The sequence below is a fragment of the Ylistrum balloti genome, unplaced genomic scaffold (assembly GCF_031769215.1).
Source record: "Ylistrum balloti isolate Yb309-2 unplaced genomic scaffold, AGI_CSIRO_Ybal_v1 Utg370794, whole genome shotgun sequence".
Taxonomy (NCBI): domain Eukaryota; kingdom Metazoa; phylum Mollusca; class Bivalvia; order Pectinida; family Pectinidae; genus Ylistrum; species Ylistrum balloti.
Genome location: NW_026782463.1, coordinates 1,024,936 through 1,097,024, shown reverse-complemented (window position 1 = coordinate 1,097,024; position 72,089 = coordinate 1,024,936). Strand labels below are relative to the sequence as shown.

General features: G+C 33.8%; 2 protein-coding genes across 2 annotated transcripts in view; one reads left to right on the top strand and one right to left on the bottom strand.

The window, feature by feature from the left end:
- The first annotated feature begins 25,254 nt into the window (after window positions 1-25,254).
- Window positions 25,255-51,633, top strand: LOC132558505 (sonic hedgehog protein-like). The gene is made up of 3 exons (XM_060223072.1): window positions 25,255-25,554; window positions 46,866-47,127; window positions 50,966-51,633. Exons 1-3 carry the CDS (start codon window positions 25,255-25,257, stop codon window positions 51,631-51,633), a joined length of 1,230 nt encoding a protein of 409 aa, XP_060079055.1.
- An 18,587-nt stretch (window positions 51,634-70,220) lies between these two features.
- Window positions 70,221-72,089, bottom strand: part of LOC132558504 (uncharacterized MFS-type transporter YhjX-like) — a 4,847-nt gene continuing 2,978 nt past the window's right edge. Inside the window, exons 2-3 of the mRNA XM_060223071.1 lie at window positions 71,457-71,663; window positions 70,221-71,236 (exon numbers count right to left, since the gene is read on the bottom strand). Of these exons, the coding sequence (XP_060079054.1) occupies window positions 70,221-71,236; window positions 71,457-71,663 (1,223 nt within the window). The remainder of the gene's footprint in view (window positions 71,237-71,456; window positions 71,664-72,089) is intronic.

The window sequence follows — 72,089 nt, the reverse complement described above, 5'->3', positions numbered from 1 at the left end:
AGGCAAGGATGCAATATGTAAAAATCCTTAAGCCCTTGTTTCTTTTCTGTTGATTGAGTTATACGGAAGGGATTGACGCCTTCCGGTTTAAGACACTGGTGAAGCAGGATGGCGTTATCGTAACACAAATATATATATATATATATATATATATATATATATATATATATATATGTGTGTGTGTGTGTGTGTGTGTGTGTGTGTGTGTGTGTGTGTGTGTGTCTGTATTGTATATCAACACTTTAAAGTTTATTAAAGGAAAAGCTATATAAAATCACTGAGGTAATGTAACCGTTCAAGAATTTGTAAGAATCAGTCATTTTTCCTCTTGTTGATATTGGAAACATATAGTGAGTTCATCCAGATGCATTTTCATATCCTCATAAAAGACAAGTTTCTATTCCATTGCTTTATAATTCAACAAATAGCTTATTTTGAATAATATGTGATGTAGGTAAGAATCCACAATAACAGTACACAGATATCAATCATAACGTTGATTATAAAGTATTTGTTTCGGTGTTTTGATAATATAATTACGGATGTGGTGTACACAAACGTGCCGTTTAATTGCCTCTGACAAACTCGCTTTAGGCCTTCAGACCTAATCCCAGATCATTGCTGTGATAGGCCTCGTTTGTCTCTGTAAATATCAATTGATATCATCGACGATGTCGACACACATCCACGCACCTGTTGAAGGGGAACTGTCTGTCTAAATCTTAAACAACTACCATAAAATTAGACAATGTTTTGACTACGTATATACATGTAATTCAATGTTATAAGGAAAACATGTGCACATAATGAATTGTTTCTATGTTACTTTTACTGTCATTAAGGTATTATAGGGATACAACATCAAAAATAGATAAGTGCGGAATTATACCTCACATCTAGCTTAAGTAGCAGTAGATCCGTACCCCAGGTGGACTCCTGTAGTTTGTGAGCTCCTATGGACCCCTGGTGGGGTCGATGGTAGACAATGTGCACTAAGAATGGCCTCCATTCTATCTTGTTTCAGTGTATCGCTTTCAGATAAAAATCTTTGTTCTAGATTTAATGTTTAAATCAAACAAGGTGTTTTTGTCAATTAAATCGCATTAAAATCTATACTCCACTCCGACGTTTTATATACATCCCAATGTAAACATTGTCCATACATTCAAACATGAATGGTTGAAGAGAGCTATCTTTAGATTAGAACTGTTCAGACGAACTGCCTGTTATATAGTCGTACGTGCAATTAACTCATTTAACTGAATCAGTTACGTTTAAAAACAAGAAGATTACATAATATTGAAACACTGGTATAAAAACATTAAAAAGATTACAATCATGTCACGGCCTTGGGATAACCAAATGTCAGGCAACACTCAATCCTACAGACGTTAAATAAAAAATACGCAAAGACAACTTTAAGGTAGAACAAGAGAAGAAGCTAGGTTTGGAGTGAGCCATGGTATGGTGTCAGTTTCTGGAGTAAAGGATCAACAACTCGATTTTGAACTTTGGGTAAGCAGTTCACTTATATTTTAATTATGCTTGCTCAAATTCGTTAAAGACAGATGGATGTGTAATACGATAAATTACAATTCTAACACTTAATTACTTAAATAAGCAAATATTGTGAAGTAATTTGTAACCTTATGAACACTGATAAACTTTTAATACTTCTATTCTGTTTTTGTATTGTGTTAGATATGTCTAAGCGTATGAATGGTAGTATTAATTGAGATCATATAGGTTCGATATGTTGGAAAGCAGCGAATCAATATCGTCCTAACTAAGTAAACATGTCTCAATCAAACACGGAAAGGTTATGTAATATTTAGCTGTCTAAACACTACCAGGTCTGCATAAGCGACCTATATAATTTGACTGTGATACGAAGCAAAAAGAAACTTTACATTGTGTAAATGCCTTTCTTTACAGGTATTGGAGTAATGTTTGACGTAGTGGTATTTTAGATTTAATTCAGAATGCAGTCATATCTATTCATTTGTTTTCTGACTTACAGATCACGTTTATCATATGAAACAATACATGAGACAGTTTATGTTTTAGTGTTAGCTCGTCTTTGTCAATAATTATTATAGAATATTATTGAAAAGCGATATAACAGTTCTGGGATCCACAAAAAGCACAAATTAAATGAGACAAAGTGATTATTTATTGATTTTAACACATATAAACACATGTATTCAATTGATACGTTTATAACCACGAGGATAATGCAGATGGTTATACGAAGGAATGTGAAATGTATCCTGTATGTTGTTACGTATGGGTGTATGAGGTAGTGATTGAAGTCGGATATATTTTCTAGTTTGTATGTATCAACATACGAAAGTGATTTATGCATTTATTGGGTATAGTCATAAAACGACAGGCGGTATACTGGTACGTTATGATTATATTTGTATTTTTAAACAGTTTGAACAGTAACCAATGCATAAACAAATGCGTTATCAGTTTATTACTCTGTACTATGACATTTTACAGAACACAGTGTGATATTTAATAACAGAAGTTAATATGTAGGTATGTACACTCGTATATAGCATGTTGGATCTGCCATCTTATCATCAAAGTATTGGGTTTTCATAGTCAATTGGGCCACACTGATTACCTGATTCGTACTCGGAAGTCTCGGTACATACGTTCACATTTTGTAAGAGTATAAATATTACATGTTGATAATTATCAATAAAGTATGTTGCGTTACTATGTTCAATGCGTCTTCTTAATCAAGTGTTAGTGTCATGAAAAGAAGTATGTCATAGCCCTGATGCTGTGCTATATCATATTAATGGTAAAACACGTGTTTAGGCATCATCACTGTCTTACATCAAAACAAGACAAATTTAATTTGCAAATTTGCAATTTTTAGGTCTTCACGCACCTTGACTTAGCTATTCGTTTGTGGTTAGCTGAGGAAACCTTTCATGACATTTTAAAGTTTTCAATTAACTTTACATCTTTACCTTGTTTTTGAATGCTGATGAAATGCTGATACAGGCAAAATGCTAGGTCCTTGTGGCTGAACAAATTACACAACAACATAAAGATCTCTTCAACAAAGTATCCAGTAGCTTTTTAACTTAGCTGAATCACTTTAGTTTATTAAGAAGAAAAAACGAAAAGTCATTTCATAATGAGCTTGAATTCCTCATACACAATTTGTGTGCAACGTACCGGAAATACCGTCTGTGGTCTGAACCCTATATATAAAAGGCCAAAAGTGATTAATCTGTGTGTAATTTTGAGGCATAGGTGTGTGTGTGGCTGGTAATATATCCCTTCATTGTATTAATTATACACCATAATTCTATGAATGCTTTCATGGACTATTTGAATTTCAATATTAGACAGTCTAGTTAAGAATATTTATTTAATGCACATTGCTGTTATATAAATGTCCTGACATCTTTAAAATTTCGGTTTCAGAGATATAAAAAATCTGATCTTTGTTTTTATTTTCTGCATGTCGTGATTCATATTAAATCTGAATAATTTTGTTTGCTGATTTATTGATATGCTGAAAACCATCCCTTAGTAGATGATGATATAACCACCAAAGTGAGTATACACATGTAGGTTCCCCGCCATAACAATCAGTGGCCCATTTGTTATTGTTCCAAACAACTGATTCTGTACAGGATCCAAAAATATACCGTTTGATGTTAAACACGATATATATAAAATAATTAAATCATTATGTATGATTGTTTAAAGTTAAACTATAAAGTAGCAATATTTAGTAATGTAATTGTTGATACAATTTCACAATATGCATTATATGAAAATTTGACTTCCCCAAAATTACACTTCAAGATTATGTTGTTGAATTGCAGAACGAAACAGGCGGTTAAAGTAGAGCTATTATTCTATAGACTTCGATTAAGTTGCCGTGTTCATTTCATTGTTTAGTATAACCATCTTACATGTTGCTTCCATTTTGGAGAGGTTTGAAGATACATGTAACCTATTGAGTATAATTTCATTTCCTTTGTTTCCAAAACAAAGCTGAATGCAATTTTAACGATGAAGGTCTCGTGTGTGTCGCATAGACAATATAAACACTTAATTGTTCCACTTTATGGAATAGATGATTTATAAATTGTCCAAATAGCTTCATATCCTTGATGAACAGTAATCTATTATTTAAAAGATTAACCTATGATAGTAATGTAATATTTATCCGTGAATAAATATCATGTTAATGCTTAATTAGTTGTACGTTGTAACTAAATGAATATATATGATGAGATGATACATTCCAGATGTCGCTGATTCTGGTCATCATAATCTCTAATTGAGTTCGTCTGTAAAACAACCTTGTAAATTACAACAATGCAACAAACATAAGTACTGCATGGTCAGTAACTCAATACGCTAACAACACATGTAGGAAAATATGCTGGATGAAAGTATGTACAGTCATTGAGCAAGCCAACTCTGCATAACCGCGCGCATTAATCTCGATTCCATTATGAGAGCTGCTGTGATTGGATGAATTATGTTGATTCTCCGCCAGTTCCCATAATCGCTGTAGTTTATGTATGCCTCCCTCCAACTTTATAGGTCTTATCAAGTAATAACTCACAGCAGCAGTCAAAGAAACATACTAATTTTTATCATTTTATAAGGATGTAGATCATAGCATAGAATCGACAAGAAAAATAAATCAAAATTAATGACTTCAAAGTTTGTTTAGTGTTAAAGATTTAAACAAACCTCACATAGATTAAATGCATGTATGTGCATCGATTTCCAACATCACCACGGGTTGCTGAAATACATTAACATTATTTTATATATCGAGGGATTTTATAAGCGGTTTTGATTAGAATGTACATTTTTAATCCGCTTAATCTCATTTTAAATGTGTTAAGTGCGTAAAATGTGTGTATGAAATCCCAAGATAACCAATGGAATTTTTATATGTAATAATGTATATTTTTAATTCCATCGATATGCAATAACATATCGTCAGCTTTTTGTTTTCCTATTAATACGACCTTCTGTTGAATAGCTGTGAATTTGCCGGGCAGATTAATGATTCGTTGTATCAGTACCAAATTATCAGTATAACAATTGAATATTTGTTGTAGTCGTGGAAACGACAAATTGTGTAATATTAGTCATACCGATGTTTCTGTCGCACGAGCAACAAACACAATACATTGGTTGAAAGCCGTCATTGTTCCTGCCGTTCTTTGTGGTATAAATAGAAGAGCTAACATAAAACGTGTAAGTGACATCATTGACATGAAGCCTAGACTCAATTAGCAGTTATATTATTACTTCAGTAAATCAGTCGATAATGAGCAGAGTACCATGACATGTGTCAGGAACAGAAACAGCTCATTGCATCAAGGGATTCCCATATCCAACCCAAACTGATGAAAAGTGAGAATACCTCAGAAACGTGTTGAATAAAAATATCAGTTTGATTCGATTCGGTCTACCATGACTAATGAAATTCTAAACACCGTTCTTTTTTAAGGGAGATTTGAAAATAATAACATTTGTATAGATTGACATTCATCAGAAACGACTGTTCTACCTATGTATTTTTATCAATAAACCAAAAAAATGAAATTACTCCACTAAATAGCATTGTGTCTGAGAGCACTTTACAGACACATTTTCATAATCAGCTTTCATTTTGTCATCTTTGTCATCACTCTGGTACATCTTGTCTTTGTGAATTGATGTCATTATATATGGATATCTTATATTCACCATACAAGGTTCATGTGTAAAGTGTGTGTTTGTTGGTAGTACTAAAATGGCTTAGAAGATGGAATCGTCTTCTTTACAAAAAAGTCTTTCGGTTGTATAACTGGAAAGGGAACTGGATTTAAAAAAATATATATACACAGTCTTTTCTGATTTTCAGAAAGGGATTCCTTCGATTGTTAACTGATCTGCATTACATGGTGCTAAATACAACGTTTTTCTTTCTGTTACATGCGAATAAAAAGAAAAACAAAACTGTGTCTGGGCATGTTTTCATATCGATTTTTGTCATTAGAATCAAATATTCTTCAAATGATAAAATTGCATGCAATTTTTTTTCTAAATATCTGAGAAACTGATGAATATATACTTCGAAATAGCAATAAGTATCATGTTTAAATATATTTACTGATTACGTGTAACAAGTTTAAATAATACCAAAACAAAACGAGATGAGTCAGTCGTCTTCTGTGAAATCACAGAAGTCCCAGCGCACTAAAGAATAATTATATCTACACATAAAGCTGACGGAATTATCATGTAGCAGGGGACACCTGATTACTGGTCGTGTGAAAAGCTACAATTGTTATCATTGAGAAATTTAACGCTTGCTTAACTATAAAGATAACTTCATGGGGTGCTAAAAGCTTGAAGTGTTCATTAAAGTAATAAATATCATATTATTTGTTAATATCCACGTTCAATGCAGAACAAAAGTCTATAAAACAAGCCCTGTATACACCACCGTATCTGCGAATCCTTTCTCGTTTTTAATGTATTTTTCCTTTAAAGTAATATCTTATTAAGATCAGATTATACAAACGCCGTTTATACATACGTATAAGAGTTATTTCCTTTCTTTTTTTACTTTCAGATTTCATAACTTTGGTCGTCATCTTTTGCCACAGAAAATATTTTGAAGTCTACAGGAGTAGAAAGAATTGATGCTATTGATAAACTCAAAGAAAAAAGCTGTATTATAAACGTTTTAGCACGAAAGGTTCAGAATCTGATTCCTTCATAGACAAAATTCTGGCACCTATATATAGACTTAAAGCGTTTGTTAACCCAGTAAGCCAGACGCTGTCGAAGTTTCACCTGTTGAACGAAAACAGCCGGAGGAAGAATAGCACCAAGGCAGGCAGAAGGTAACGTTTTTTATATTGAGAGTTATCTCCAACACACTAGCTTAAATGTCACTGTATAAGCTTCAACTATCCACGTTTTTTCTCTGCTTTAGAGAAACGTAAGCCTAATTCTGGGGATTATTTGAAATAATGCATTGCCTTTCGCATCGGAAATTGAATCTAACTAAAACAATCTTACATAATCGTTGTTCATCATGTGTGTTTTTTCTTTTATGTTTTTTGGGTTGTTTTTTTTTTTAATTTCATTTTGGGTTTTTTGATCTTGCTATTTTCAAACTGAATGATTGAATTATATTTCCGTGGTAGATTTATTCATAGCTATCTTACATTATCCAATGAAGATTGGCCCTATACAAAAATAAAGGATGGCTCTGTAGACTTCGTAACAAACCAATGATGATATATGTAACTGGTACATACATTGTTTCCATTCAGTGTGAATAAACGGTTTTATAAGTGCAGTATTAGCCTTATTAGATTTGTAATAATATAATATTGATGAAATCGTTTTCTGTATTATTCCTACGTGAATATATCAAGCTATATGTCATGTTGAAAATTGTCTTAATTTTATAAAACATCAAACTTGTATTCTGGTAAACTTTTGGCAGGTTAAGATTTTTTATCTAAATATTTTAAAATAGATTAAAAAAACTGTAGTTTGAATTCAATATTTGATAATTATTTTACTACAAATTTCAAATATTTTCATGTTCCACGGAAATTAAACAAAAATAATCTACGTTATCCTGCATATTTTTACTGACTAAGACACTGTCTTGTGACGCACTACAAAGCTTCCACCGCCCAACATGCAATTAAACAGTTTTGATCATTTTAATTTTTAAGTCAGTGAAAGTTTTTTTATTTATAGGTAATCTTTACTAACAAAGCATGACCTTCATTACATTTATAAAAAGAGATGTTAATATGATTCTGAATTATCTTTATCTTTTAATGCATTTCCGCTATCGTTTGTTCGTCATCAAATTAAGGAACTAAAACTTAATGTATTCAAATGTCTATGAAACTGACATTTATTTGTAATCTAAGTTCATATGTTTCAAATTAAATTCACTTCTAATCATATGAAAAAGACAAATGGATTAATCTGAAATCTCGGAAATGACATCCGAATCCACTGTTGATGGTGGTGGATGTTGATTGTTTCTAATCTTACCAGTTATGTATTTTATAGTGATAACAACTGTCTCGCTACAGTGATCACTGTATTTTTACTTTGTCTTTTCATCTTCAACAATTCCAAATGTCAATGAGTTTTTATTCAGCTGCCGTTAACTGAAATTCCATTTAGCAATTGTTTACCGTGCAAAACACTCCGGCGTGAACTTTTATATGACTTTTAGAGAAAGCTGGATGCTGGTTATTGCCTGTCGTTGGGGGGATGTAGAGAGGGCCCGTTAATGACATTGTCGTTATCTTGTAATTGAACATGTAGCATATTTTTGTATACTTTATTAACCCGTTATGGTGAATGCGCAATAGGTTTCCTAGCCAACTCATCGCTCATGTGAAATTGAGCAGATGACAGGCACGCACGAACGGTGGGTTGGCACCACCGGTATCTCGACTTCCCGGTTGGTCACAAATTTATATCAGTGAGTTTTACAATTTCATTCGTCTAAAAATAATTGAAAATATTTTTTTGATAATAGCTACGACAGATACTGTGTCATGTTAAATCCGTTTTCGTACCCTAATACTTTCAACTATAATACTTTATAGTAAAAAAAAATTAATTTATCAAAGCTTCCACGTGTCTGAATAACATTGTTAATGAGAAATAACACCAGCTTGAAAAAGTTTCGTGTCATTATCACGTTTATGCGGTAGACCAATTAAGCTTTAGGTTTATTTATAAATTTTGTTTAATAAAATAAATTTTCATAGTAATTCTGAAATTCTCGAGAAAACAAAGTCAACCAAGGGTTATACAGTTTTCATAATATCATTCATGTAAGCGATTATGGCATATAATGCCCCAGCTTCTATGGCGAATCGACACGAGATTTGGATTTATACGAAATATTCGAGAAAGCGAAACTACTACAACACTTTATCATTTAAATCCGTGTTAACATCAAAATATGAAACAACATACTATTATATGTTAACTTATTGCCTGTTCATTAATTGTAGAAATCGTAAAACGCACCAACTGCCCGCGAATTTAAGCATACAAGCTAATTCGGTAATAAATTCCTGACATTTGTGAAAATAAAAACATATTTTTTTTAAAGTAAACATATCAAACACGGTTTGTCATGCTAGTACAGAATTTGCTTTATCTTCAAATATAAATGCACTTGCTATATGCTTTAACTTCACCGTGCTTAAAGTCCTAGTAGAATCAGACATAGTGTGGGATTGTGTGAACCTGCGTATCTATTACCAGGGCACAATATCCGCTCACCGATATACATTGACTACCCTAAAGGACTTAAAAACGGTCTTCTATGTACCCAAACCCTTCGCCAGTCTGCTAGTTGATGCTTGACAAACAACAGTAAAATTTATTATATTTGTTTAAACATTGAATAATAAACATCTCTCTTTAGCATTAAGTCGATAAACATCTCTACCATAAATCAGGTCGTCATATAAAACACAAGCAAGGCTTTGGTTTACGGGTCCTTTGGTCCGTCAAGTGAAAAGTCTTCTACCCAGGTGTAGTGTTGTAAGTTCCTTAGATACAGTGGACGGAGTATTGAACGTCTCAATTCGAGCTGTGATATGGGTATATGGTAGGGTGCAAGGCTCTATTTATGGTAAGTAGTGGTAAGGACCCTTGTTGTATCCAACGATAGCAGTCTGAAGACAGCGGCCACAGATGTGACGAACTAGTGAATGGAAGAAATTGAGTAAAAGTGAAAGTCATGAAAACCCGCTGTATATGATGATCAGTGTATACCCCATTTCCAAACACTGATATGTTTATCGTTTTTATAGCTGTGCATTTAATGATAAAAAGTTCAATATTTCATTTTTTGAACTTGTTAAATTTATGAAAATTCCCGTAATTGTGGTTTTTTTTCTTTTCACTCATCGCGTACTCTTAACATTAAAACATACAGAATATACAAAATATTTCATTTTATGAAGGACGTTGGAGTCTGTGTCAAAACAAGTACATGTATTAACAAAACACAGAAATACAGCATTTACTAGAATTGATAGACAATAAATAGCAATTATATAGCATATATTTGCTTTATGTGGAAGTAATTAAAACAATAAATTGGTTTTATTTACGCTGCAAAAATGCATTTGAAACCACACAAAATAGTGTAAGAAAAAACACATTTGTAATTTCAATTTGACTCGAAATCAATTATAACAAAGCCTTCGGAATGTGTTTCCGATAGCCCACTTAGTAGGTAATAAAAAGGTAACCGTATACTGTGTTAAGTTATCGGGAGCAGGGCTCGTAATCGCGTGTTAACCATATGATTTATAATCCATTGTGCCTTGTGAATATTTAATAAATAATCTAATTGTTTAGTACCGCTTGTCCTGTACAGCAAAGCCCACTAGTTTCTGGTGCGATGCATGACAAACATTTTCAACAGTCTCGGTAAAAAAAGAATTTTATAAATAAATTATTGTAGTATATAAACAAATCAAAGATGGCGATTTATGATAATTATAACGTGTTTAAATGCGCCACGTTAGACTCCCCATCCACCTGTACCAAACTGTCTGCATTGTCATCTTGACTCGTTGACTTAGGAAAACTTGAACAGCAATTTTCGATTCTAGTTAAAACTACCGGCGGATTTCACACCTACTAAAAAGGATGGTTATGGCCCATACACGACCTTACAAGAATCCTAATTTCATACAACATTTCATGATAATTTTGAAGTTTGATGAAGCTCGTTTGGGAAAAGTTTGGTCCGAGTATCTCAGAGCATTCTTATCCAACAAAGCATCTGTTATCGCATGTTTGCACGGGAACTCGTTTAAACAATGGCTCCATGCAAGGCTTTCTCTTGGCCTGTTAGATCTAGATGGAACGCCTTGTACATTTTAGATATTCATATACCCGTATATCAGAAATCTGTTAATCCCCACGCACTGTTATAGGCGAGACCGACCCAGCCAGGGCCCCAGAGCAAGGGGTGCACAGAATGGGCGGGGCTAGATGCATGGATAACATTACCACAGAAAAGGGTTCGAGCTGAGCGTTCATTTAAGTCTGACCGATGGAACACAAGACTTTGCCTGTCTTTACCAAGAGGGTGTAAAGGCTGGGTGAGATCGTTATCGTCCTCTCTATGGACTGATTCCTATAGGCAAAGACGAGTAATAAAAAGTGCTTCGGCGATCAAACAACCACTCGAGTTTTTTCATCATTGGTACCTTATATATCATATTGTATTTGACGTCCAAGGGAATCGAAATTGATCGTTCTACAAGGTAAGAATACTATAGCTAAAGATCTTAACACTGAAACTTAATATACACGGAAATGTTTTTTGTTTAGGTATCGCTAAGTTGTTTTCATGTCACGGAGTTCAAAAGTCATCAATATCAGCTTGATTCTGTGAACTTTATAATGTGTTGATAAAGTGATACACGCAACGCATAGCACAGATCGGTGTGTGTAAAGGACTGGAAAGTTATAAGGTAGACATCATTGCTTTAGGAATTTTAAATAAATGTTTAATAATTTTTTGATAAACAGGTAAACATCAAGCGCCATAATTAATGTTTTCTTCATCTTCTCTCGCCTAAATTATTAGATCACTTTTCAGTACACTTTAGTATACATTAACAACACATACATAGGTGTAGCGATGAACATAATTAATGTTAATGTGTCTTTGTACACTGATTTAATGTGTACACTGATTTAATGTGTACACTGTTTAATTGTACACTGATTTAATGTGTCACTGATTAATGTGTACACTGATTTAATGTATGTACACTGATTTAATGTGTCTGTGTACACTGATTTAACTGAATTTAATGTGTGTGTCTTTGTACACTGATTTAATGTGTACACTGATTTAATGTGTCTTTGTACACTGATTTAATGTGTACACTGATTTAATGTGTACACTGATTTAATGTGTCTTTGTACACTGATTTAATGTGTACACTGATTTAATGTGTACACTGATTTAATGTATCTTTGTACACTGATTTAATGTGTACACTGATTTAATGTGTACACTGATTTAATGTGTCTTTGTACACTGATTTAATGTGTCTTTGTACACTGATTTAATGTGTCTTTGTACACTGATTTAATGTGTACACTGATTTAATGTGTCTTTGTACACTGATTTAATGTGTACACTGATTTAATGTGTACACTGATTTAATGTGTACACTGATTTAATGTGTACACTGATTTAATGTGTACACTGATTTAATGTGTACACTGATTTAATGTGTCTTTGTACACCGATTTAATGTGTACACTGATTTAATGTGTCTTTGTACACTGATTTAATGTGTACACTGATTTAATGTGTACACTGATTTAATGTGTCTTTGACTGATTTAATGTGTCTTTGTACACTGATTTAATGTGTCTTTGTACACTGATTTAATGTGTCTTTGTACACTGATTTAATGTGTACACTGATTTAATGTGTCTTTGTACACTGATTTAATGTGTCTTTGTACACTGATTTAATGTGTCTTTGTACACTGATTTAATGTGTACACTGATTTAATGTGTACACTGATTTAATGTGTACACTGATTTAATGTGTACACTGATTTAATGTGTCTTTGTACACTGATTTAATGTGATTTAATGTGTCTGATTTAATGTGTACACTGATTTAATGTAATGTGTACACTGATTTAATGTGTCACTGATTTAATGTGTCTTTGTACACTGATTTAATGTGTCTTTGTAATGTGTACACTGATTTAATGTGTCTTTGTACACTGATTTAATGTGTACACTGATTTAATGTGTCTTTGTACACTGATTTAATGTGTACACTGATTTAATGTGTACACTGATTTAATGTGTCTCTGTACACTGATTTAATGTGTCTCTGTACACTGATTTAATGTGTCTTTGTACACTGATTTAATGTGTCTCTGTACACTGATTTAATGTGTACACTGATTTAATGTGTCTTTGTACACTGATTTAATGTGTACACTGATTTAATGTGTCTCTGTACACTGATTTAATGTGTCTTTGTACACCGATTTAATGTGTCTCTGTACACTGATTTAATGTGTACACTGATTTAATGTACACTGATTTAATGTGTCTTGATGTTTAATGTGTACACTGATTTAATGTGTCTCTGTACACTGATTTAATGTGTCACTGATTTAATGTGTCTCTGTACACTGATTTAATGTGTCTTTGTACACTGATTTAATGTGTCTTTGTACACTGATTTAATGTGTCTTTGTACACTGATTTAATGTGTACACTGATTTAATGTGTCTTTGTACACTGATTTAATGTGTCTTTGTACACTGATTTAATGTGTCTTTGTACACTGATTTAATGTGTCTTTGTACACTGATTTAATGTGTCTTTGTACACTTAATGTGTATTTTAATGTGTCTTTGTACACTGATTTAATGTGTCTATGTAAACTGATTTAATGTGTCTTTGTACACTGATTTAATGTGTTTGTACACTGATTTAATGTGTCTTTGTACACTGATTTAATGTGTCTTTGTACACTGATTTAATGTGTCTTTGTACACTGATTTAATGTGTGTCTTTGTACACTGATTTAATGTGTCTTTGTACACTGATTTAATGTGTCTTTGTACACTGATTTAATGTGTCTTTGTACACTGATTTAATGTGTCTTTGTACACTGATTTAATGTGTACACTGATTTAATGTGTCTTTGTACACCGATTTAATGTGTCTTTGTACACTGATTTAATGTGTCTTTGTACACCGATTTAATGTGTCTTTGTACACTGATTTAATGTGTCTTTGTACACTGATTTAATGTGTCTTTGTACACTGATTTAATGTGTCTTTGTACACTGATTTAATGTGTCTTTGTACACTGATTTAATGTGTACACTGATTTAATGTGTACACTGATTTAATGTGTCTTTGTACACTGATTTAATGTGTACACTGATTTAATGTGTCTTTGTACACTGATTTAATGTGTCTTTGTACACTGATTTAATGTGTACACTGATTTAATGTGTCTTTGTACACTGATTTAATGTGTACACTGATTTAATGTGTGTACACTGTACTTTGTACTGATTTTTGTACACTGATGTCTGTGTACACTGATTTAATGTGTCTTTGTACACTGATTTAATGTGTCTTTGTAAACTGATTTAATGTGTCTTTGTACACTGATTTAATGTGTACACTGATTTAATGTGTCTTTGTACACTGATTTAATGTGTCTTTGTACACTGATTTAATGTGTCTTTGTACACTGATTTAATGTGTCTTTGTACACTGATTTAATGTGTACACTGATTTAATGTATCTTTGTACACTGATTTAATGTGTCTTTGTACACTGATTTAATGTGTCTTTGTACACTGATTTAATGTGTCTTTGTACACTGATTTAATGTGTCTTTGTACACTGATTTAATGTGTCTTTGTACACTGATTTAATGTGTCTTTGTACACTGATTTAATGTGTACACTGATTTAATGTGTACACTTATGTGTACACTGATTTAATGTGTCTTTGTACACTGATTTAATGTGTCTTTGTACACTGATTTAATGTGTCTTTGCACAGTGATTTAATGTATCTTGTACACTGATTTAATGTATCTTGTACACTGATTTAATGTATCTTGTACACTGATTTAATGTGTACACTGATTTAATGTGTCTTTGTACACTGATTTAATGTGTCTTTGTACACTGATTTAATGTGTCTTTGTACACTGATTTAATGTGTCTTTGTACACTGATTTAATGTGTCTTTGTACACTGATTTAATGTGTACACTGATTTAATGTGTACACTGATTTAATGTGTCTTTGTACACTGATTTAATGTGTCTTTGTACACCGATTTAATGTGTCTTTGTACACTGATTTAATGTGTCTTTGTACACTGATTTAATGTGTCTCTGTACACTGATTTAATGTGTCTTTGTACTGATTTAATGTTTAATGTGTACACTTATTTAATGTGTCTTTGTACACTGATTTAATGTGTCTTTGTACACTGATTTAATGTGTACACTGATTTAATGTGTCTTTGTACACTGATTTAATGTGTCTTTGTACACTGATTTAATGTGTACACTGATTTAATGTGTCTTTGTACACTGATTTAATGTGTACACTGATTTAATGTGTCTTTGTACACTGATTTAATGTGTCTCTGTACACTGATTTAATGTGTCTTTGTACACTGATTTAATGTGTCTTTGTACACCGATTTAATGTGTACACTGATTTAATGTGTACACTGATTTAATGTGTACACTGATTTAATGTGTCTTTGTACACTGATTTAATGTGTACACTGATTTAATGTGTCTTTGTACACTGATTTAATGTGTCTTTGTACACTGATTTAATGTGTCTTTGTACACTGATTTAATGTGTACACTGATTTAATGTGTACACTGATTTAATGTGTACACTGATTTAATGTGTCTTTGTACACTGATTTAATGTGTCTTTGTACACTGATTTAATGTGTCACTGATTTAATGTGTACACTGATTTAATGTGTACACTGATTTAATGTGTACACTGATTTAATGTGTACACTGATTTAATGTGTACACTGATTTAATGTGTCTCTGTACACTGATTTAATGTGTCTTTGTACACCAATTTAATGTATCTTTGTACAATGTTATAATGTAGCTCACAAATACACTTTTTAATGTACTATGCAGTCACTGATGTAATATAATCTTCTTTGTATTCCACCATAATGTACCATCGTCCGCCTGTATAAAATACCTAAATTGTGTTCTACCATAATGTACCTTAACTTACGTTAGCATGAGATACTGTACAATGATACAATATATCTTCACTGTACACCACAATAATGTACCACAGTTATGTACATAGACTGTACACTACTACCATAACATACCTTAAACTGTACGCCACCAGTAACGTAAATGTGTTTATCCTTCTCAGTCGATACAACCAGTTTGCGATGGCATTAATGAAACACTTACAACATTCATTATCTCAATCATATCTATAAACTAATACAGAGAAATCTTAAACACTATTCCGCTGGTAAAGCTGTTGCTTTGAATTCAATTTTTATTCCAGATTTGTCGTCCTTTTGCCAAATTTTTTAAAAAATTATCTGCAGGTCTACTTATCCATTCTGAATATTCACTTAACCAGTAGGATACATGTATGTGCAGGGTGTCAAGCATCGCACACAGATTAAGACGTGCACCCAAGTGAGCAGCAACCGTCATCAAAGACTCGTTCGATTTTAGGATAAAGAAAATTGGGCAATTTTCCTCGAGACGCAGTGAAATTTTTAGGTTGTCAGTCTTGGATCAAGTTTCATAAAGAGCTGATTTTTGAAGAACAGAGAGAGTAATTATTTAATAAATCGGTATGCTGAAATAGCATAAAGCACATGATATCACAGGCATCGGACATTGCCAACCTGTTCATGAGAACTAGAACATGGCACGTCACTACAGTAAGACATCTATAATATATCATGAAGAGATAGCAGCTGTTGTTTTTTTATAAAATTAACAATCTGAAATGTTATACACACGTCAGACCATAATTCATATGCCTATATTGATACATCTTATAAATGCAACGAAGAACGCTGTAGTGCTACTTAATATCTTGTCTAAATCATTTCCATATCTTGTGCGAGTTTCGTAAAAAGATAAATATATTTATATATATGTTGAATTGATAACTGTTTTGATTTTATTGGTCTTTATTATGCATCTCTATAAATATTCAGTTTGATTTATTTTTAGAGTGGAGTTATTACGATAAACTTTTAGTGTTAATAAGTGGATTATTTGTGAGAAATTGTAGATATATATAGGGTATGCCCGGTCTAAACAAGGGTAATTGATAACTACTGTCATAACGGTGTTCAGGACATGAGTCTTTCTGTTGTACTAATACTTATATCTTTTTTTCTTGGTTCCTCGCGCTGCAATGATTACATAGCGAGAAACAGAACGCATTGAAAAGAAAAACAAGCTGTAGATAGAAAATGGAAACATCGATATTCAAAATAAGACAAAATGGAGAATATGGACATTAGTTTTTAAATGTAATGATATTTCCCTGACGTTGCTACAAATACTGAGTGTTCGCCGATTGGGCGGTTGCAACGATAAAAAATCATTTCTGACAGAAATAATTAAACGAAAACGAGATTAATTCACAAGAAAAAAATATTCATTCATGTATTCCTGTATTCGACACATTTTAAAAATGATTTCTAGAACCTATTTTTTATATTGCATGGATTTTAAAATCAATGTCTTTGTCAGTAGGTTAGCGTGTCGATATAAATCATGGACAATTGATTACGGAATCTAATTTATATATATATATTTTAGTTTTGTGTGAAATGCATTTATTTCACGATGAATGTCAGGTTTGGTGTTAGGTTGTACTTTAGGGGGTGTAGTTATGTTTCGCAGGTAACGAGGCTTTAAACATTTCTCATTAGTTCACAAAAGACAACGTGTTCCGTTAATGTATTAACCCTGTAGTTGTTAGTCGGGTGGTAACGGGAGATAACATCTTGTGAGTTGTAGCTTGTTAAAAGATATATGCTTTCTCCTTCTTCCATTTTATCAACGCAGCCATATTTAAATAGCCAGTTTTCCTAGATGGCTATATGCTAAATTTCAACCAATATTGAAAAAGTTTGAGCGAAATTATCGAAACATCATATAGCTAAAAATATCGATAAATTAGTACAGTACATCCTATACAGTAATGTTGTGGAACCGAAGGTTCCAGCTTTGAGTTATCGGTGGTAATTGGACCTAAGTAGTATACTAATTGCATCATATTCTGAAGTGAGTAAGTAAATAATTAAGATCTTAATATGATTTAGGAAGCCTGAATTGTCTATTTCCTTTTATATCGATATTTTAAAGACATACCCATGTATAACCGCGAAGGAGGATGACATGATAAGGGCTGCTGTTATCGTAGTGAAAAGGTCTTCTAATCTATGTGTTTATTCTAGATAAACGTACATTTTTATACCTACTGTGCCGCACAGCGACCAGTTGCATAGGTAATAAATTACATTGGCCTATCGTTCTATCTCGCGCTGGATAGAGACATGTCAATTTCGGTGTAAGCAGCTAGATATTCCTTGAGGGTCTACAGGTTTTATCATCTTGCTTAATTGAGGAATGAAAAAAAATTGTGTAAATGGTTTAGAATTGCGAAAATCTGTATCTACTTATTAAGATATCTGAACACGTTAATATAGATTTTTTTTATATGATTAGAATGGTCAGTATTCATTATAACTAACTTGTTATTACAGAATATTTAAATGTATTTAGCATACCCCCGGGAGTAGCCCCTATAAATCATTCTCTATACTTTCAGGTTTAACATAGTTATTTCTTCTCGGTTATTCGTGTTACATTTAATATTTGTGTACTTCAGTTTAATTATCGAAGTTTGAAGATAACCAAGTCTATGATTTATGTACCTCTTAACTTTAACGTTAAACTGTTGCACTAAATAATCTATAAACACAAGAGGATGAGTTAGGTGCAAGGTTACTTATCTCGTTAATTGAAGAGGACCATTATTTGTTTAAAAACTTTAACACAATCATTATCATCAGTGCAATAATTGAAGTTTGTTTATGTTATAGACTGATATACTACTGCAATATCATCTTATTTTCTACACTTCCAATGTCTATGTCTAGTGTGTGTATGTAATTGTATGTCTAGTGTGTGTACGTAATTATATTACTATGTCTAGTGTGTATACGTAATTATATTACTATGTCTAGTGTGTGTACGTTATTATATTACTATGTCTAGTGTGTATGCGTAACTGTATTACTATGTCTAGTGTGTACACGTAATTATATTACTATGTCTAGTGTGTGTACGTAATTGTATTACTATGTCTAGTGTGTGTACGTAATTGTATTACTATGTCTAGTGTGTACACGTAATTATATTACTATGTCTAGTGTGTGTACGTAATTGTATTACTATGTCTAGTGTGTGTACGTAATTGTATTACTATGTCTAGTGTGTATACGTTATTGTATTACTATGTCTAGTGTGTGTACGTTATTGTATTACTATGTCTAGTGTGTGTACGTTATTATATTACTATGTCTAGTGTGTACACGTAATTGTATTACTATGTCTAGTGTGTGTACGTAATTATATTACTATGTCTAGTGTGTATGCGTAACTGTATTACTATGTCTAGTGTGTACACGTAATTATATTACTATGTCTAGTGTGTACACGTAATTGTATTACTATGTCTAGTGTGTACACGTAATTATATTACTATGTCTAGTGTGTACACGTAATTATATTACTATGTCTAGTGTGTACACGTAATTATATTACTATGTCTAGTGTGTACACGTAATTATATTACTATGTCTAGTGTGTACACGTAATTATATTACTATGTCTAGTGTGTACACGTAATTGTATTACTATGTCTAGTGTGTGTACGTTATTGTATTACTATGTCTAGTGTGTACACGTAATTGTATTACTATGTCTAGTGTGTACACGTAATTGTATTACTATGTCTAGTGTGTACACGTAATTATATTACTATGTCTAGTGTGTACACGTAACTGTATTACTATGTCTAGTGTGTGTACGTAATTGTATTACTATGTCTAGTGTGTACACGTAATTGTATTACTATGTCTAGTGTGTGTACGTATTTATATTACTATGTCTAGTGTGTATACGTAATTATATTACTATGTCTAGTGTGTACACGTAATTATATTACTATGTCTAGTGTGTATGCGTAACTGTATTACTATGTCTAGTGTGTACACGTAATTGTATTACTATGTCTAGTGTGTGTACGTATTTATATTACTATGTCTAGTGTGTATACGTAATTATATTACTATGTCTAGTGTGTACACGTAATTATATTACTATGTCTAGTGTGTACACGTAATTATATTACTATGTCTAGTGTGTACACGTAATTGTATTACTATGTCTAGTGTGTACACGTAATTGTATTACTATGTCTAGTGTGTACACGTAATTGTATTACTATGTCTAGTATGTCTAGTGTGTATGCGTAACTGTATTACTATGTCTAGTGTGTACACGTAATTATATTACTATGTCTAGTGTGTACACGTAATTATATTACTATGTCTAGTGTGTATGCGTAACTGTATTACTATGTCTAGTGTGTACACGTAATTATATTACTATGTCTAGTGTGTACACGTAATTATATTACTATGTCTAGTGTGTACACGTAACTACTATGTCTAGTGTGTACACGTAATTATATTTCTATGTCTAGTGTGTACACGTAACTGTATTACTATGTCTAGTGTGTACACGTAATTATATTACTATGTCTAGTGTGTGTACGTTATTGTATTACTATGTCTAGTGTGTACACGTAATTATATTACTATGTCTAGTGTGTACACGAAATTATATTACTATGTCTAGTGTGTATGCGTAACTGTATTACTATGTCTAGTGTGTACACGTAATTATATTTCTATGTCTAGTGTGTACACGTAACTGTATTACTATGTCTAGTGTGTACACGTAATTATATTACTATGTCTAGTGTGTGTACGTAATTGTATTACTATGTCTAGTGTGTACACGTAATTATATTACTATGTCTAGTGTGTACACGTAATTATATTTCTATGTCTAGTGTGTACACGTAACTGTATTACTATGTCTAGTGTGTACACGTAATTATATTACTATGTCTAGTGTGTATGCGTAATTGTATTACTATGTCTAGTGTGTGTACGTAATTATATTACTATGTCTAGTGTGTATGCGTAACTGTATTACTATGTCTAGTGTGTACACGTAATTGTATTACTATGTCTAGTGTGTGTACGTAATTATATTACTATGTCTAGTGTGTACACGTAATTATATTACTATGTCTAGTGTGTACACGTAATTATATTACTATGTCTAGTGTGTATGCGTAACTGTATTACTATGTCTAGTGTGTACACGTAATTATATTACTATGTCTAATGTGTACACGTAATTATATTACTATGTCTAGTGTGTACACGTAATTATATTACTATGTCTAGTGTGTACACGTAATTATATTACTAAAGTAATTGACAGCTAGTTAGTTAGTTAGTTAGTTATTAACGATGAAACTTATAATGGTGAAGTTACTTAACGTAATCATCACTATTCAAAAATATGTACATATAAAATCTAGGAAGATTTATAGTCAAGTCGTGTGTCTAATGAATATAAATGATTTCTTTACTTAATGATATTGAAATCTTCGTTAAACGTTACATAAACATCAGTAAGAGATTTGACACAATAAGATATTTATAGTTCCAGAGATAATTTGAATTTCTAAAATCTTTTCTTTTTTTTTTTTTTTAATGCAATTTAAGTTAGCCAGCCTCAATACATTACTTACATGAAAGAAAAACTCCCAACACATTACTATATACAGAAACATGTAAAACAAAATAAAGCATGGGAGGTTGTGATAGACTGACTGCATATTGTTCCAGCATTAATCTTCTGGATACCGCTTAACCTGACTTAGCTGTGGTGCCAGAGGGTCCACGAGGTTAAGTCTCTTCGCTTCAAACATGATCGTGTATGTATATACGCGATGGTCTAGACTGGTTAACTGCTTTGGTGTTAATCTTGTTCCTTTTTTTCCGGGGTTAAATTTTATGATAAATGTATTGTATAGATCTGCAATCGCTAAATTCCTTACATAGTATTGGCTGACAACAAAGTCATTGTTTTAATAGATTGATTATCTAGAGCTGATTCATTTTCCCCCTGGAATGTATTATAAACAATGACGTTGAAAGATTAATTCCATTTTTTTGCTATCCTTTAACCCATGACTGAAATGTTGGAAATATATCTGTGAAAAGTTTTTTAACATGTCTGTTAAATGTGTTATGAAGTATGTTTTGGATTGAAATACATAATAAGAGTGAGTGATTTGATCACGTGTTTCATGAATTTTATTAGATTTTAATTTTCTGTTTTTATAAGTTATGATCTATATATAGACAAATGTGTTGTCGTTCGGCCCAGATCTAGCCACCCTCACACACTAACCAGTCTTTCGCGGATGAAACACATATCGATACCCTTTGAATACTATGACAATAATTTCCGGAACATAGTAACATAATGATCTCTACCATTTTATGGTTTCCTCGGCAAAATCCAGTGACGTCATTTTTATAACCATACTAATTTAAACAAGCTACACAGATGGATAACAACGGTTACGAAAATGATACGCCCGATGTCTTTAAGTAATTACCCTGAATATACACATATAGTCTCGCACAGTGATAAATTGCTATGTGTACCAATCACTTTTACCATTCTTAAATTGACCCTGACGATCAGACACTGTCCCTAAAGTAAATGTTTCACGACTTATCTAACAACGGCAATGATAACATGGATAGTTTGAATAGTGGACAGGTCACTTAACACGGCAATATTTGATTAATACATCGAAATGTTTACTTTAAACTAGCAGTGAGTATTTCGAAGGTATTGGTAACGACCTGTTGTAAATACGTCACTAATGAAAACGTAAGTATTGTCAGCGGTGCTGTCATCTTGAACATCTCAGCCGTTCTGTTATCTTTTGATACCATGTCGAGTGTTACAAATTGTGTTATTTGCTTGTATCAAGTGATCGAGATGTTTGATTACGTGTATATTAAGAGCACTTTATCTAGACAACGTTAAAGTCTGTTTATACGGTACTAAAACAACAATATCTATTGAGGTTCCACAATAAGAGGTTGGTTTTTTTTTCAAAATGAGCTTTAGTAAGTGTTTTCGTAACTTTTGGAATAGAACTAACTAGAGTGTAAGAAATACCTTATATAACAACCACAAGTTTGTGTGACCTGTTTCTACCATAATTAAAAGCTCTTCCGAAATTGAATTGACTTGTTTGTACCATGTGTGTGTACTTAACGTCCTCATTTCCGGCGTAATAAAATGTCCTTTATTGAAATCAATATCCAAAGCTATTAATGTCAAAAATTTATGGAGATATACCTCATTACAAATTATATCTAGAAATTCGTTTGGTTTTTTTTTTCAAGACAAAAAAGCCCCACAGAAATCTAAAGGAAAATCCAATTAATGCCAAAACAATTGAGGACTACTTATTACGTCTCCATTACTTGTCTTGTGTGAGCGCGTAAAGCGCCATTTCGGTTGAAGTTCAGCAAATCAAAATATGGGAATGTGTTACACCACATGTGGTAAAACATGTCTGTTGATACGACTGTCGTAATGATTAAATGATGCCTTGAGCGTTGAATAGCACCCACATATAGTACTAGAAGTTTGTATCGGCGTCTTCAAAGATACTTTTTAGGAATGACTTATTACAATAAAGCACGTAATAATTAATTGCTGTAGAATTCTGCATAATATGTTTTCTTGAAACAGTCAAACCATTTTTAAAATGTTGAAGTCTGTATAAAACTTAAAACCATATGCTATATATTTATAACCCCTTTATTTGCCCTTACACATAGCGAAGACGTGCTTTTTCCGAGCCACCTTAAGTACACGACTATTATGAATGACTTTCTCTGACTGACGAAAATTGTTTCAATACAGAGTATATTATCGCTCTATCCTAATTGCATTTACAAACGCCATTTCCTTTTTATCAAATGATGCGGTAGAAAATTCCTCCATCTTACATTTCTAATTGATTCATTGAGGATTTTTTCAAAATCGTGATATTTTTTGTTCGTCAGTAACAAAAGTTTGGAAGGCGACAAAAGATATATTCACCAGAAAGTAAAGCATATTTAATTCCAAATATAGCTATGTTTCCATCTAAATCGTGTTAGATAATATCAGTGAGCAGCCAGTTTATAGCATATCACATAAAAAATTCAAAAATGAATTTCAACAGATCTTGTAGATGTCTAACATAAAGAAATGTTTGTTAAATATCGTGTGGAGATTTAGCTCGAGTGTGGGAACTCACTATCGAACCGTTTCACCAACAGTACACATTCTCCTTCAGCCTGCAGTTAATTGGCCTGAAAGTTGTACTATAAAGGGAAATCCGCTACCTTGTTAATTGTCATTCTAGTAGAAAATATGTTTCATTGATTTCTTACGAAGTGCTAGATCATCCATGAGATATTGAAGGTTTTATCAGATAGTTTTGTTTTATTACACTACAGATTGAGATATAGTTAAATTTTGAACAAGGGGGTGTGGAGGTGGGCGATGTTAACTTGGGAAGTGTCAATCACCTGTACGTATACACCTTGGGCCATACATGATCGCCTGGTCAGGACACCCCCAACCATAAACACCTTTACCTCTTACTAAGTCACACCCTATGATAGGAACTACTTTAAATTTTACCAGAAGCTAGTTTAACCTTTTACCTGTGGGAAGTCTCCGGTTTAAACATTTATTTTCCTTTCGTTTTTTAGTCAACCACCTGTATATCACTGGAGAAGTGAGCGAGCCAGTATGACAGACGTAGAACCTCGATCTTATCGGAGGCGAGCATAGAGTGGGCAGCTTCGTCGGGTTTTTTACTTGACAGCAGTGTCAGAGCGGCGGTCATACGATCCAATAAGATTTGGCTAGTCGCTTTATATGACTAGGTATGGAAGGAAGGTGATTTAATTACAATATTCTTACCAATCAGAGAGGTCTAGAGCCCTCACAGAAGACCTTACGTTCACGTTATGTTAGACAACGGATCACCACTGTACACCAATCAATCACAATCGGCGCTTAGCATAGGGCACTAGGCAATCATCTCTTCTTCATACAAATTATCAACTTTAGTTTGACAGACAGGATGAGTTTGATTTAGATGTTGGTGATTGGATTATAGTTGTATCGTCTTGTGATGTCTCAACGATTGGTATCATTAGTGAACTGGACTTGTATTTCTGACGAATATGTCTCTAAAAAAGGCTAACAGTTAATCATCATACAGTCAGCAGTGAAATTAAAATAATTGTTAATAATCTGATATATTTCCTGATTTCATTCCTGTGAATGTGCATATAAGACCGTTTCTCGTTTTCTAAAAGTAGTAAGAGTATTTTGTGATATTTTTTTTGTGTTTTAAAAAGTTTTAAAACAATTGCATAAGACGGCGGTATGTATAGTCCGACGTATCGACGATTCTACACGGGGCTAATCGTGTTCCTCCTTCTAACGGGACCTTCCCTGCAATGTGGCCGGGTGGTAGGCAGAAGGAAAAGACCTGCAAAAATGATTCCCTTGGTTCACAAACAAGGTGTGCCGAATTTATCAGAAAACACCATTGGAGCTAGTGGACTAAGCGAGGGTGTCATCACCCGAGATGATCCGAAATTTAAACAGCTTGTTACCAACGATAACCCCAACATCATATTTAAGGACGAAGAGGGCAACGGTTCTGATAGAATCATGTCACAGGTACGTAACATTTATCTATATATATAAAATATCTGCTACTTTACCATCTAGATTATCAACCGATAAATCAAGAATGCAAACACAAACAAACGAAAAAAATACAAACAAATCAAACACACAAAACAAAATACAGAGAAAAACAAAAACAAAAAGAAAAAGTTCACATAGGTAAGAACATATATTGATATCTCTCATTATGCAAGAACAATATATATAGCTATCTTGGCTAAAAATTGATTAATTGTACGAAAAATATAATTAATTGATAGACAATTCAAGGATTCAGTTATGGAACCAATCAGCTAAACTCGAACAGTAAGCGTCTGAATGTTGAAGACTATGTCAAGGTTAAAGAGAAAGCATTTATAATGTATTTGTAATGAAGACAAAGATGATATAATACCCGTCTCAGACAAACGTATTGTAACTTATCAGCTTAAGTGTTTTATGAGTTATGTTCCAAGAATATAATGATTTACCCGTTATTGCAATATTTAATGAACTCATTAGTATTCCGTGCTTCTGCCTCGAACGATAATGTTATGTGTAATATGATGGAAGTGCGGTTCATATTAATCTGTATCTAGGAAGAAAATTATGTAATGTTGATGGGTATTCGTACACAAAGTGTCTATCTGAATCTAAATACGCACTCGAATCAAATGCATGTTACAAAAAAAACGATACTGTAGTACGAACGGTCATGATTATTAGCAGGAATGAAAAAAAATCCTTTTCAGTAAAATGTTTCACCATCGAAAAGATAAAACTGCCAAAAATATTTCATCAAAAGTCCATCGGGTATAAGCAAGATTTCCGGTTTGTTTCACATGTCCCTTATACGTGTAACCATTAGATTGACAATCTACTTTTGTAAACAAAATTACTTTTATCTGCTATCTATTCACAATTGATCCATTGTTGGGTCTTCAAACTGTGTCGCTTATAGACAAATCACCATGTACCAGATAAGCGTCTATTGGAATCGACAGGTATGAAGCACCCTACAAGATTGATCAAAACCTTCATGTCTGGATCTTGTCAAAATATGTCAGGTTCATGTATGGTTTATTGGTTCGTTAAGTGGTATTAATGAAAAGTTCCTGAAACCGGTGATTTTTAAGAGGCCCACCATAGGTCTAATTTGACATGACAACATCGCAGACAAACTAGTCACCATACACTTTATAGTATCTATTCACCCGCCACAGTGATTAGATTTCCTCTTTCGTTACAGTTAATGTCAACACCTTATCAAGCATCTCACAAGTATACAAATTCCTCGTCAAAAGAACCTTTCTCCCATAGCTATTTTTTTCTTTGCCAAATTTGTAAACCAAATAATAAAAAAAGTCAAAGATGAGTTGTATTAACCTTCATAAGCTTCACAACGTCATATTTTCAAACTTGGTTATTTCGAATTCAGATAAACAAAAATTAATTTTTGAACTATGGTGAACCTGCTTATTTTATTTTTCACATCTGAAATAAGTACAATTACGTTTTTAATTTGTTGGTAGTGAGATGTAAATAACAGAAACTCAATAATTGTCTTATATTTTCTTGTTGCTCCTGTAGAGACAAAAAGTATAATCCATTCTACCTCTGTAACTCTACATTTTATACTGAACTTCTCAATTGAATTGGTTTTGATAATGAGAACAAAGGTTTGAAAAATAATCCACTAACTATGCACGCACGTGGCAAGAAACAACACTTAGCGTAAACGGTTGTATTAAAATGACTAGAACTTAGATATGTAGTGCATCGCAATGTAATTGATGAATGGACCGTGTTATTTGAAAATATAGTCTAAAATTTGTGTTTTCATTAAAATTAACAATATAAACGGAAACAAAGGAATGTGTGATTTACGATTAAATACAAGTTTACTGTATTGCTTGAAAAACAACCGTTTAAGTGATTTGATGTATCCGAGAAGTTAACAGTATTGCTAGCTACAACCGTGCATATGATTTTTCTGGTAAAACAATTAATAACATTACTAGAAACAGTAGACTATATGACATGCTGCATCAGACAGGTGAACATCATTGTTAAAAACAACCTTATGTCTAATTTGATACATCAGACAAGTAAATATTATTGCTGGAAACAGTAGCCCATGTGATTGAGATATCAGTATCTACCATTTGCCAGAAGAGACATGTTTATCACATATACAATGACATCAGTTAAATCAGCGGTATTTTGACAAAAAGTCTGCGTGATTTGTGGTTTCAGACAATTTAACAGTACTGCTACAAACGTCATTATTCATTTTTGTACAAAACAAACAAGTGAATATCACCTTTCTATAGGAACTGAATTTAGATACAGTGTATGATAAGATTACAGATATAAACTACAGTGCATTTGATTAGTAGTATCAGACAAATTAAGACCATTACTATAAACAACGGTGTTTGTGACGTTTTTAACTAATAAACAACAGTTTACTTGATTACCAGTATCAGAAAAGTTTACGATATAAACAGCTTAGAGATAAGTTATGCAGAATCGATTTCTTTTATTTTTGGTGCTGGGAAATAATTGTTTACCTTAAAAAACCAAGCGTTTTGTGAAAACTACATTTGATTACAATTGATTACCGCGTACATTACAGAATCATTTCTGCTACTATAGAATAAAATACAGTACCAACTAAATACACTAAGACATATAATATTACGTCGACATTCATAATTCAAGTTTATTGTAGGCATGTATGATGCAATCGACATTTCCATATATTTCTGATAAAAGTATAATGAAATATGTGTGAGATTTTAATTCATTTAGAAACTCTCAAGCTGTATAAATATGTTACCCTGATCCCACTCGGACAAAATACGGTGCTTTTAATAGTAGAGAAATTAATAACTAATATAACCGCATATATATATCCAATGTTTAAAGTTGGAGCCTAGTGTCATTATCGACCTATATTTCAATGCTGCTTCCAAATATGACATATTTTCTAGACGGGAGATGTTATCGGCGTGGTGATCACTATTTCTATGTAAGATTTGCTGATGATATTTGAAAGACCATTTCCTCTAATTGGAATATTTGCTAGAGAATGATAAATGTGATTTTAATGAGCGAGGTTGTCGAAGTATACCCAGCCGATTAGTGAAAAAAACGACACACTATTCACTTTCATTGTGTCACAGACATTACATTACCTATCGATTCTCAGCACCTGACTGTATAATTGTTTCATGTCATTGACAGATCTTATCAGGGTAGTTCCTGCTAGTGTTGACGATATCTGACATAATGTTTGACACACCAGTACAGAAGGTATTTGAAACGCATTCGATGTTATAAACATACATACAAAGAATTAGCATCACAATGTTGAACGGTCAATAGTACCCACGAAAGGAAGTTTCAAGTCAGAAATTCACTTTTAAATAGATGTTTTTATCTCATAGAATAATCAATTATTTCTTCATAATAACCAAATGTTTGTTTTGAATTTTGGATTAAAATATATGAAAACAAAACATAGATATCATAGCTATTTCATTCCACTGACTTTTCTATAGAAAAAATTATATAAAAAGTGAGAGAATATCATTTTCTTACTTCGGTCAAGAAAAGAGTAATTTCAACCACATTTAAAAATCTTAATGTCGATGTTTTAGGTTGTTCACTTAAAACAGACACCGAATAACGATAAACTGCTGAAGTTTTAATCTTAACTTAATAACGATTATTTAGAATATTCTTAATAATACTATTCATTGGAATCCTGTGATTTCTTTGTCTTTTCGTTTACAAAAATGATAATTCTTTTTGTGTGTTTATGTATTTATTTATTTACTTAGTCTTTTTCACTGTAGTGTAACAAACAAAACAAAAAGCTTATTGTTTATATAATTAATTAATCTTTAAGTATGAAAAGTTGCATTATGAACTGAAACACGATATCAGTAAAATTTCCATTCCAATGTAAATAAAGTAGATGAGTACTTATTATGAAGTCTACGTATGTCTTACTTTCAAAATGCCCCCGCATCTGACGCGTGTTTACTGCTCAGGTACACATGTTCGTGGCACGTGCGTCGTCTACAGGTATCGTGTTAATGACAGATTATCGATTTCGGAAATGATAAATTATTTTCTCCATATTCTAGCGTAACTGTCTGGACCACGCTGGACAAGTGTGTCTCATTAAACTATATATTTAGTAAAATATTTAGAATTTTAAAACTTTCATTTTAAAAAATGTTAAAATACCAGCATTTAAAAACGAGTTTATTTCAAAGACGTTAAATAAATAACTATTACCAGACTTTGGACTATAACATGTCAAAACACTCGCGCTGTTATATTTGATGTTTATGCTTTTACAGCAAATAATCCATATATATGTATAATGAAAGTGTAGTATATGGTTCTAAACACTTGTGATATTTCATTTTTCTCTGCAGCTATATTATTCAGAACTCACGAAAGAAAGATAAGATTTTGTTAATACTATTAATTTGTTAAACATAACCACAACTGATGGATTTTTAACTAAGGAAAGCTGGGGAATCGTGGTGTTAAAAGGGCTTATTTATCTATATCAAAATTACAATACATATATCTATTTAGATTACTCAAAAAATAATTTCGTTTCTTTGTTCGATACGAACAATGGTGCCAACAACAATATGAACTCCGAAATGATTATAAATACACGTTCTTAACATGTGAAATCTTAAACAAAACTCTTTACATAGGATTCGTATCAGTTTGCTGTAAATTTGCAATACAGGAAACATTGATATGATAATGTCCTTCGCCTAAACATTTATTAAGTTTTTTCTGCTTACAAAAATTTGATGTTTCTTATACAAATATTGTGACAAAGCATATTTAAATTAGTTTTTTATTAAACATCAATAGACAAGGCTTAAAATCTTCTTTTCTTTAATTACTCCCCAAATAAAAACATAACTACATTCCTTCATCCGACGCACCTTCCAAAACAATCATTCGAAAACAGCATTTTGTAAAATTATCAAAACCAACAAAATATGAAGTGCATATGCTGTTCCTTGAGGCAAAAGTACGAAAGGATTTGGCAATGATACGAAATCGTATGGAAGGTACTGTTTGCAAATATCACAAGAACAAATTTAATTTTAATTAATGAATAAAATGGTGCAGATGATTTTCATCAATAATAGCATAGTACAAAATATGAAATTATACAACTGCACAAGCAATGTTATAAATATGGAAATATCTTTTTAAGTGATATGATAGTACAAATATTTTTCATTAGTAACACAATATAGATAAGAAAATTCAAAAATGCAATTTTACAAATAAATTCCATAGATTATACAAAAATACAAGTTTCATTAATATAGAGTTCCCAAATAAATGCAGGAATCTTTTTTATTCGAGAATTATTTAACTTAATTGCATTTGTCCTATAAATTCGTGTTTGAATGCTAGTGATTAGAGAGAATCCTTGTAAAAGATTTTGCAAAATTGTAAGAAATATTTCAAGTTACAACGTATTTAATTTATAGTAGTTAATCATCATGTCGACTTCTTATCAAAATCGTTCTTCACCGACATAATCAGTTATCGTTATGTATAAGGAGGTAAAACTCTAGTCTGGTTAAATCCGTTATAAATTTAAAAGAATACTCACCAAATAACTATATTGCTTTTAATAAATTGATCCGAAAATCATTGTCACACGTTGGATGCCATTCAAAGATATCAAAACTGCAACTTATTTGAATAGTTTTTGATTGTAATATTGATAACAGTCAGCGGGTTCAGATCACAAATATGTCATTCATATCCAGACAAAGAATGAAATCACAATATTTTTGAGGCCTTCCTGTACGTGGTATTTCCATTTTCACAAATTAATAAATTAAGTTTCTAATTAAACTTCAGTTTTTCTTCGGAATCATCAACTTTACTTTTGTAACATTTTCCGTTTTCAATATTTCCAAGGCCTCCGTCCAGAGGACTGAGGGTACACGTTACTGTAAGATGGAGGTGTTAACGACTGTGGGCTTTTCTCCTTATTGTTCTTCTTTAAAGCCTTAATTCTCTTCAGATGGCCAACCCATAATACTCTAGACCTAGAAAAAAACACTTTAATAACCGATATTATCCTCAGCGCCCATAATCTCCATTACATTATAATGGAATATAGGATTATATGTATGTGAAAACTGGGGAGGCTGAGATTTTGAACTATTTTCAATTAGACCAGTCTTTTGATACAGTAGTGCTTAGGATGTTAATAGATTCTGTAACCAAACTATACAGCCGTAATAAAGGCCCATACGACCGTTCGTAGTCATTCATCAGATTTCCGACTTACGGAGAACATTTGTTTATTCCAATTTCTTTTATACTTTAATAGTATTATATACTTAAAGTAGTATATACGAACACTAATTCTTATCTGCCCTTGAAGGGTTTGTAATTGAAATCAGATGTCTCCTTACTTTGTTTTTTAATTATCTTACATCTACTTTTTAAACACAATGATACATTAAGCACGACTACCTGTAGCGAAAGCATTATAGGCGCCGGACCACCCCTGCCTGTATGAACTCAGGGCTTTGTTTCAAGGGTGTATGTATTAAGGAATGATAAACTAATATGTACGGATAAGAAAAAAAAGTCCTTTAAATATGCCACACACATTTTGAATTTTTATATAAGTATTTGTACACAACTAGCATTTGGCAAAATAAAAATGTCCCCGCGTGTCTTTTGATGGAAGTGGAAGTGCTAAACGGTTGCTTTTATAAGCAAATTTCATTTAACTAATTGAAAAAAAAATTATGGTACGCATTAGAGGAAACTTTTTTTTCTAAACCTTGGAATTAGAAAATATGTACAATGAAGTATTGAAATGATATTACAGGCATAAACCATGTCCAGGGGGGAGAGGATTCATGTAATATTTTGGAGTCTCGTTTAATAATTTTCACAGATCTTAATGAAATAAATATGTCAGGGCGGCGTCACTAGATTCAGAAACATACAAAATATGTATAAAAATAAAATGAAGCCTTAGTTTTAACATTCTTGAATTGATTATGGCGTCAAATTTTAAACCCATCTTAGTATCATGGTGTAAATGTTGTAACGTCCGATGCTCTATATATAACTTTATATATAACTATATATAACACATCATGGAGATTAATCGAAATAATTTCTACAGAAATTGTTGTTTTCAATTGGTTTACTGTGAAGATATCCATATGTTTCTAAGAAGGAATATTAACTTAATTTTTAAATGTAAAACATTATTTATAAATTGCTAAATTGTGTATCTTAACTAAATGCGCTGTTAACATAAACGAATTCATATCTGCGAATTGCGATTTGGCAGCAATGATCAGTAACATGCTTTTACGTGTTCAACACAAATATATATATATATATATATTATATTCATCACTCCATATTATAAATGTTTATCAACACTATTATCCGCTTACACCACAATTATCTGATACTCACAAATCACATCTTCTGATACTCACACAACTCATAATCTGACTCACACAACACATCATCGGATACTCACACAATACGTCTTCTGATACTCACAACTCACATCTTCTGATACTCACAAATCACATCTTCTGATACTCACAAATCACATCTTCTGATACTCACACAACACATCATCTTATACTCACAAAATTTATAATCTGGTACTCACAAAACACATCGTCTGATACTCACACAACTAATTATATGATACTCAAACAATACATCATCTGGTACTCACAAAACACATCTTCTGATACTCACACAACTAATTATATGATACTCAAACAATACATAATCTGGTACTCATAAAACACATCTTCTGATACTCACACAGCTAATTATCTGATACTCAAAAAATACATCATCTGGTACTCACAAAACACGTCTTCTGATACTCAAAGAACTCATAATCAGATACTCTCACAAGACATCATCTTATTCATACATAACATTATATGATACTCATTACAAATCTGATACTCAAACACATCAGCTAGTGCATTCTTTATTCGTTTCATATACTTCATTTCACTGCTTTTGTTATGTAGATACATTGTGTAATTTTGATCAATTGTACCATATGACAGTATTGCTAAGTTTTCTTGAAGTCCTGAGTGAGAAAATTGTTACCAAATGTCCCTTACTTTATGGCTAAAATAGGTTGGTCACTAACACGGTATAAACATTGGCCTAGCTATCACCTTTCTCACTGGACAGTCATATAACGTGTGTATAATATTGATCTAACACCCATAGTTTACAACACAAGATGTGAACACATAGGTCTTATCTTGGAATTTATTTCACTTAAGGCTTTATACTTTGTAGACAGAGTTTTATGTAGACAACGTATATATGATAATTGAATCAATTATATACACTTCTAGTCCAGCCCTTCACATAATCCCTTCTCCCGCTATCGTCACTTCAAAGTGTCGTGTTCTCAAGCACAATTCAACAGGCAAAATACAGTTACTACAAGATAAGTGAAAACAGCGCAGTTACACCAGGAGCGGTAGCATTACTACATTATAAATATACATCTAGTTACTCTACATATATAGACAGTAAACAGCAGAGGTAAATATCGATACATGGTCGTATTACATAGCCAGCTAAACATAAAGTGTGTGATGTTTGGGGACTATACTCTGTCGCCTTCATTAAACAAAATAGCAATTACTGTATCCAAATTAAACAGAAGGTCTTAACCTTCAAAACAAATTGTGATAACTTTGTCTTCAAAATGAATAGAATGGAGTTGTAATATCATAAACGTGTTATTCTAATGTACTTTAACTAGTTAAAAACATTAATCGTTTAAGGTCAACTGAGGAATAGATCAAAATTATTATCTCTTTTCACTTAAGAATATCCAACAGCTTTTGGTATGCATAAACCTGAGACTTAGTGCATATAATACTTAAATAGCTTAATGAAGTACATTTCATACATAATAAATATGATATTTGTAGTAAGAAACCATGCAAGATGTCTGATGATACAAGTAGCTGTGGTTTTACATTAAAACCTTATCATGTACGATGAAAAGTGGCATTAAAACCTGTATAACTGATATCCACCAGCAACGTGTACATCAGGGTGTAAATTATGTACTTAAAGGAACAGGCAGAATTTCACCAAGAACAAAGCAAAGCTGCATTATGAAGCAATGCATGTGGTGTATGACTTGGTATTGCCTAACACTTTCTTCCATGAGCACATCATTACTTTGATTGCATTCTGATATGGTGTTTATGATTTTAGCGCATTCTGGTTTATTAAATGTGGTGATATAGATAATAATTAAATACAAAGCGGAGCTGATATGCTAGCATGTTATTTGTTTAGGTGTCGTAACAAAAAAACGGGTATGTCAAATGTTTGCTTGTTCTTTGTCGCCAACTGTTACGGCAAAACAAATGTTTGATTAATCTGCACTTTCTCAGAACCAGTAATCGTAACGTTGATCTTATCTTTCTGAATAGAGCAATAATTCGTCAATGCTCTTAATGTTATCATCTGAAGGCAAATGAAAGTAAAAATGTACGGTAAGACATATAATGCACATTGCGTTGAGCAGTGACAGAAACGTGGTGTTATATATGCATGTACTTTCTTGAATTAGAAAAATATAAAAATGTGCGAATTATGCCCGTCATTGCACATATGCATCGCATTACTCCATAGACACAAGGCAGCATGTGTTAATGTTGAACTAATGAGTCCACTGTATAGTGTTGCTTAAATCTTTACATATATATCAGACCGAATGAAAAGGCACATGACGCGGTGTCATAGCATATTACTCGGAGGAGAGTGCTATGACATGGCTTGGGTATGCGGATGCAATGTGACGACTTTCTGTACGGATTACAGCAGGAATTCTACTAAAAAGCTTTCTAACAGCAACTATCCTGGCTTAACGCATTCATTGTAGCTTCACTGTATACAATGACAAAATGTTTGCCGTTTGAAAAACTATTTCTGAAGTGAGGGTCCTTAGGTAAATGTTTTGCTTTCTTCAAAATAAAGAAACTAAGAATGATGATGTACTTGTGGATGGAAATTTTATAGAGGAGCCTTTTGTTGATAATTATTGTTAAGATAACTAGTCCTATGGTAAACCATACAATATGCATTACACGGGAATGCCAGCCACGTGTAAAATGCGACAAACATGAGAGGACTCGCATTCAATACAGCCAGTCATTTATCCTTAAAGCGACCCATGGTAGCGACACAGCCGCATGGAATCAAGATTAATCATAAAAATAATGCTCACTTTCGCAATAGGAAATTGGTCGGGTGAAATATTGCATTTTCTGGTAACCAGATAACTCTATAGAGAAAGAATAAATTGCCTAGCATCTAACCCCAGATTGGATGCTCATTGTTGGGCAAGGCGATATCTCTCCATTTCTATACTCGTGATACATTGTTGGATTATATATTACCGTTAGACACAAAAACCACTCGTTTTAATACTTGACGATAGAGTCACGTGATATTATTTTCCGAATCATCATCGTCAATTTCAGATCAGTTGTCTTACAGGTAATGCATAGCAACCATCTTCTTTCCTCTGGTGGAATCACAGCATACCTCAAGTACGGGAGGACAAACTTCAAGGAAACAAATATTTAACCATTACCTGATTTTTTTCTTCAAATAAACAGTTACATGAACGGAAATAGCATTAAGCCAAATGTATTTAGTAACGAATTAAATGAAAAAAAATAGGGAGGTTTTAATGGTAAAACTTTAGAAGAGTTTTTCAAGCGTTTACATTTGTCAATAAAATGAATTTAAATACCAATACCATCAAAACAGCGGGTTCAGTTTCGTAAGACTGGCAGATAAGGCAATGTAAAATTTGTCCCTAATGGATCTAATTCTTGTTTGATAGTACACCCTACAGTTCCTCGTCCAGACTGTTTGTATATATATATATATATATAGCCTATGTTAATGACATTGGTACGATATCATTGTTCTCCCCTTATCAGCTATATATCGGTGCATACGCATTAAGTGCACACTATTATTAGGGTTTCTTATAGCCTCAGTAGTTGCCTTTCTGAAATGGATCACGTAAACAATGCACGTGTGTCACGTGTTTGAATTGTAGTGACATACGATAACTCTCCAGATAACTGTTTGGTTCCGTTGCGTTGTAGCCCGTGGTCATATCGGTAATAGCTAAGTTGAACCACCACAATTAACATGCGTCATTTCCCATTGTTTTACAACGTCTCTTCATTCCACTATATAAATATATATTTCCCGTTTCTATCCCATAAGGAATCGTTGTCTAATTTGTTTATTAAGGCGTCATGGTTTTGACAAGTCCTCTTGTCCCCGACTGACCTGTGCGTGGGCTGTTAGCATTTATCAATCATACCTCCTGACATGTACCCCGACTTTCATACTCTGTCAGTCGTCTTTGCCGTTTTGATGAGTTCAGACTACAGACATTCAGTGGGGTTACATTATTCGAAACTAATAGTCCCATCCGTAAATGTCCGTAAAATCACGTCATCAGGATGTCATAGAAATCCGAAATGACTTCGTCAGGAATTACATTGAAGTAAACTGATTTTAACGAACATTCCTGAAATAAACTATGGTCTTCATCTTTATTTCTTCATTTTGTCGTTTCGTAATGACTTTGGGGTCAAAATTTGTTTCGGTTATGCCAATGGTATGGTACTTAGCATTGACACAATATATAATGTATCCTGTCATTGAGTCTTCACCTATAATTGTAACGATGACGGTATATTGTGTATTTGTGCGTTTACAATATGTCATATTGTGTTTTTGGTTGACGTCATGTCATATTGTGTTTTTGGTAACTGGCGTCATGTTACATTGTGTTTTGGTTACTGACGTTATGATATATTGTGTTTTTGGTTACTGACGTTATGATATATTGTGTTTTTGGTTACTGACGTTTTGATATATTGTGGTTACTGACGTTATGATATATTGTGGTTACGGACGTTATGATATATTGTGATTACTGACGTTATGATATATTGTGGTTACTGACGTTATGATATATTGTGGTTACTGACGTTTTGATATATTGTGGTTACTGACGTTATGATATATTGTGGTAACGGACGTTATGATATATTGTGGTTACTGACGTTATGATATATTGTGGTTACTGACGTTATGATATATTGTGTTTACTGACGTTATGATATATTGTGTTTACTGACGTTATAATATATTGTGGTTACTGACGTTATGATAAATTGTGATTACTGACGTTATGATATATTGTGGTTACTGACGTTATGATATATTGTGTTTTTGGTTACTGACGTTATGATATATTGTGTTTACTGACGTTATGATATATTGTGGTTACTGACGTTATGATATATTGTGGTTACTGACGTTATGATATATTGTGTTTTTGGTTACTGACGTTATGATATAATGTGTTTACTGATGTTATGATATATTGTGTTTACTGACGTTATGATATATTGTGTTTTTGGTTACTGACGTTATGATATATTGTGTTTTTGGTTACTGTAGTTATGATATATTGTGGTTACTGACGTTATGATATATTGTGTTTTTGGTTACTGACGTTCTGATATATTGTGAGTTTGGTTACTGACGTTATGATATATTGTGTTTTGATTACTGTCGTTATGATATATTGTGGTTACTGACGTTATGATATATTGTGGTTACTGACGTTATGATATATGGTGTTTTTGGTTACTGACGTTATGATATATTGTGTTTACTGACGTTATGCTATATTGTGGTTCAGACTTTATGATATATTGTGTTTTCTGACGTTATGATATATTGTGTTTATGGTTATTGACGTCATGATATATTGTGTTTACTGACGTTATGATATATTGTGTTTACTGACGTTATGATGTATTGTGTTTTGGTTACTGACGTTATGATATATTGTGTTTTTGGTTACTGACGTTATGATATATTGTGTTTTCTGACGTTATGATATATTGTGTTTACTGACGTTATGATATATTGTGGTTACTGACGTTATGATATATTGTGTTTTTGGTTACTGACGTTATGATATATTGTGGTTACTGACGTTATGATATATTGTGTTTTGATTACTGTCGTTATGATATATTGTGGTTACTGACGTTATGATATATTGTGGTTACTGACGTTATGATATATTGTGTTTTTGGTTACTGACGTTATGATATATTGTGTTTACTGACGTTATGATATATTGTGGTTACTGACGTTATGATATATTGTGTTTTTGGTTACTGACGTTATGATTTATTGTGTTTTTGGTTACTGACGTTATGATATATTGTGTTTATTGACGTTATGATATATTGTGTTTTTGGTTACTGACGTTATGATATATTGTGTTTACTGACGTTATGATATATTGTGGTTACTGACGTTATGATATATTGTGTTTTTGGTTACTGACGTTACGATATATTGTGTTTTTGGTTACTGACGTTATGATATATTGTGTTTTTGGTTACTGACGTTATGATATATTGTGTTTTTGGTTACTGACTTTATGATATATTGTGTTTTGGTTACTGACGTTATGATATATTGTGTTTTTGGTTACTGACGTTATGATATATTGTGTTTTGGTTACTGACTTTGTGATATATTGTGTTTTTGGTTACTGACGTTATGATATATTGTGTTTTTGGTTACTGACGTTATGATATATTGTGTTTTGGTTACTGACTTTGTGATATATTGTGTTTTTGGTTACTGACGTTATGATATATTGTGTTTTTGGTTACTGACGTTATGATATATTGTGTTTTTGGTTACTGACGTTATGATATATTGTGTTTTGGTTACTGACTTTGTGATATATTGTGTTTTTGGTTACTGACGTTATGATATATTGTGTTTTTGGTTACTGACGTTATGATATATTGTGTTTTGGTTACTGACTTTGTGATATATTGTGTTTTTGGTTACTGACGTTACGATGTATTGTGTTCTTATGTGTTGACGTTATGTAATGGTCGTTCTTGTTTGCGAATATGATTGTGCTTATTGATATTGATCAATATTGGCATTGCATGTGTCATCGATGAAGTAATAACGTTTTCTTCTTCTTCTTCATCTTCTTCTTTTCTCTCTCTCTCTCTCTCTCTCTCTCTCTCTCTCTCTCTCTCTCTCTCTCTCTCTCTCTCTCTCTCTCTCTCTCTCTCTCTCTCTCTCTCTCTCTCTCTCTCTCTCTCTCTCTCTGTCTCTCTCTCTCTCTGTCTCTGTCTCTCTCTCTCTCTCTCTCTCTCTCTCTCTCTCTCTCTCTCTCTCTCTCTCTCTCTCTCTCTCTCTCTCTCTCTGTCTCTCTCTCTCTCTCTCTCTCTCTCTCTCTCTCTCTCTCTCTCTCTCTCTCTCTCTCTCTCTCTCTCTCTCTCCTCTCTGTCTCTCTGTCTCTCTCTCTCTCTCTCTCTCTCTCTCTCTCTCTGTCTCTGTCTTTGTCTCTCTCCCTCTCTGTCTCTCTGTCTCTCTCTCTCGTTTACAGTCTGAGTCAAAAACCAATGTTTACAATATTTACATATTACTATAAAAATGTTTGGCATTTCGGTGTTGGAATCACTTCATTAAGACTTCTAGTATACAAAGAAAAACTTAATGTTTAACTCTTTAATAAGAAACCTTCATTCTGTTTAAGTAGGCGAAACTTTTATCAAGACACCATACAGTGTCTAAAGATTTCAATTAGTAATTTCGTTTCAACAGGTCTAAAAATACACAGTTGGTTCCACTTGTATACTTAAGTTGCTGACAGAGAACTATGCTGACAGGCTATGTTGACATGGCGGTGTTCAAGTGTTTTATAGTGTTGTCGAACCGATCCGCAGCGCTTTGTTCTTCTACTCCAACTCGCCAATAAAACGGCACAATGTTTATCAATAAAGACGTGGACCCATGCGGTTGCATACTAAAGTAGGATCAGGGTCTCCACCTCCGTGGCCCGTCACAGGCGTAATAAACTCACCTTTGCCTCAGGCATCGGTGCTCTTTTTATGCCTTTAGGGTATGTGTCACAGGACATCATTAACATTTAATTCTAAGGGACATTTAAAAAAGAAAATCTCAATAGTATGCCAATATGCACTGTGTTTGACCATTTTTGCAATGGTAAGGTAATGGTTTTAAATAGAATTTCTTTTCATTTGCGTTTAATTTTTTAAAGTTTTATTTATTTCCAAAATTTTCTATTGTTCGACAGTTCTTAACGGATATTTAGTAGACATAAAATGTATTACAAGACAGAAGAAAAACACTGAAAAATTAACATACGTGATTGTAGAAGGTATTACAAAATATTCTAATCCTACAGGGGAAGTTTTCTGTTGATAATAGTTATTTTTCTTTGCACTTTAAGACCCCCATTACTGATATTGTTTCGGTTTGTTGTCAATGAATAAGGGTAATATTTCCAAAAGAAACGATATAAAGTAGACAAATGATAAAACTGTCATGTATTGATTTAGGATTGGGTGATTAATTAGCTGGAGATGTACGGAGATGTCTGTATCATCCAGTGATAAAAACGCACACACAATGCACTTCAGCGCTAAATGAGGTGTTAAATGCAACTGAAATCGATATAAAACGAATGAAATATCGAACTACAACCTTTTCTGTAAATTTCATAACAAATAGTTACCGTAACAAAGCCGTGTAACACGAGCGCCAATATCAAACATTCTGTCACGGATTTCCATAGCTTATTCAATAGTATTATTTCAGGTTTTAAATTTTAATATCAACACGGTACTTCTGATTTGCCTTCTGTTGCATTATGGCGTCGTCAGCATGACACCTAGTTACTAATGGGTGTTCCCCATAGCTTCTACCCTCGTATCGTCATTGGTTGTCTGATAACTCCTAAATGCTGTGTACTTGTTGTACGCAGCGCCAGACATGCAGAGGTTGCGCACACCGGAACCACAACTGCCGTTTTAAACCACCAATTGTACGACTCCATATAATTCCGGACCGTGTGATGCCAGGCTGCACGTGATACTGCCTCCTTAATGAATTGGTGTGCATATAATCTGCAGAATATCGTCCCTGCAGCAAAACCACGCCCCGTTTCGTAGTTATATGTATGTATTGTTGCTCCAATTGCGGCCTCGTGTTATTTATGTTTCGACTATGATGTACAGACATGAAAGAAACAGATGATTATATATTATTGTAGATTGACTTAAACATACGGCATCGTTACGACATTTATTCAGTCAGGATGTGAAAGTAATCCGATGCATTACTAGAAATGGCAGACGGAAGCGCAAAACAGATTTTTACAATATAACTGAAAGCTGCGTCATTTGTAACAGTGGTTTGAGATATAAGGTGCCTGGTCTGTAACAAGGATAATACTTGACGATGTACAAAACTTGTAGTTAAATCATCTGTAGTTAATAATGAGTGGTTTTTTTACAATCACATGTATTTTATTATCATTAGATATAAAACTGATAACTATTGGTTTATATTTAAAAAGATAAACAGTTCAAGATGAATTTCGATGAAGTGATAAATGTTGCTTTGACTTAATATGCGTCTTAATGTTTGTGATGGGATATCGTGATTGTTGAAAAGTTTAAAATTCAGGTGGATTGTCATAAATCATAATCTAGGTTTCATTGCTAAGGATTCGCGACGAAAGTAATATTTAAAATCGGGGACTTATTAGGGCCGCGCTATTTACATGACGTATCGGGGTCGATCGGGGTCATTGACGTCATACAATAACAATGATCATCATTGCAAGTGAGAGATTTTGCGGACGGTAAATCGTGGTTGTACGATCGCAAATTATTTTCCTTCAGCAGTGAAAGGACCTGTTTTATTTCGGATGAAGTAGAAAACAGTTTATTTTAAATGGTTGTTAAGTTCAAGACTTAGAGTTGATAATGGCAGTTTATATAATTATCGATTATCTATGATACTGGTGTTCGATATTGAATTGATAATCCTAGTAAATCACACATCCAGAACTTATATAGGATAAATGTCGAAGAAACGAAAAGTTACAGGCAAATATTACCATAAAAAGTAGATGTTTAAATTACAAAATATTATGATAAATTCAGTACATCAATAAATGAACACTTTGGTAAAGAACTTTCCACGGAATTCAGTAAGGAATATTAACCTTGTAACACATGCAGTGGTTCATATGAACACCGCACTCAGTGTTTAGCGGTCATGGGTGCGAATGGATCAAAAATTCCATTAAAATAAGAACACGAGCCATGGTAAAGTAGAAGAAACGAGAAATCAAAACTGAAATCATATTGCACTAGCGGCATGTTGCGGTCTTCCGTCATACACGGCCTGCATAGTCATTTCATATAAAAGCTAACATGTCGCCGATTTTATCTTATGAAATATTTTTTGTAAACACAAAATTCATTTTGTTTCAAGTGAAGTCCATTATGTGTACCTAACTACTTATCGGGCACATTTTTTTCGATGTTTTCACAATGTTGGCGGAAATGAGAGTGGCGGGCTGGTGAGATGTATCATGTACGACCTCGTTTAGGTATATCGAGGGAGTTTCTGTGTATTGCGCATGTCAACTTGACTTCATAAGTTCAGGTACGACCGGCACACGGGTTTCTGTTAACATTGACCCCCATTAGTGGTTTGCCAAATCAGTTTACAAGTTTGTGGAAGTTTACTTAAACAATGCAGTTGTTTCTAAAGGGATTCCGTAATACAATATCATCAATTTTGTAACAAATCTAACTAGACTACCATTTAAAACAAAATTTTAATCCAAGAAAACTTATATTTTAGTAGCGTCGATTCTATTATATTGACCGTCTGTTTGAAACGATGGGGTACAGTAACATACATATGGTTACAGATATTCAATGACGCATATGTATCTATCAAAGATTAAGCCTGCTTTTTTATCATAGTATTATTTCATTCCATTCTTTGGCGTATCCGAGTAACGGTATTATAGAATTACTCGGGAGCAAAGCTTCAGTATTGTAGAACTCCACGGAAGTAAAGCTTCAGTATTGTAGAATTCCACGGGAGTAAAGCTTCACTATTGTAGAATTACACGAGAATAAAGCTTCAATATTGTAGAATTTCACGAGAGTAAAGCTTCAATATTGTAGAATTCCACGAAAGTAAAGCTTCAGTTTTGTAGAATTCCACGAGAGTAAAGCTTAAATATTGTAGAATTACACTTGAGTAAAGCTTCAACAATGTATGATTACACGGGAGTAAAACTTCCATATTGTAGAATTACACGGATGTTAAGCTTCAGTAAAGTAGAATTACAAGGGAGTAAAGCTTCAGCATTGTATAATTACACGGATGTTAAGCTTCAGTAAAGTGGAATTACACGGGAGTAAAGTTTCGGTATTATAGAATCACAAGGGAATGAAGTTTCGGTTTGGTGGCAAGAGTATTGCAATGACAGATTGTGGTGCACCGTGTGATTGTTTTATTGTGATAACGTCTCCTCGCTGAACCTACACAAAACATGCAGCGTACAACATTACCCGTCGTAAATAGAGGTTATAAAGTTTTTTTAAACACTAGTGTTACCTGGTGATTCGGGAACGAACACTTTGGACTGAGCTTTCTCAAGTGGCTACGTTGCGCCATTATCTCATGTAAAGGTCACGGACATTCCGGGGTGGGGAATGTCACATTTACAACAAGCAATTTTGTTAAAGCGTTTTTGATCGTGTTTAAGGGAACTTTTCACAGCCAAATAGTGAAAGACATCTGAGAAACGCTCGTGCTCGGCCCGATGCGTGATCGAATCGGGGTAGGTCAGAGCCCAGCGATCTAGCAACTGCTGTTTATCCCAATAAACCCGTCGTACCGGCATTTATCACAACGATAGTCCAAAAGTCAGGAGAATAAGCGTTGAGAGCTTTGATGTCGGAAGGCATCTATCACACCTAAGCTCTGTCGATAATAATTTAGTTTTTATTCCAACTCAGTCGGTATGGGTAGGTGTAAACAGCCCCAGGACATAGAGCCTTGGTTTACATTGTTCATAGTATCTGTATCTTCATATCTAATAAAGAAAATTTATTAAATTTTGCCACATGCTTGGTATCACTGACCAAATATGTCGGGGGTGTTAAAATGGGTTTAAGGTTATTATTCTCTAATTCCGAGTAAATTCTGATATCGCGCCTTCATAAAACATTTAATGGAAATTTTCCCAGGAGTTGTTGTTGAAATCATAAGAATTGCAGACTTGTGTTGTTTTCTGAATTGATAACGGTTATGTATTATAGTACAAATGTATAAGCATAGTCAGGTTTGATTTTCTGGCACAACGAAAGCAAAATAAATAAATAAATAAATCACAAGTTTAATTTCATTTGTACAATCGACTGACACCTAAACATTTAGCCTGTTTAGGTTTGTTGTTGATTTCCGGATTTGTTTATAGATAAACATGATTTACAGAGTGATTGATCCGAACAAGACACACGGCCGTTCGGTCACATGTAGTTAGGAACCTATGTACTTCCACGACAATGATAATTGCGCCGTACGACCATTCATCAGTAATTCATTAATGTCACAACTGTCCACGACCTGATTAGGGTCCGCACTATCAGTCAACCGTAAACCCATCATCGGCGATTTCGTCATCGTAAATGTCAAATAAACACGGCTACCTACATCGTGGTCGGAGGCAGGGCAACAATTTCTATGTTCTGTGTTTGTTTGGCCTTTGTGGGGGATCAGCACCGATTTGTTTTAGGTAACGGATCTGTCAAATATCTCCCAATGAATGTCAGTTTCTAAGGCGACAGTAGTAGACTAGTAGACATATAAAAGTCAACCCTCTCCAGACACCTATGTACAGGATTGTACGCGTGGGGATTTTTCACATAAAAAAAACAACGAGTTATAGAAATCTAAAAGCCCAATAATTTGTATTTGTTACTCAGCGTTTGTTATCACTTTATGTTATCTGTAATGTTAAATGATCCAGCCTTTATATAAAATGATACCATTTATGAGCTCTGTTCTCTGAGGTATATATTGCCCTTAGATGATAAACGTAAAACGTGGGTTAAACACCCTGTATGGACGATGCAATATAATTTATGAGCTGGACTTAACACTGAGAAAAGATTGGCTGTCTCAAATTATGTAATAAGATTGTAAATCGTGGGTTTTCTGATAATAACACTGCATTATATCGTTTAACATGTATTACTTATAATGCAATGTGTTTGAAAACTACAGTCAACTTTACACCAGATTTTCCATCGTTTGACGTCTTGCTGTGCTTACTGTGTAAAAGGAGAGTTGAAATATAACGATAAAAAACAACAAGAAAATATCAACATGTGAACATAAGCATAAACCAAACTCAAATTCAATAAAACTAGGGCAAATAATGAACAAGAGAAAGATTTACCCGGAAACTACTGAAAAAGTATGAGGAGAGTTAGACCAGGTGTTGAAACCTCTTCTTCTTTATCGACAACACTAGTCATGTAAATATTGTTCAGTCCAAGTAAATAATGTCAAGTTCTCAAATGAGAACAAGGTCATAAATCAATGGAACCAACAGGTAACCTTACGCCAACGAACACGTCCAGCTTCATATTGCATAAAGAAATAGAAAAAAATCCCCATGATATCACTATGACGACCGTTAAAGTATTAGTTACGATAAAACAACGCGAGTGCATTTAGGGCAAAATTTCCAACGTATTCCATCAGATACGATTTAGGAACGACTGCGTCTAATTGCGCCAAAATCTGTATTAGGTGTGGAATATCACCAATACTTAAATCTTTATTTAGAGGAGCATGCTACGCCCACTATTCTAAAAAAAACATTTTGTATACGTCTGTTCCAGACATATTAATGTAATAGTGTACAGAAAGACAATGAAAAATTACAAGCAAGCATTTTCTAGTTCCTAATATTAATTGATTAATTTAATGTATCTGAACGTTTTATGAAAATGATTATTTCTAAAGACGGTGCCATTGGTATATTTACCTAATTGTTATGAAACATTACCACATATCTTCTAACATTGGCAGGTGTTTGTTTCCGTTACCTGGAGTCTTGAAGAATTCTAGACATTCCATATTACATCCATTTTATAATCAATTAACATGGATTAACCTATGACTTAAAATCACAAAACATGAACTTTTTCCGCGTATTATCTTATAATACAATTCAATGTGAAACGAGTTTAATGTTTACTTGTAATATTTTTCAGAGGTGCAAAGATAAACTGAACACGCTGGCGGTGTCCGTAATGAACACTTGGCCGAACGTGAAACTGCGCGTGACAGAAGCCTGGGATGAAGATGACCACCACGCTAAGAACTCTCTTCACTACGAGGGTCGGGCTGTAGATATCACCACCAGCGACAGGGACCGTACCAAATATGGACTGCTGGCCCGACTGGCGGTTGAGGCTGGATTTGATTGGGTGTATTACGAATCACGTGGCCATATCCATTGTTCCGTAAAATCTGGTAAGTACACAGTCTTTGTAATTTTAAAATAAAATCCATGAATATAAATTTGATAGAACGAATGGAAAGAATCGTTCCCACACACCCACTGAAGCTTCATCCATCACGGATTTCGTCAATATCGTTCTGATTTTCACTTCCGGTTCCTCCTCTAAGAAAACGATTTTGTTTATCAATTCGAAGTTAGCAATAAATGCTTGTCCGACACCACATATCAGTGAAAAATGTCGTTCTCGACTAGGGATTACTTCAAATATCATTAACATAATGCTATTAAACGTGACTAATTTTAGAACCTCATTGTTGTCTTGTCTCATATAATTCCAAACAGGATATATATTGCTTATATCACGTCATTTACCTATCATCACGTGACATACCACTAACAATGAAAGTGCTTGTTCCCTAGAGGATCATTTTACGTTAATATACGATGTAAGTTTGAGGTCACAAACGAGCCTTGCAAGGCTTCAATAACTAACTATTAAACCTGTTCCTCCATTCAAACTAATATATTGTGTTCCATGCCAATAGACCGAGTGATAAAGTTTCACATTCTGTAGAAAGGTTGTATATATCTGTAACAAAATGTCTCAGACTTCACATCCGGGAAAAAGATGATTACAAGTTCCAAGAAAAATCGCTTGTACACGTAGCTTGGGTTCGAAAATGTATCGGTTAATCAACCCTGTTTGTGAGGTCCGATGATACCATCGGGATCGTTTTTTTTTTTTTTTTTCAGCTTTAAGCCAACTGAAAACGAGCCACACAAAAACTGTCACTGTCATTTTGTTTAGCATCACTGCCGATGTGATTAGGCTTTTACGAAAGTCTTTCATTGAAAACGTGTCATGATTGGGACATCACGATGTACAGCGCTTAAAGAAACTCACAACATTGAGTTAAATTAGGCAAAAATTCAACCCTCTTGATATGTATCTCTTGACGGTATATATTCATAAATCACAAAATGATATGACGTAGAAAATGATAAAAATCTGCAGAAGTACGTATCATGCTTTGAAAAAAAAATCTGCCTACAATATTGTATATAGTAATGAAAAACAGCAGAATCTTTAGCCCTTGTGCTGGGTAGACATTGAGCGAACTCAACGTCCAGCAGTCCTACTAACGAATTTACCGGTGATATATCTGTCCATTATATAACAAACGTTTTCAATAGTTTACTGGCCTGTTAAAAAGGCATTCCACGGCGCTACCTGTTAGCACTACTGTCCGCTTTGCTTCCAATACAATGACGACCCAGTCACTGTCTGTGCGACTAACGTGCGCTTTTATAACCGCCTCTATTAAAACGCTATCGTCATTATCATAGCACTTGTAAAGCACGTATTTCCATCCCCTTGAAGTTTAAGAGATGCTCTTCGTTTTACACATCTTCAAACGCCATAGACAACGAGATCTTGGCCAGGTGTGTACCCCAGATATGGAGACGACTGGGGGCTCCTCATACTTTCCTTTAAACCAAACCAGAAATAGATAGGCAAGACTTTGTCCCGTTATTTATCCAAAACACCAAGTCACATTTAACATAAAAAAGCTATTTATCGTACTTAAGAGGATAGCGAAAAGTAATTAGTTCTTAAAAGCGAGCTGGAATTAGGATGTGCAACATTTGAGAGAACTGTTATTGACGAAAGCTTCCATCGTTTCTATTTGGTGTCATTGCTGTTTATAATTTGCTGGTGCAGAACTTCCGCACACTATCAGGTGTGCCTGTGGCCAACTACATGTAAGGACGGTCGTTCGGGTGTCTCGTACTTGTAAAACACCTATGGAGTGCCGGATTACAACTCCAATGTGTACCCAGGATTAGGCGGGCTTCACATGCTTCACGTTTTACGTGTTAAGTTCATATTAGAGGTCAGTTGGATTCTCATGACGACATTTTATCTAAATGTTTATAGAAGTGAGTAATACTGACCATGTTACGTGAATACGCCAGAGATTATTTAACGAGAGTCTTTCAGGATGAGATCACTGTCGAGAACGAAAACGCATTGCTAACCCAGTATTGGTTGGGACTAGAAATTCAGTGGCAAGTGGTTACTAACTATGGCAATTATACAGAAACACCAATTCTGCATTTAATTTTGAAACAGCGTATTGTCTTTAATATCCTTCTCCTTCTAACTATAGTTATACAGATGATTTGAAAAGAAAGACACTTCGTGGCCTCTGATAAATAATTTGGTGTGTACACACATATAAGTTATTCAAGTACATAAGTATAAAATTGCAGCCACCGGAGTGAAGAGTATAAACACGTAGATGTGAAATTTCTCCCTGTCAGTCTCGGAACACGCCCCTGTACCCGTTATACCCTAACTTACCCTAGTATGGACTACGTTACCCTAACTATGTATTTTATCTAGAGTTACCTACTGACATCGGGAGACGGTATAACGAACTATTTGTAATCGTTAGAATTTTGATACCAGTGAAGACATCGATATTCTAAGACATTTATGTCTTTATCCAGACATGGTACTGATTTGACCTTCACGTACTACACAATGCATGGCTTGGATGTTAGCCAGTGATGTTTTGATATGGCGACCCTACCAGAATGCACCAACAGGGAAATAGGGATGTTGTAATGATGCAGTTCTCTACACTAAAACACGGAAATTAACATTCCACAAAGCATTCTGAATCCCTCTGTCTGATGTGAACAGTGGATGAAGGAAATATTTCTAAAAGTTGAAAGACCACGATGAGGAATGTTGGCATATTTTCACAGATTTCTAGGGTGATTACACACTTGTAGACATCCTCGCCTGAAGCCTTTGGTATTTCAACATACATTGATATATGAGAATAATAGTAACTATGAATAAGAAATTCGCAAGCTCACGTTTGAAGGTTTCGATCGATGATATCAGACAAGAACAATGCGTTTTACTTATTATTCTCTAATACAGGAAACAAGTACCTTGATATAGACAAATATCTGTTTTCGGTATGATCTAAAATTAAACCACAGGCCCTTACATATTAGGTTTACCGGGGGTGGTAAGTAACAATGTTTGACATGTGTAGCAGTTGTTATAGTGATAACACTTCACCAGACATACCCCATATAACTGCGGTAAAGATACCCTTCATGTGCCGCTATCACAACTTTGCTTTGACTTATTCAAACTGGGCCGAGAATGATAGCTGTTGATTGAATGTTTGTAAAAGGGCCATACACCCTTAAATACTGGTATGGGCATAGGAAAGTGTTGGGCAAACACTCGGGTGGTACAGGGACACTCGCAGACGTGTCGACGGTGTGTAGGAAATCCTTACATACATAATCAGCGAGGACGGCTAATCATGCCATGTTGAACATGTACTTGATAAGAAGCCAGATCTGACAGCTAGCTCCTTGATTGAATACGATTTCCATCAATTAAGTTGACAAGATGATCTGAGTTATCACATAATACCCAGCAATACCGAGACTCATTAAACAAAGCAATTGACAGACTAAAACGATGCCCTCTCCAAATTTCCTTAATTGTCGAAATATCGTTGTTTATACTGTAATAAGAATGCTAAATATACATTTCTTATTTTTTCATTGCACCCATAGATGACTTGAAATGTTCAAATAGTTTTAAGCATGCTTTAAAGTCTGCCCTCCTCCTCCTCCTCCTTCCTCCTCCTCCTCTCCTCCTTCTTCCCCCTCTCTTCATACTTTCTCCTCCTTCCTCCTCCTCTCCCCTCTCCTCCTCCTCCTCCATCATGATGACCATGTTCTTCATCATCATTATCATTATCATCATCATTTGTGAAATGTGTTCTACTCATAAACGATTTTTTTTCACAGAGTCATCCGCTGCGATCAAGATTGGAGGCTGTTTCACCGGATCTGGAACTGTACAAACACCGGAGAAAGGACGAGTTTTAATTTCCGACATCAAAGTTGGAGACCAAGTTTTGACCATGACGAAGTCTGGAACTCTTCAATACAGTGAGGTCATCACATTCCTGGACAGGGACGAACAGAGAACGGGTTTATACCACACATTGTTAACGAGCGACGGAAGAACGATAACTCTCACTGATAAACATCTCATTTACACCTCACCGTCAAACCAAACAAGCTTACATTCTTTCCAGGCAAGATACGCTGACACCGTTAAAATAGGGCAATATGTTTTAATTGCCGAAATGACAAAAGTAATAAAACCATCAAAAATTATTGACATAAAAATAGGTTTTCAAGACGGTGTCTACGCGCCCTTGACGGCAGAGGGCAGCATTGTCGTGGATGGCGTTGTGGCATCGTGCTACGGTGTTATCAATAACGAACAAATTGCGCATGCGGTGTTTGCGCCAACGCGAATGTTACATTCGATTTCACAGTACATATCATTGCCATGGACTCAATCGCATTCTAACGGAACACAACATGAAGGTGTGAATTGGTACGCTGAGTTGCTTTACACAATTGGAAAATACGTTTTAGACAAAGATACAATGTACCTTGTGTAGTTCGGGTAACTGCCAGATTGTCACTAAGGACCCGAAAATTTGTATATAACAGTTTATGGCGTAATATGTACGTCACAAACCGGAAATGGATAGTGCGCATGACATCGACAGTGTCATCCCAGCATTACTTTGAGTACAAAGTGTGTGTGCTGTGTTCGCTCGGATTAAACCAAACGGCATTTCCCTTGTGGTAAGAACTGACATCAAGTACTGGCAAAACTTTCAATTATCTTGGGGACTTGGTGCATTAATTACGAGGAATGTTTCTCTTCTAAAAAGCAGTAGCTATTGTTTAGTGACACAAGACATTGGTTTAATCGTCATGCATGTATCTCGCTTTCCTCATTCTGACTACGTGAGAAAGTGGCTATGTATATAAAGACACGTATTATGAGTAATGTATGTGTAATTATGTGTTCTTAACGTAATGAGAATGGATTTAAAAGATAAGGTAAAGATTGTCTTTCCTTTCTTTCCCTACTCCCTTTGGAAAATGGTTTTAAGATCCGATTTCTGTGGTATGTGTTAAAATAAATGTGAAGATCCATACGTTATGACTGAAACAAGTCAAAACTTGAATGAATGAATGCTACGTCAAGCACTTGAGACTGTGCGTGTTACATATACGCGTGTTGTAATTTCTTTTTTCTTTATTTCGTCGAATAACGTTGTCAATATAATTGTCCTTTAATTTATTCTATTGCCAGTAGATAATTGTTTATTTAATACGTGTTTGTCATTCATGAACGGCACACAACGTGTGCGGCTTAAATTATTTTTCTAGTATATTATGACCTTTTATCAGAACAAGGCTTTAAATTTTTGCTGTATGTCTGTACATATGAAATTATTGTGATTTTAGAGATTGTCAACTTGCATTTTGTATAATGAAATGCTGTCTGTAACTTGAAACCTTGTATTTCATTGACATGGAGATAGCAGCCCAATCATTTGTAAAGTAATCGTCTATATTACCGAGGGGCAATGTTTTCGTATATACATCGTAATGGTTGCGCAATAAACGTTGCTTTATTTGTGAGCATCCTCATAAAATACAAAAAAACGTCTGTATATTTTATACAGATTCTTTTGTTTTATTGATTGTTCGTGGTCGTATTAATTTTTATCGAATCACGCCAATATGTTGAACTCGCCTGTTTGATTAAACCTTTTTGATCCTGTAAATTTCTTCCTTAGTCACGGTCCTGCCTTTTACTTTCCTTGGCTCAGCCATATTTGGACATCTGTACATTAGCTCACTTAATACCAATTTCCTCTCGAAAAATCGATTTATTTCATAGAAAAAGCCCGAGGATGTCGACAAAGAATATATTGAACGAATTTCTTGCTTTTGACCACAATTGACCTTACCTAATTTGCTACTTTAGTCGATCTATATCATTAAAGCCATTACTCGTTTATTCAAATGCATTCCATGCCATTCCAATTCTTAAAAGTTTTTTTCTTCCCGTGTTGTTCCTGCAATACTTTTTGCTAAGAATGATCCCAGGTGGTCCGATTTTGGACGTTACTACGTTAGTATGAAAACCAAATAATTCCCTTTCCATTTTTGAGCGTAGGTATATTAAAACATTTCCTAGAAAATCAGACGAAGTCCTCATATCTTTTTAATAATAGCACACCATATCGAAAAAAAATCTGTCTTTTCTGTTGATCTTAAATGACGCGTATTTTTCCATGTTCTCCTTACGTTAAACCATTTTCATATCATATGAACGTCAACCTTTAGATATCAACTTTAGAAAAATGTTATCACATAGTTCATCACGTTATAACCTCTCTGCTGATACCTTATTTGGTATCACTTCTCCGTGAACAGATGTGATGTGTTTAGTCACAGTGAGCAGATGCATATTGCTGTTTGTTTGACGTTAAAATGATATAATATTGCCTTCTCATAACTCACATTGAATATCTTTTTGTGACAGATACGCATACTAGCTTCACAGATATTGTAAGTACTGCTTAATATTTGTTATTTAGCTTTAAAATGTTTTCGAAACAGAAATAATGTTAATAAATAATGTTTTACGTAAATAATGTGCTTGGTTTATTTATTCTTTATTAGTTTGAGAAATTACTCAAACTGAAGTAAACATCGATCAGAGTTCCTATACCAAAACGTTTTCCTTACCAATGCTTGGTGTTAATATTTCAGTGTGTGAACGACTGACTTTTTACTTTGTGACTTTGATTATTGTACAGGAAACACAAACACTGCAACATTAGCTTCAAAATTAAGTATGTAAGAAATTCAACGATTACATTTTCATTTTATTACTCGCAATTTGACCCCAAACTTTTTATGAGTCCACACAAAATGTAATGTTTTGAAGAGCATGTTATATGCAGCAACTCTAATGTGTCTTACTGAAAGCCTTGACATTACAGAATGACTCGAATTTATATCTCTCCTTTGAAAAGAACTATAATATTAATCCTGATAAACTCTCTGATGAAATATACCTCGCTTAAAAGTATTGAACACGGGATACACATGTCAAAATCACCTGTCATTACTACGAATAAAGCATCATACAATGTTTCTATTTTTAGCACTCCTCGTTAATAAAAGTGAAAGATAAAACATATTTTAAAAAATATTCGAAATAGATGTTACGAAACAGAAAAAAATGCTCAAATCAAATAATTATATCAATATTTTATATATATGTCCGGTATCAAGTCAAGTCGCCCCCAAGACAAGTCGCCCCCCTATTATCTCAAGACAGGTCGCCCCCTACATCAAGACAAGTCGCCCCCTACATCAAGACAAGTCGCCACCTTCATCAGAAGAAAAATAATGAATGAAAATATAATTATTTTGTTGTTTGATGCTATTTTATTTATTCCAATTATAAGAATTATGTACACATATACCACATACATACACATTTACACACACGTTTACATGCACATTATCATTATATCACATAAATAACATCAATTATAAATAAGATATTCAATCATCATATATACACACATTTACATGCACATTTATTTTATCATAATATCACATAAATCACAGCAATCATTAATCAGATATTCATCAAACTTGCATACATGAAGTTTATTTTAAGCACTAATAATAAATATATACATGAAGTTGGTTTAATTGGTGCATGTTCTGAGAATTTGTTAATATTCGACAACGGCAGACCTTAAGGAACCAATACCCATCATCAGGCAAATTGTCGAAGGTTGTGTTAAAGACACACAAGCGAATAACACTTTTCAATGCACATTAAGAATTGACATAGTAGAGCCAAATAATGAATTTAAAGGCACCATTCAACTGATTCATCCTTCTAGTTGACAATGGTGCTATCGGCGTAAATTTTGAACCCAGAAGGCGACCGAGGAAAATCAGGTTTTTTCAAAAGAAACATCGAAATTTGGCTGGGAAGTTGTACTAGATCTTGCTTCATTAATTAGTTTTTACCTGATTTTACAAACAAAAACAAAAACAAAACAAACAAAAAAAACTATATTTATTCTACTCTATTTCATCATCCAATACAATACAATTTACAGGCGATGATACATATCATATCCTGCAATTTGCGAGAGATAATGTTTAACCATCATAAGGCTCGGTGGTATAGCATTAACCCGGAAGTTAAAAAAACTCGACAAAATCTAAAATCACACTCCAGTTTGCTAAAACTATGGGAAAATATGAACAATAAAATTATTTACACTCAAAACTCATTGAATAAAAAGTTCAGGGATACTAAGACTAGTGGTTCTGAAAGGATTAAAAAAAACCCAGATAAATCCATAACTCAGATTCAATAAAACTATTGCAAAATATGCTTGATCAGCGACATGACCGATCTTCGTTAGTGAGAATAATGCATAACAAGGGTACTACCAGGCATACTAGCGAGCATCAAACCCATCCGACATGTATTGTACAAGGAGATAAATAGTTCCTAATGAGAGCATTGCGACAGTTTGCAGGGATGTTACAATCACGAAAAGGGAAGTTGTTTACGACAGAGTTTAGATGGTCCTGAATAGTGAGCGGCATTTGTTTCGTCTTTATAAACCATCATGTAAATTAGGTAAACAATTAAAAATTATAATGACATTACTGCGACAGGAAAACACCACCAGTTTGGCTAACACGCTGTTTTCATCTAGAAAAGATGAGACATCTGCGATACAAATGTATTGGAATCGTAATGCTCATCACACCGCTTAACAGAAAGCTGCACCTCTTAGTTATATTGTGAAGATGCCCGTACAGATACCAACTCGTCAATTTATAAATGTTGAGTTTACAAGAAAGGGAGGGAGTGCTATCAAAATCTGTCTGTTCAAGCTAACATTGTACCATACCCCTATAATTTCCTAGTCACTCCAAGACCATTACATCCATTTTTTGACTATAAATAAATGCTGCAACAACTGAATGTAGATATCTAAGAACTACTCCTTCGTCAGCTTGTTCTTGTTCTACCACTACTTTCATCCGTTGTCTTATTGTGCACATAGGAACTGGTAATTGAAGCATTATCTGAAGTGGTATTACGTGGGAGCTTTACCTGATGGGTCCTAAATATGACAAAACACAGTCTGTAAATCGGAAAATGTATTTCAACATGCAAAGAATGACCGAGTTAAATCGATTCGGTCCATCATTCTTAAAAAAATCAGCAGCTTGAAATCTAAGATGCTGTTAAAAGTCCACGCGTCAAGTTTTACATGTCAGGTTTGTTATTGTGCTCGACTGAAGAAAAAATCCACAAATATATTAAGGAATCTTTCTTAAAAAGAAATATTATCTAGTGGTGCTTCAGTACTACAATCACTTAGAATGCTAATTAATGATAATAAAACGGACCTCCTTCTTGAAACTGCTTACTACCATTCTCACCACTACTAAAACTGGTTTACAGTCCTATTGTGAAACCGTTTACTCTAAACATTTCTTCTATTAGCACTTTAGATTTTTCATCGCTGTACGCTATCATGCCCCATGATAAACTGAAAGAACGTCTGTGGGAACTAACTGTGACCCTCTTTTAGGCTGGCATGTTTTTATTTTTTTATTCGAGGCTGAATTCATCGAAAAGCTTATTAAAACCTACCTTGCGAAGTCTTTCAATTTCAAAACAAGAAATTTAATGATCTCGTCTAATGGCCACACCCACAAGATTTGGAAATCAAGGACATCAGCCACTCACCTTCATCTTTCCCTACGACGAAGCCAACATTAACAGCTTCCAACAACGCTATATGATACCCATGATAATTTCAATTTCCCCTATCTTAAATTTTTCATTTCTGGATAGCAATCTACCTGCATCCCCAAGTCTATGTTGTTTTATGATGTCGTCGATCGATATTCATGGCACTGTTCCCAAAATCACAACTGAGAGACAAACTCTCAACATGTTTTCGATAGATACAGGTTAATGAAATTTGAGTGGAAAATTTACAATCGTCATAGTGATCTCATATCTGTGTGAAAGGAACCTGAACGTGTTTGATGCCTGGTGGGTCCACTGTTGTTTACCTTGCTTTCATTTTGGAACGTAAATTACTTACTTGGATTGATCAAGATTTACGTGACGGGTACCTCTAACCCTTCCCGAACACTTTGTCTTATTCATCTTTTTATTCATATTTCTTTTGTTCTTATTCTTATCTTGCCATGATTTCATCGAATTTGTTTTTAAGAAAGACTCTGTTAGTATGTCGATGTTTTCCTTGTTTTTGTTCTAATAAATACTGGCATTGGTCCAGAGTATACACACGACCTTAATGTTACTTATGACTTGCCAGGCCTCATCATGCTGATCCAGATATTTAAGTAAGGTGTCTCTGTATTCGTTTGTAGGTAATTGGTTGGTAATTGTTTCGCTTGATTTTTCACATGATACGAATGTCTGTAGCTATGGAGTAGAAAAGACACACAACAAAATTAGAATAAGATCAAAATAATTCATTCAACAGCATCATACAGTGATTCGACCATTTAGGACTCGTCAGTGATACTAGGAAGGCACTAAGCAAAATAAGAGTTGAACGGGGAAAATATCAATAGCTGGATTGTGATGTGCACTAGCGAACCATACACAAATTACAGGATGAGGACGATAATAACATTAGGAAGGACGAAAGTACTTTTATAAAAAAAATAATTGAATTTATTTATCAGTAATAGCATCATTGGTGCAAAATAAACAATATGAAAACTAAGGGTTTTACAACCGTTCTAATAAAACTCTCCTTCTCTGCAGTAACTATATAATTGCCTGTCGTGATAAAGTATGATATTATAACTCGCTGATGAAAAGTACTATCCGATGTTCCATCAATACTTCTTCCCCACGCGTGTCAACTATTTCGGGACAGTTTTAATGATTCATCGTCGATCGTCCACGCGTAATTAACTGCACCTCTTTCTGACAACTCAGCAAATTTTCACTGTTTCATTGACTGCAGTAGATTGTTAACATTGTTCCTATCTATGGAGCTATTGATTGTCTGCTGCGGCTTGGAGACAGTGATGTCACCGAAGGTGTTTCACGTGAGCTCATATCCGGTCGCTGCGCGTCATGGTCAATTTAGTGCCCAAGTATCGGCTTTAGCATCTTCGCTGTATCGCATATGTCGTCAGTGTGAGCACACAGCCACCGACCTTATCTGACAGACTGATCAATTTGTATAAATTGCATATATATTGCAACGTTTAGGATGACATCTCTAGGAATCTGTTGATTAAAAACAGTACATTATTTTGTTCTAATCAAATGAACGTGTTTGTTGGTAACTAATATAACTGGAACTATCGAATTGTAATAATGCATTGATTACAGAAATATTAACATTGGAAATTACACAAAACACAAAGAGAACAATAACACGTTAAAGATGAACGAAATTGCATACTGTGATCATTCATTGTTGATAATAAACCATACGTGATAAAAACAAAAACAAATCTCAATAATTTTCACATGGCTGCAAATATGATATAGAGCTTAATATGACAGATTTGTTTTAATATATCTTAATATATATATACACTCCCTACTGCAAAGTACTACTAATTAAACAATAAGTAAAGACGAAAACCTGACTACTCTAAAGGTTGTTTGGGTTAGGGCTGATAAATACATTATAATCACTGGAAAAAAACTGAACGTCATATTGATTTAAACCATGTGTATCAGTCATAAATGCTTTATTTCCTCCTTATGTGAATTATATTTCTCATATGTAATATTTGTCATCAAATGTGTTTAAGCACTCCTGCTAAACTATTCTATATCACACAGACTTATTGATTTAACACTTAACAAGTCATTAGAGTGAACATTCTATCTCAACATCGTGATTGTTTGAATGTTATTTCCTTCGTTTGATACTATACTTCATGATGTAATGTTTGGTTTCTGTGACCGGAAACTGGTTTTAAAAACGTGGATCCCATTTCCGGACGCTGCATGATAAGGTCAGTTTCTTGTCTAGGCTTCTGTATCTCAACTGATGCATCGCTGGTTTCAAACCAATTGCCGAACCAATAATTTGAGGTTACACACTGTATTGTACATTTCCTGTTTACCATCCTTTTCCTGATTTCTTTTATAATACTCTTTCGTATTCAAAAGAGAAAGCATAATTTTCGTGGTATCGCCGATGAAGCAAACGGCGTTTACACTTCCGAAACACCTGGTGTTATTATCTTTGTACTTCGTTATAAATCCCCATGCTAATCTTTCTCTTGTACGTTTTTTTGTCCTAGTTTTATTATATTTGAGTTTGGCAATTTGATTATGTTCCAATATTGGTAATTATTTTGGTCTAAATTATTGCCAAACTCAAAATCAGAAGAAGAGCTTAAAGTCACCTGGAAGCAGGTAACCTTCATCACTGTTCATTGTTCATGTCAAAACTTTCTTTATCCAAACATAAAATCCTTAAAAATATTTTAATAATAGAAGACGGTGATAAAAAGGAATTTAGGTATTTTTAACGTTTTCATTGCTTGGTTGCTATGCAGTCTGAAGCTTCTTATATCAACTGAGAATTTAGCTTTTCCATATTTTTTTTTTTTATCTGATTTTTTCTTACCGTCTTAGTATCTTTCCATTACCTTGTAAAGAAAATTTATTTTGAAGAGGGTTGCATGACAGGGATTGTTTGTTATTCAGGAAAAATAAGAATGATATGTGAAAATGATTTTGTTTCTGTTACACACATTCTGAAGCCTGTACCAAAAAAGAAGTAAAGAAATATGGATTTTTTGCTTTTTAAATCACGTTCTAAAATCAAACCTATCAAAACAACATCAACAGAAAAGCAGTATATTGTGGTATGTTTTTACTTCTCAGAGGAATTCATCCTCAAAGGATAAATATTCTTTATTTAGATAAAACACAGTCCTTTTCATTCATGTTAAGGTTTTATCACGAATTTATCATTTGTGATGTCTTTTATGTAATCTCATATGAACATTTGTCTTATTCTTCACATCGAAATAATTCTTCGTTTAATCTTATTAACGTTTATATTTTGCTATTTCATGTTAGAAATATATTACTAATTTGCCACGTGTGTGACGGAGAAGTGGTGAGACGGATCTGCCTCTCGCCCACGTCTAATCCGCTGTACAGACCAGGTGTTTGATAGAACCTGGATAAACAATTTCATTAAATACATAGGAATTAATTAGATGATAAAGTGTATACAGATAGGGTTGATCAATAACAAGGAAGATAGCGAGGTGGGCCTTGTCAGTGTAAGTTGGGGGGAGGTTCCTAGACGTAGCCCTGCAGGCAATAGGCGATGTTAATTCATCTGGCTTGCTTTCCAACATATATCAACAAATGTAACATACAGGTCCGATTTTATCAATACAGCACATGAAATTGTTTTAATGATATGGTTAAGTTTAATATTGTTTAGGCCCTTAGTTCTCACAGCGGGCCAGTGACCTCGAGTTATAAGTCCGATAACACGCCCTTATCACTCTCCGACTGAGCTGATGAAACCCGATAAAACCTCTTTGATACATCCCGTTAATTCAAAAGGCGCCGATCTTAAACTTTTGCCTGTAATATATATAAAAGATGTTTTATTATTATTATAACACGGTTACGGGACAGGTAAGTTTAGCCTATCCAGCCAGGTAAGAGATTGGGTGGTACCAGACAGCGTCGGTAGATGGCGCCATACAGTTACCTTAAGGCATGGTCTTTAAGTGGTCAGCGGGAAATCGTTCGATGTAGAATTGTGATTATTTTAATTAGAACATCAAATCGGGATTAAATGTCATAACCAATTATTGTCATTTTCAATGACCTGAAGATATACGTAGTTGAACTTACTCAAAGCCTGGAGAATACAACTGCGTTATCGGTTTGGTGGGCGGTGCGTGACTTACATCTAAACATCGTCCGAATGAGTCACATAATCTAAGTTAAGTTTCTTATGATTGGTTTTCTGAAAAAAACATCTTATGATAAACGATCATAAATAAATCTTAATACTTAATACAGAAATGGCACAATTCAAATTGCTGTACCGAAAGTTTTTTCTTCAGGCTGATTGTTGATAATAGTTGTTAAAATGTCGTAAACAAGTCTGCTAGCACGGACAAGTGACAAAATGTTACAATTTATAGGAAAATAAAGGCATTTTGTCAATATTTAAGTTACACGATTTCGTCTTGTAAGATATGCTCAACATTTGTCATTATTTAGTATGCACAGTGTATGCTTTTTTCTAAAGTAATGAATTACATCATGCATCGGCTCGCCTTCCATGTCTCGCATGCACCATAGAAGAGAAATACAAGTATGGAAGCCCTTCCTCTGATATTACTAGAATGTGTTATTAAAGACAATAAATTTAAGTTTAAAGAATTTGTCTAAGAATTATGAGTTTTACAAAAGGTAAAATTGACCGTAAGATATATATTCTAAGGTCTATATTCACGCCCATGTTATTTTCTGATACTATGTAGAAATGAGAAATCAATATGCTGTGTTCGTAATTCCCAGTTTCAATATCGTAAGTCTTTAGCAACAAATGGCTAAAATGCAATTAAGCTTTCGTGAAGAACCGATGATATGTTGCTATAAATAACGAATTCCAATTATAGCAGGATATCATTAGACAATCGCGAGTTTAATCGATATTGTATAACCTAAACACTGCTTAGTCCTTCCATTCAAAACCGGTTGACCATCTGATGTTGTCGATATACTCTCACTAGTGTATACGGCTTGCAATTCTACTTCCACCATGTTTCTGTCGTTAAAACGTTCCATGATAAGATACCTTGTTCTCTTGAATTGTACTTTTTCGATGGATGGTATACAAGGCTCCTGCACCTAATGTTGTTCGTCATTACAATCCTATGAAATTTAATTGTTCGATGTCTAGCTAAATCGCGATCAGATAGGATTCTAGAATAATTTGTTCAATTTTTCCCTGTGTATCATTTCATAGGGATTGACGGGAGATTAGAGAATTGTGCGTTCGTATCGATAACTTTAATGATAGCACGTTGTTTGGTGTGGTTTTGGTAAGCAGCTAGGATTTATTCACAATATATCTGCCAACAGAAATGAAATATCATATCATATATGTACATCTAGTAAATACGAAATTATTTCCAAATTGAAAATTCTTTATATGCCGTTTTGAAGATTAAAGAAAACACATTATACTTCAACATGAAGTTTTATTGTAGCTGTACCGATTTCTGTGTTAAACCACCCACATGCTGGATCTGATCCGAAACACAAGCCACCATAAGCAAAAGTGCTGGATGTAATAGCATATGTCCTTCCTAATAGTTTTCTATTTGCAATCTTTTACTTAGAAACATCGTGGATACTTCTAAAATATCTTTTTAATAAATCAATATTATAAAAATTGTTGGATCTTTTTTTCATTGATCATTAGCCCTACACATGTATAATACATTGTTAAGAAATGCCGACTAAACGGTAAGAAACATACAGGATGGATAATAACATTCGATCCCAATTTATTACCAGCAATACCTTGCTTTCAACTGAAAGTTAATTAACTCATTGCTCATTAATGGTAGTATTCCGTAATAGAAGTTCTACATATTTCTTTGTTTAATAGTCAAACAAGAATAGTACATGTAATTTGTCTACTGTTACATCCCAGACATATTTTTACAGGTTTTAAAATGTATTCTAATTTTTTTTTTCAGATTTTCCTCATTAGAAACGGAGATTGTTGGAAAATTATCTAGATGTTTAAATACATGATTCCATGAAAATTCGTGATATTCCTTTAGATGGTTTATGTCTGGAAAATTATGAAAAAAATGGTAAGCGTTTTTGAAGCAAGAAATCATTCTTTAATATGAAATCATTGAAATTGTTGCAAAAAAGTTTGCAAAGTTACTTAAACGTTTTACAACTGCGAAGCCTACAAACATGACAAACAACACGAAGATTCAATTAAACAAATAGATGAAACAATCTCAAATACGAACGATAACCTTTCAAGTATAATAAGACCAGATGTTCTGAAAGAGTTAGCGCATTCTGTTTCAGCGATGAGATTTTCCATGCAAGTCTTGGTTGATCCAATTAAGCAATGTTACGTTGTAAAATGTGAACCAGATTTTTAATTTAGAACTCAACTGTCATATTAACGAATCTTGGAATCATCAACTAGAAAATGAACTATTTTTTATGAGTGAAAGTCCCAAAATATACTATGTACAACTACGAACCAAGGCATCTCTATATATGGAGTATGAAAATGATCCGTTCTTCTCAAGAAATAGCAATAACAATTCATGACTGTCAAAAATCAAGATGGCCACTTGTCGGCAATTTTACTATTTCTTTATTGTTCACAAAAGCGAAAGACAGGTACAGTAAACCAGTTAACAAAGACACCAAAACCCCCCAGATGTAAAACCATGTGCTTTGGGAGCGTACGTATTGAAAAAAAAAACAAAATCCATAATCGTGAAACTGCGATCTTCAGGAAAATAAGAAAAAAACAATTGACTACGGAAACGTAAATATTCCAGATAGAAAAACAAGAACAGAACCATAAGTAAGGAGGGGGATAGAAATGAAGCGCTTTCTGTGTGTGATATGATGTTTCAATTGCCCAAAAATTGCTGCATGACATGAAGCATACATCATCATGTTTCTCGTCCGACCCAAAGAATATGCGCAGGATTACAACTGACCCAAGCCATATCACGTGTCACAAGAGGTATCAAATATAAAAGGAGGTCATTGGCATGACCATGGGAAGACACGCTACCACATGCGAATCGGAAGAAATAAAGACAAAATAATCTAAAACCAATAATGATTGTTGAAGAATGTTGATAAAATATTTTAAAAAAATAGCGCTTTGATATATAAAGATATATATGTATTCTTAAGCATCATGAAAACCCATTCGTTATTTGGAATATGAATTTCAAGATAGCTGAAAACCATGTCAGACAATGGATGAAGCAGGAACATAATGCGTTTAATTTTATTTGGTTCGCTATTCTTAAAAAAATGAAACTTGAAATCTTAAAAGAACACAAAACACAGATCAGCGTTCCTGCAGATAAGGCGTCAATTAACCTGATCCAAGTCTCCATGTCTACAAACATGATTACATTTCCTGTATACAGAGAGGCCTGGGTTTGCTTGATAACGATGGAAACCCAACCTTTATATTATGCAAAGATTCCAAAGAAGAAATACTTGCTAATCATGTTTCGATTTTCTAATTATTTACAATGCTTATCAATAATAAGGACACGGACCTCCCCCGTTTATATTGGATTCCAAAACTTTACAAAAATCACTATAAACATTGTTTTATTACTGGGTTGTCTGAGTGCCCAATCAAAATTACAAACTTATCAGTACCGAATTTGGGTAAAATTCTTAAGTGATATGGTTTATTCAAGAAGAGAAATTAATAGTAATGCATTCTAAAGAAGTCTAAAGAGATTTTAAAAATCTTCAACACCCTCTTCTAAAAAAACATTTCTTCTTCAAGAGCATTTGAAATTTCCACTGTGTATTATACCACCATACTTCATAACAAATTGAAAGAACGCATTGGTTCTTGTTTTCCAAGAAAGGTGAGCGGTGGTATATATATATATATATATATATATATATATATGTGTGTGTGTGTGTGTGTGTGTGTGTGTGTGTGTGTGTGTGTGTGTGTGTGTGTGTGTGAATACATTGAAGCATGTATCGTGAATCGTATGTAATGTCCACATCAAAGAAGACATCTACGGAGGCCGGAAACATAAAAATGGTCATTTTTGGTTGATAACATCTTTGTCGAGTTTGGTGGTAAGATATTTCACCAGAATATTGGCCTCCAATGGGAACTAAATATGCCCCTTTGTTAGCTGTCTCGCTGTTGTTTTCATTCGAGACTGATATTATCGAAGAGCTTATCAAAACAGGTCACAAAGACCTTGCCATGTCGTTTTATTCCACCTTCAGATGTTTTGATGACGTCTTGTCTTTAAAAATCCAGGACCCGAATGACTCTTCTACACCAGCCGCCTATTTCGATATTTTGAATTTTCGAATTCTTGATAGCAATATCCCTGCATCCCCAGCCTATGATGTTAACATGTTGCAGTTTATTCGACATTTAAGGACCTGGTCCCATTATCACGACTTGTCTTTAAATGTCGTTGAGGTACATATATCATCTGTTTATTGTCATACATTCACATGTATTGTAAAATTGATAAATCATGATCTAAAGTCACGTGATATTATAATTGGTGAGATTAGCACGTATTTAACACATTTTCATCTGTATATATCAGTATCGAAATGAGTCTCCTATAATGTGAACACATTTTTTTCATTATTTATTCTTAATAGCTAAAGCGCGATAACTCCAAAAGACAAGAAGAGTTTATTGTGGATTTTAAAAATGGAACTTATATTGGGTTCGGTTGTTCACCATCGTAATATTTAAGGAATAGCTCTAGTTAATTATTTTTGTTTATATCCATCATAAAGCATGTGTTGTAAACAGACGCATTACCAAGATACATAAGTGAATATAGAAAACATGCGCCAAATCGTTTTTAAGTCTATTTGCCTGGGTTTGTATGATGGAGACATACCTGGAATGTCGACAGCTACCTTTCCAATGGCGTATCTCTGAAGAATTGTGGCTCTTGGCCATTTTCTTGATGCCACTACCTGTGGTATCGCCGGATGTTTTAAATAAAGTTCATCTGACGCACTTCTTGTCTACTTTTGTGAAGTTCACTCTTACATTGGCCCTTGAGAACATTGTTTCTACCTCTGCATCGATAAACAGTAAACTAAGTGATACAATTTTCATTTTATTTCGTCATTTTGCAGATAACCGCGGGAAAAGACATCAATTGTGATGTAAGAATCAGAAAACTTACAATACGGAAAGACCATTGTAAAATCACTTGAAAACAATAAACATGATGTCGTATATGGCTACATGATGGATGACGATGGATAAGTGTACACATTCCTGATCATGTATATCGGTGTTGATATATGGTTCGTGTTTTAACTTGCTTCACATTCCTTGATATAGGGCCTTAAAAACTTAACAAAGAAAATGATCTATATTTGGAAGACAGAGACAACGATAAAAACACATATTTTTCATGGGTCTCAGTTTCCGTGATTCTTCAAACAAATAATATTTCATGAACATTGATGTATTTATTGATAAATATAGCTAAATAAACCAATATAAACTAATTTTACCCAGTTCATTGACATCAGAATTCCAGGATAAAGAGTACAAAGTCAAAGTACAAAGAGTATAAAGTCAATCATAATATCAAATGTATTTATCATAATATACTCTTGTGATCTTTGAACAAAAAAGCATGCAAATAGTTTTAAGAGCTTCATTTCTGTAATTATATATATATATAGACTGTTAAATTTTATAAGGAATTGTTAAACTGATATAGTACTGAACAACACCGTTTATAGATTAAAGAGGCCGATCAGGGCCCGTATTCATGAAACCGTTCTAATGCTCAAGCATGAATTTTGTGCTCAAGCCTTATGTCTTGTTCAAGTTAAGAAATAATAAATACGACTGATTTTGCCACCAAAGATTTAAAAACAATTTTACAAGTCAAAGCTATATTCAAGGTTTAAATTTGACATTTGTATTATTTTGTATGATTTAGGTGAATTATAAAAAGTTTGCTTGAGCACAAAATCTGTGCTGGAGTATGAGAATGGTTTCATGAATACGGTCCCTGCAGATCTTTCTTCTCGTTGTCCGTTTTTCTTGTCTTTATTTCTCCAACAATTCGGATTACGTCCTAATTGTTAAAAAGGTACACTATATGTAAATATAGCTCCACACATACAATAGAGTGACTATTAAATCTGGAGGTCTATTCGGATACACAGGTCACATCAATATATTAAAGAAGATTCAATGTGGAAAATTATGGCCAAAAGAACCGTTGACATGAACAAATTTGAACAACAGCGAAAGGATTACGACCACGGGTTCCAGAACAATAAGCGTCCCCTGTCTATCGGCAACATTAGTCAAGTTATTCAAGGCCACATTTAGGTTTACCACGAGACGTGTCGCTGTAATATGGTCACGTGACAACACTTGCTAACTATTTTTTTCATCGTCAAAGATTCAGTCAAACCAATGTTACTTTAGCGCATGCTCACTATTATCGATTACTTTAACAGACGGATGAGAAAGCCTCAAAACGTTGCACCAATTGAAGACGGACTGACAGGCAGAATGGCAGAGGAGCCTGATTTGGATAGCATTCTTATCTTCGTAACGTTATCTTATATTTTAGCAAAGAAATGTCAGTGGATTAAATTGTAATTGCCATCACCTTAACTCAATGTGTAAGACGCACGAGATGGTAATCAAGTATATTGATATAAAATTGTAATCCTTCTGATTGCGATATTCATGGAGTCGACAAGCTATTCATACACTTCGTCCATTCCATGACAAACTGTAGTGCACAATAAGAAATAAATCTACAGAATTTACCCGTCATACTCAAATAGTTAAAAGTCATCGCGAATTGTTACTCATGTTTTTATAGATTAATAAATAGGAATAGAAAATAAATTCTAATGTTAACCTTGGAACATTTAAATAAAAGTTCACCAGGTTTTGTCTAATTTGACCAAGATCGGATGTCATTACTTAAAGAGTGTACATGCATGTCGTTATTCAATGATGCTCTACTATGGTCATCTTTTATTTATTTATTTATTTATTTATTTATTTATTTATTTATTTATTTATTTTTATGTATTATTTTTCATTATTATTATTCCATTACTGTTCATCAATCAAAAAAATGATAAATAGTCTATTTATACAACAATATTTACCGCTGTAGTGTAAGAACGACAACTCTTGTTTTAAGATGCGGCAATCAGCCAGTCAACAATTTCGGACCAAATATACTTTTGGTTGATGTAATAAATATTTTAAAAGTCGGTCAAAAGGTAATTCTACGTAATTACTACAAAGTAAACGTGTATAAATGTTACTGGATGGAAGTAAACAGTCGACATACATTTAAATACAAACTTGGGAACAGATAGACAGAATCTCGGTCGTTAGAATGTCATGATTACCGGTCATCCAAATACCGATTGTTTACTACCATCCAGTGACTGGTCACTTATTATTGGCAATCTTATATAATTTATTATCGTAATCTGAAATAAAAATCACGTTTAAATTCCTCGTTTAACCAAATTTTGACGTCAGCAAGTTCAAATCCAAGAAGAGCCAAAAAATTAAGTCCCTTGCGTCATCACAGACAATATTTTTATGAAATAGGATTATCACAAATTGTCGGGCGACACCATGGTAACGCACTCGCCTTTCACCTAGCCATTCGGGGTTCGATTCCCAGAATGGACGTGAACAGGTATGGGATCACCTGCCCGATCACGTGGGATTTCCCCCCGGGTACTCCGGTTTCCTCCAACAGAAAGACCCCTCGCACGCTTCCATCCGAGCCAACAAGAGTGATTAATATAAGTTTGTATACTTATTTCATAATTGTTGTTAAAAAATAAAAAGTTCATATTCACAAATTGAACTTGTTTTCGTCATATAAAAGTGTTATCGTTATGTTTTTATTTGAAATATTGATAATTGATTTCTAATTTAAAATTGATGCGTCTCTTAAATAATAAGCGACCTGTCTTTGCATTTTCGTGTCGTGGATTTATGCTATTTTTAGATGAGAATAACCATGGAAAGTAACAAAGATCACAAATACACTTTATTTATAACCGATTTTATTCGTTGACTGTCGGATCGACATCTAACAGACGACGTTGATAAACTTGGCACATCACGTGTTTAACAATTTTGTTCTGTCATAATTCATAAAGACATGTTTTTAATTTGATGGGCTCTAACTTAAGTTTGACAACTTCGGATATAATAAAATCTTTGATAATTGAATGAACTAAATGATTTTCAAACGACAAAAGTCAAATGGCCTATTTCCATTACGTCTCTAATATGAGAAGTGCGTGTGCTCATTTTTATATATGATTAAACAAATATATGTATGTATGTTAATTATGCATACATTTTGCACAGAAAGCAAATAGAGCGTGTTTAGTGTCATAGTAACTATATATAAGTCAATTCACATATTCATGTGAATTGTCAGAAGTACATTAGCACCAAAACTTATGAATATATTACATGATAATACTGGAGTCGTGTATTTTGAAATTAGATTGTTTTATGTTAATATATCTTAAATCAGTTAATACTGTCGAGGAAATACAATCGGGATTAAAAACAAAAAGTACTAACAAATTTGAAATATAGTAATCAAAAACAGCTTATGCTGTTTTTGATTACTATATAGTTAGAATCAATCTCATCAGTGATACTTTCACAAACAGGATAAATCACAAAATCAATATTCACGGAAGAAAGGCCAGTCTCTACATTAATTAATATATATTTTTACTAATTAAGAAAAGAAATACATTATTCTCAGTATAAATATCGTAAGCTTCTAAGCTTTTCCATACAAATTGAGCGGGATTTTTTTTTAATAATTTCAAAATCAAAGGCAAAATAATTGAGGATACTCACACGTCACGCGTGATTCAATATTCGTATCTTTCATCTTAAATAATATCGTATAATAAAAATAAATTTGGTGTATTTGTATTTATAAATCAAACATCCCTGCCATTATAAGTGGTTATGCATGCAACAATAATTACAACAGTGCCCGTTACTTTCATGTATATCTCATAAAATGCCGGATTTTATTACCGTCATTGCCTCTAAAATTGCATGTGTCATTGTAGATACAAATTGAGTGTGATATATTTGAGAAAAGCGATTGAAACTGTATTTCATGATATTCATATGATTTATCACAGTTTCTACATATATATTACATGTATACTTAGACAATAGAGACAATGCCAGAGTTTACAGCGCAGTCCCTATCTCACAATCTTAAAAAGCACGCTAATATTATATCTTTTGAACTCTTTTGCACTCAATTAATCAAAACTCTCAAATCTATGTTGATTGGAATTCCGTCGCTTCCACAAAAGAACAGTGCCAAGAATGACAGCTACGATACCAGATGCTAATGCTACTGCGTGCCCTCGACGAACACACTCTATACCGTTACAGTATATATCACTAGGGTTTTTCTTAGCGGCGTCATAAAAAGCGCCAAAACTTTCTTGTGCTCCTAGACCCATTAATGACCCAAGGAACAGAGCAATACCCCAGTTTCGCCCAAGGTCGGCAACATCGAAGAACTCGCTCATAATGGTCGGAGAGATGGACCAGACTAATCCAACTCCTATACCGCAGAATATGGTCGCAATCACGATCCACGTGTAGCCATCTGCCAACGACACTACAAGTACCTGACACACGACGAACGATATACATCCCGCTATCAAAATGGTCAACCGCGGTAACCTATCTCTGAAGTAGTCAGAAAATGTCCCAATGCACACACTGATTAAGGCATTCGTTATGGGAACGATGAGCACCACGTCGGGGTCGTGTGAGGAAAAGTTCATGGCGTCAGTCGTTTGTGTTAAAGCTATAACATACACTAGTCCAACGGTGGAAGCGAAAGTAAACATCAAAGTGAAGATATAAAAATCGACATTTCGTAAAAGATCGCGGAGCGGAGTGCCTTCAATTTTTCTGGTTTTTGTTACCTCATCGCAGCAAGTGCTTGAACTTTCTTCCATAGAAATATTAGTTTGCAGTTCACGTTGTTCCATAAGTTCATTCGGTTTTGTGTAAATTCTCAGAAATATCATACATATGATATCTGTAATACCAAACGAGATGGCAAACATCAACATCATAGTTGTAAAACTTTCGGTGCTTGCTGGATCTCCTATCACATGGTAATAAATAGCCGCGAATACGGACGGACTTCCAGCGAAAAACGCATTGAGTAATCCCACTATTTTGCCTCTGTGTTTTTCGTCAAAATTTATGACATTTGTGTTGAGAGCTACCATGTAGGTGAAAACAGATCCAAGACCTGAAAAGTTACCGATCAACAATATTAAAACAAGTGTTATTTCCCAATGTTTCATTACTTAAGGTATATGTTATTATAAATAAGACTGTAGTTTAAACGCCTAGATACAAATCTGTTTTTTTTATCTACTTCAGCTTGTAGATTGATTTAATCAATGATTACCTTTAACTTAATATGTGATAATTGCATTGCTGTTAGACATAGACTCCAGTCGACATACCTGACAAGAAGAAATAGATTGCCATCAACCAGCTCTTGTTCTGGTAGAAAGACACGTATTTGGTGGTACTCCATAGTAGAGTGTAGGCAAGCACCGATACAATTACGCCCCCTAGCGACGCCCATTGGGGTCCAAAATGGTCATAGAATTTGCCGGGAATGAAACCAAAGCCAAGTCCTATGTTAAGCAGCGATGACTGAAGTTGAACTAGAAGAAAAAACACACAAGAAAAGTTACATATTCAAATGAACTGATATTTGACTTTATCAATACTTAAGACATTGTCATGCGTGTTCGATTGCTGTCAATAAGCTTTCTAATCCCGTTATTTCGAAGCATTTATATCAAGAAAAGGCAGTTCAGCACTAGAAGTTGAATTAATGGATTGTGGATTTAACAGACTCCCATAAAGCTTTTGACCCGTTTTATTTCTCTCCTAAACTTCAGGAAAGTCTCCATCCGTTAGTTGATTACTTTAGATTCCATCAGTCGCATCCTAGGTTTCAAAATTTAGGCCCTTAGCATTACAAACGGGTTTAGAAGGACGAAACAGCTGTATAATGTTTGACTCCATTTTATCTAACTCTAAATTTGAACTAAAAAGTTCTATTCACTTGTTTCTTTTGTGTTATC

What these genes read in the sequence shown, in the direction of transcription:
- LOC132558505 (XM_060223072.1), top strand. Translation starts at nt 25,255, where the DNA reads ATGTATAGTCCGACGTATCGACGATTCTACACGGGGCTAATCGTGTTC. An exon ending in CTGATAGAATCATGTCACAG is followed by an intron (nt 25,555 to 46,865) that starts GTACGTAACATT and finishes AATATTTTTCAG; the next exon opens with AGGTGCAAAGATAAACTGAA. An exon ending in CCATTGTTCCGTAAAATCTG is followed by an intron (nt 47,128 to 50,965) that starts GTAAGTACACAG and finishes TTTTTTTCACAG; the next exon opens with AGTCATCCGCTGCGATCAAG.